Source organism: Rhinolophus sinicus, linkage group LG02 (genome assembly GCF_036562045.2).
Source record: "Rhinolophus sinicus isolate RSC01 linkage group LG02, ASM3656204v1, whole genome shotgun sequence".
Lineage (NCBI taxonomy): Eukaryota > Metazoa > Chordata > Mammalia > Chiroptera > Rhinolophidae > Rhinolophus > Rhinolophus sinicus.
Genome location: NC_133752.1, coordinates 73,193,420 through 73,250,046, shown reverse-complemented (window position 1 = coordinate 73,250,046; position 56,627 = coordinate 73,193,420). Strand labels below are relative to the sequence as shown.

The following is a 56,627-nucleotide window of genomic DNA, read 5'->3' as shown; positions in this document are numbered from 1 at the left end:
AGGGTGTCATGCGGGGTCTCAGGTCTCGTGGAGCCATAGATAGGGGAGTCATACCACTATAGTCTCGCTGGCGGCCAGGCAAGACACACGAAGTAATCCCCATGATCTGCAATCCGCCGTTCACTTCTCTGCCTGCCAATCAACCAACCAACCAAGCAACCAACCAAGCAACCAACCAACCAACCAACCAACCAACCAACCAACCAACCAGTGTAGCCACGGCAGTTATATCAGTGGCTAATTGGCTAACTGGTTACAGCTGATGGCCAACTAGTCACAGCTGATGACCATCTACTACCCAAGCCAGCACCTTTCCACGTGAGGCTGAGAACCTGGAAACTGCTTTCCTGGCTCTGTCCCCACAATGTCCCAGCACCATATCAGAGTCCTACAGAAGGGAGCTCTCACGCATAGAAGGAGCCTTTCCATGATGAGCCAGAAACTTATGGCAACTGGAGAGCACACAGCAGCCCCATTTGATGTCTGGAGCCTGGGCAGGTCTCCCTACCTCCACATAGTGACCATTTGAGTGTCAGGGGCAAGGAAGCAGACTCCCCGAATATGGGTGACATGCCCGGTGATGAAAGCAACTGTGGGTGGCTACCACCAAGGTAGGGGCTGAAAGGAGTGACCAGCAGGGAGATGTTCCAGAAGTAGGACATGCGAATCCCCCTCACGTCCCCATGAATGAGACAGGGCTCTGGTAAATTCACTGAGTCACAGAACACTGTTTTATTTCTAGGATAGTGACCCCTGTTCCTCAACTGTACCCAAATCCATTTGGTGTGGGGAAATGCAGGGGAGATCAGAATAAAAGGAATTCCAGAGGGAAGGAAGGAGGACCTCCTGGAAAACAGGAACAGTAGGCCACATGTCTCAGTGTGGTACTGGCACCAAAAAGTGTTCATGCTGGTGTGGGGCCGAATTCCTTGTTTTGTAACTGCATATGTCTGTGTCACATTCTTTCCCCATGTTCTTCTGGCAATGTGTGCAGTAGACAAGAAAACTCCGTATGGTAAAACCCAACAGGACAATCTCTTGGTGCGTCTGAGCAGAGTGAAGAAAATGCTCAACTCCCAACTTTTCTAAACATGCCATAAAACGGGCATCATCTCCGACTCTTCTCTGTCTTATACACCTCAGCGTTGGTTTACTAGGGCTGCCATAACAAAATGCCACAGACTGGGGGGCCTAAACAACAGAAATTCATTTTCTCACAGTTCTGGAGGCTGGAGGTTCCAGATCAAAGTGTCTACAGGGCTGGTTTTTTCTGAGGCCTCTCTCCTTAGCTCGTAGATGGCTGTCTTCTCCCTGTGTCTTCACACAGCCTTTCGTCTGTGTGTGTTTGTGTCCTAATTTCCTCTTCTTATAAGGACACCAGTCACACTGGATTGAGATCCACCCCAAAGACCTCGCAGGACTTTAATTACCTCGTTAAAGACCCTATCTCCAAATATAATCACATTCTGAGGTATCAGGGGTTACAACTTCAACATTTGGATATTGGGGGACATAATTCAGCTTATACTACCCACATCCAATCTGTCAACAAGTCCTGGCAGCTCCACCTTCACAACATACCTGAAATCCAGCCACCTCTCAACCTCTTCACCACTGTCATCCTGCTTCAAGGCCACCGCCAACTCCCATCAGCACCACCGGGCTTGCCTCATCACAGCAAACTTTGCCCCACGTTCCGTTCTTCATACAGGGGCCAGGTGGTCATTTTACAGAACAAGTCTGACCATGTCACTGCTCTGTTCAGCCTTCTCCAGTGGATTTTCATTTTGCTCAGAGTAAAAGCCCAAATCCTTACCCGCAACGACTAGGCCTGTACTTTCCATCTCTAAGATTCTCCCCCTTGTGTACGGCACTGCAGCCACACTGGCCTCTGTGCCATTCCACAAACACGCTACGCCACTCCTTGCCAGGGCCTTTGCTCTTCCTGTGCCCTCTGCTTGGGGTGTCCCTGGCCATATTCTGTCGGCTCCCTTCCTTCTTGGTTCAGCTTAAACGTCACCGTTTCAGAAGGCCCTTCCTTGACCAGCCTACCTAAAGCAACACTCCTCCTACTCTGTCCATCTCCTCTTCTTCGCTTCCTCATCACACTTATGGTCAGCTGACGTTTGTCTGTGTGTGTGTGTGTGTGTGTGTGTGTAGGGGGACGCACTTGTTCACTTATTGTCTAATCTCCCTACTAGAAATTAAGTTCCATGAGAATAGGGAGTTGGCTTCTTCTGTGCTGTACTCTTAGATACAGAGAAGATATTTATTGGTTGAATAAATGAGTGATATCTAGAATGGGAAAAAGAAGTCTAAGGAACTAAACAGTAAGGAAAAGTCCAGCTTTCAGACAAAGGAAGGTGAATGTATGTCCTATGATTCATAAGCTTTCCAGAATCTTGTTAGCACTCATTGGTGGGATGTTTTTTATAGCCTTACATTACTAGTCTACTGCTGTTATACTATTTAAACCTATGTCAAAGGAAAATTCCTTGAGAACGTGGATCATAATTTCTACTTCTCTATTTGTAACCTGTGCCCTATTCACAGTCCTAGCTCAAGAGGAAAGACCACCAAAATCAATTAGCAGTGTCTGCTATGGATGCAGGAGGAGGTTGTGGAGGTGTCTCCCCAATGTCTCTGCTAACGTAATGCAACAAAAATAACATAAAGACACAGGAGGAGTCCCGCGGCCCAGATTCAAGTCCTGGAACCACACTCACTCGTTACGTGAGCTTAAGCAATCACATAATTTCTTCAAGTCTCAATTTTCTCATTTGTAAAAAATGATAATTACAATATTTACTTAAAAGGCTATTGTGAGGATTCAAGAGAAACAGATAAAGTGCCAGGCACATACTTGGCATACAGCAGGCTCTCAATAAACGTTAATATGATTCCCCTGCTGAACCACACAGGATCCCGGAGTCCGCAAAACCTCCACTGGTAAAAAGAGACCCACTAGTTGCCAGCAGAAGAGCCAAGTTCATGAAGAGACACAAGCAGGTGATAAGGGATATGCAGTTTTCTGGGTCAGGAGAACAGCTGACACACGATACAGGATATCCGATGTCTACAGGTGAATGATCCGGGGACTGTGGCAGGCTCTGGTATCTGTGCTTTGTCAGAGGGCGCATGCTATTCTCCCTGAAATCCCCTAAGGGAATATATTTGAAAGCCATAAAATTGTACACAGTTGAGTAGGGTGAGTACCCCTGGCTTCTTCTTATTTCTGGGTTCTTTCTTCATCATGAGCTGAGGAGCCCCCATCTACGAGACCCTTGGGGCATCCTTATTAGGCCACTTGCTTCTTACAGCTTTTCTGAAATTTTCCTTTGTTCTTGAGTTTCTGATCCTTTCTCACTCCAGGATGTTCTCACCCCACTGGCTTTTTAGTTCCTCTTCTCATAGCAGCTTGTGTGGTTACAATTGCACAATATTTTCCTGCTATTTGTAGTCACCATCTGCCTGATGACAATGCAATAGTTAGGTGAAAGACAAGCCCTGCAGACTCAGGGAGGCTGCAGGAGGGGGACTCTCTTCTCCTCTTAACAGTGCACACTCCCTCCAGGTTGCTGAGCTGCATGAAGAGGAATGGGGAGATGCAGAGACAACATCACGCACACCAAACTCATAGCCGCCACGGGCACTATGAGATATACTAACTACCCACATCCTCCACGGATGTGCCCCCCTGAGAAGTGGTATGTCCCTCTGGCCCCAGAGCCTCACTTATCCCTTCCCGCCCTTGCCCTGGTCCTGGTAAGCAGGACAGAGAGGGGTGTGTTAAGATAGGAAAGAAATGAGAAGGGGCTTTCTCACCAGAGCAAGGCCCTTGTCCATCTCCCATCGCCACCTGCTCTCAGCGTCCGAGCGTCTTGAGTCTCATCTGCTCAGGCCCACCTAACAAAGAGAAGCTCCGTGGGAATGAGAAGTATGCTTGGGAGAAAGGCAGAACAAAGAGTGTCCTGATAAGTAAAACAGGAGAACCAGAAGACTTCATTCCCAATTTTTTTTCTGAAAGCCACTTTTAAATTTTCTAGTCTCTATTTCTTCTCACCTGTCATTTCCACTGACCTAATCTCTTTACACTAGATCTAAATGAGAAGAGACCAGGAAAGCCACAAGAATGTCAAGGTCACTGGCCACAAATAAGCCAGGTCAAGGAGTATGCCATCGGTGCTTTTCCGACCCACGTTGAAGTCTAAGAGGAAAAGGAAAATCAGTAGTGCTGATCCTGTATTTATGATTTTGATATTTTTGTTTGTCAGGCCTTTTTCACATTAATTTTGACTTTTTAAAATACTGCATTAAAATGTTATCTACATTCATTGAGAATTTTGGGACCTCCTTAAATATGAGCTTGTGTCGCCCTAGTCCTAGCCCTGGTTAGATTTAATCCAGCTGATGACGCTCCTTGCCTGGTTGGTGGTTTCTTTAGGAAAGAAAAGCTGGAGACTACAAAAAAATAATCTAAAAGAATCAAAGTCTATTTGATAAAATATGTTACTTCAATCCTACAAAAAGAATTGGAAGAAAGAATGAAATTCTCAACCATGAAAATAAACCAAATTTTAGACACAACGTAGATCTTTTCTAACAAAGCCAGGGTACTTCACCTTTTCAGCCACAAGGTGTCTCTGTAAACTCCCTGCAGGTCCCTGCACAGGCTACTGAGGATAACGTCATACGTGAAATCGGCGGGTTTTAACCAGCACTAAAGAGATGGTACCAAAAAACAGTTTGAAATGTTAACAGGTGTAAATACCAAATCTGCAGAGACCCATCCATTTATCCAGGATTTCTGGCTACTAGTTAAATGCTTATGATAATAACTCTGTTAACAGGTTTAAGCTATGAAATAGGTTATTAGAGTCAGTTTGTCCTAATCAATGTACTTTCTAGAATGTTCCTGCGTTATTCTTTCTTTATCTCTTAGCCAGATTAGAGAACAGAACACAACCCTGCAATACCCAAATAGGATATCCCAGGAGGATTTCGGAGGAACTCGCTTTACCTTGTTTGTAGGACTAGATCTCTCACTCCTTTAGGGCAGGAAATTTTGAAAACAGTGTTCAAACCATCTGCTTATGTTAAAAAAAATAAATGCGTTAAGTACTATGGTCAAGACCCAGAAAACAAAGTGGTGGAAAAGGTGTACAGTTCTTTAAGTTTACTTATGCGTGTAATCATCCTCTCCCTTCACACCATCTCATCCTGCCCTCGGAAAGAAATGTGAACAGTGAACACACTATTTCCTTTGACCTTATTTTTTTCTGAGTTCATTCTGCAAGTCAGCCCTTTTTCATTGGACACCCTAGAAGGACCATAGGTACCCGCCCCAAGGGTCCACAAAAATGACTTTTGTGGGCAACCTCTGTGATGATGCTTCTTGAGTTTCCCCAGGTTGTCCAAGACAACACCCAGTTTCCATGTTTAAATTACTACTAATAGTAATCACAACAGGAACAATGGTTAATATTTACTATGTGCTCCGTCGGTCTGATAAGAGAGACTGACAAATATTACTATGTCCTTGAAAGGTCTTTGCTCTGCACTTCCAGGACTGTTAAGCTCACCTGGTTTTCTCTTACCTTTCTGGGCAATTCTTCCTCAGATTCAGTCCCAGGCTCTCTCCTCTTGGTCAATGTAGCAGAAAATCGTAGCCGTTAAAATAAAGTCTCAAACTATAAGAAAAGAGGAAGCCATAGTGATAAATGGCTTCCAAGATGGGTTCCAAGATGATAAATTAATTGCATGTCCTGAAGAGAAGTGCCAATGACGGTTTGATTCCTTGTCTCCAGGTATAATAGATGAATTCTTTACATTAGTGTGTTTCCGCTTTAAAGTGTAATCAAATCACAAGGTGGGAGTGGGAGTAGGGAGAATATTAAAATGCAGGCACTGAGTCAACTTGTCTGAAGTGAGATTGAGATTCTTTATTCCACTTGATGCTTATACTGCTGGTTCATGGACCACACTTTGAGTAACAAGGCTCTAGAGTATTCTATAATTATAACGAGGTACTGATAAAGCATACCTAAGTTGCCAGGGACACCAACAGACAAGATCAATTATAATAATGGCTGAATTGTGGAATGGGGAATATCCATTATGAGAAATTTAAAGAAGACATGCTTCGGATTTTCGAAACTCAAAATCTATTTGAACTTAAAAGGGACATAAAATTCCTGTGACATCAGAAATGAGGCTTGATTGTTTTTAAAAGGGCTCAATCTAAAGAATAGCTGTACAGGTTTGAATCACTAGGTCCAGTATTCCCACCAAAAATCAATGATTTGATAACTCAGACTCTGCAACTCTCACTAATATGAATTGTGTGTGTGTGTGGGGGGGGGTCTGTATGATTATTGCAACCGTGAATTGATGTAGAAATAGGAATCCCAGGAACCTCCAAAATAAAAATAAGAATTAAAATATGGATAACAATGGTGATGAAGAACAAACAACCTTAAATCCAGGGTAGTGATCATATTAAAATAAGTGTTTCATAGTAATTTCTGTAATCATTGTGGTAATTAATGTGTGTTTTGTCAGCTTTTTAAGGTGTTTGATGTATGTATGCATTTAAGAAAATCCAATATGCTCATATTGTGATTTTAATTAAATGAATAGAAAAACTTAATTTAGGCTTGCAATCGATGCTTAAATGTCTGCAGAAAATTATTTTCTCAAAAGCATAAGTTTTGCTTTATTAGTTATATACATACTGTATAAAGACAGATACGCTGACTATTGAATATTTAAAAGAACGGTAATTGCTTAATAAAATAATGACCATCCCATTGACCTTTTAGTGTATCACACACTCAAAGTTCCCCACCAAAGACAAACTGCGGCAGGTCCTTTTTCCTGGAAAGTGCTTGCCCCACTGTTCACATATCTATGTGTGTCTTAGTGCACTTAGTGGTTCTCTTACCCTGAACTGAGAACTCCCAACCGCTGTAACCCTCATAGTCCTACAAAGTTACTCGTATTATCGCATGTATGGATGAGGACGGAGCCTGAGAGTTTTAAGTACTGTGCCAAGTAGCAGAGCTGGGATGGAACCAAGGTCTATCTTACTCATGAGCCCTTGATCATTATTATTACGCTGAATCCAATAAACAGGACTCCCTAATGCTGAATGACAGTGCTGCTCAAGTCGTCTGCTGTAGTCTGCAAACACAGGTCACACAATTACAAAAACTCCCAGTATTTTCCCCGAAAAGAGAATTGGGGATAAATCCTTAAACACTGCTTCCTTGAAGGACCAATCATGGGAGAGCACGATGAAAATATACAGCTATAATTTAGGCCTTCATATAAATGATGCCACCTGCCCTTTATAAAAACCTATGCTCTGATGACAAAGCAAATGCCATGAGAAATGATATTTCCTAACTTTTTTACATAGCAGCATAGCACCCTAGTTAATTTGCCTCTAAAAGGATTCTAGGTCCAGATTGTCTGGGCTCAGCTCTTGGAACTGCCACTTTTTAGCTGAATGGCCTTGGATAAGTCACTTAAACTCTGTGTGTTCAGTTTCCTCATCACAAAGAAGGCATAATAAAGGACCTACCATGAGGTGGTTCTAAGGACTGAATGAGGTAATATATATAAAGAGCTCAAAACTGTTACTGTGTCTCTAAAAGTGGTAGCAAACATTTACTACACATCTGATAATCTATTACAGACACCCAGCTGGTTAGTTAAAGAATCAGCACTTGAACCCGGGACAATTAGACTTTCTTCTCTTTTCCACCAGATCAGATCATTGCCTTATCCATTTTGTTAACATTATTACCCTGTAGGCACAATATGCCCCCCATCTGCCCCTTTCTATTGCAGCATTTTTCACTGTGTAATTGAAAATCCAACTGCAGGAGAGTTATTTATAGTTAGAAAAAATTAGTGTTATTTAGCTAGAGCTTTTCTGAAACCATCAGTCATTACTGTAGGAGCATCCATTTACAGGGCAACATTGTTCTGTTTTCCCAATGCCTTGTAATCATGAATTAGCTACTCAAAGCAATGTTTATTAAATGTCTACAGAAAGAGAAGCCTGATCCAGGCTTCTTCCATCAGAAACCAGCTGTCTTCCCTGAGCTCAAATGCCCATATACCAACCAGCTCTACTTGGATGGCCCACACGCACTTTGGACGTGGCCAAAATTTAACTCACCCTCCCCACTGACTTTCTCTCCCACCCTACCCCCCTTTGTTCCTGCTTTTGTTGAATGGAGCCACCATTCCCATCTCCCATGCCCAAACTGGGAGTTGTTCTAGACTCCCCTCACACATCACCACACCCCATCTCTCACCAAGCCTATTGGTCCCATCTCTTAATCCCATGCTGTCCCTCTCATCTCCCCTGACACACAAGGTAGTGTGATCTGGACTATTGCAAATCCCCTCAGGGATGGTCCCTCTACTTCAATCTCTTCCTCTGCTAGTCCCTCCTTCACTTTGTCATTACGCAGATTTTTTGAAATCTGACCATGTCCCACCCTCTTCCCTATTTGAAATCTTTTCATGCTCCTTCATCATCCATGGCATGGAGTCACACTTTAAGATGTAGCATCTCAGGCCCTTCATATTCTCAGCTCTGCCTTCCCCATCAGACTCATTTCCTGCCATCCCCATACAACTTTTTTGCTGCATTCCTTCCGGCCTCCATTCTCTTGAGCATGTGGTTCCCTCAGCCTGTAATACTCATTCTACCTTGCCCAACCAGTGAACAATTTCTCCTCTTTTTAGACTCATTGTGAGAGCCGCCTAATCAATGAGGCTTTTTCTGAACTCCCCTGGGCAGAATTCTATACTTCCTCCGTTGAGTTCTTACGGTTTCTCATATGTGCTTCTGTTATAATGCCTATCCTATTGTTTAATTGTTTACCTGTTTGTCCCCACAACCAGACTGAACACCTCCCAAGTGCTGTATTTGTCTTGGTAACCCCAGACCCTAGAACACAAGAGATGCCCAATAAATGCTCATGAAATACATGATCGTAGTGGCAAGAGCCTGTCAGGAGGTCTCCTGATTGCCAGTAGACCTCTCCCCATGCCACTTCCCCAGGCAGTCTTGGCTGGCCTGCCCTGACACATGGCACTGTCCGATGCCCACTGTGAGAGGATGGTGGGGCTGAGTGCTTTGGGTCTTAACCTGTCTGTGCACATATATTTGCCAAGCGTGGCTCCCTAGAAGGCAGCCTTAAGAGGAAGATGAAACAAACCCAGATGTAAATGCTCCTGGCACAGAAACCAGCTACTTGTTTCCAGGTCATTAGGGTCCCAGCTGGTCAGAGCAGATCCCTGTTTCAGAAAGAATGCATAATAGCGTGCGCTGTGTTTGGCCTGAGAACCAACAGATTCCAGTCAGAACAGAAGGAGCTAAGTGAATTAGAGTCCACCTTTGACCCAAATCCCATGTCATAAGAGCCAAGCTCCGTATGAGTTCAAGATTCTAAGCTCCTAGAGAAAGAAACCTGTATTTAATTTACCTTAGATTACAAACCCTTCATCGGGAGAAAATGTCACTTAATTGGGTGTTTTTGATGAGAATAATGTTTTCAGATAAAAATGAAAACTATTTGCTAGTTTCCTAATACAAACAGGCCCTGGGAGGTAAGTTCTGACCTGAACTCTGTTGCTAAATTCACTCTTACTCTAAATATTTACTGAATGCTGGGCAGAGAGTTTACAGAAGAATTAACACATTGTCCCTTCTTCAAGGTGCTTATGGATTATTTGAAGAAAAAAGACAAACTTCTAAGAAAAGTTGAATAATAATAATAATAATAGGAGAGTTAAACAATGAATATAAGAATATGCTGGGTGACCGGTTAGCTCACTTGGTTAGAGGGTGGTACTAATAACACCAAGGTTGCCGGTTGGATCCTTGCATGGGACATTGTGCCCTGTGCCCTCCTTAAAAAAAAAAAAAAGAATATGCCTTAAAGGGGTGACTCACTGCAAATGAGATGTTCAGAGAAGAAAGAAAACCTTGGCCCCCAGAGTGGACTGACTCAAAGGACACAGAGACAGTGTGGGGTTCTCAGTTGACAGGTTGGGCCAACAAGATGGAGGGCATGGGGGTGGGGCATCTTGGTAGAAAGGAAAGAGCAGGTCTTTTGGTATTAAAGTGAGTTTTTGTTCTGCCATTTATTAGCTAGAGGTCGTGGGCATTTTTAAACCTCTCTGCACCTCAGTTTCCTCAACAGAAAAACAAGAATAATGTTATTTACTTTATAAGTTCCATATATCACTCCAGACCACAAACATTTAATACAGACACATGTTAAACCCCCAAGAGCTACCACATAAGGAGAGGTCAGTAAAGATTCCTTTACCCTCCAGGTGTCTGTCACTTTAAAGGGTGGGTAGCCAGATTCAGTGGACTATTACTAAGTGGGATGCAGGATGTGGGTTCAGAAGTTAGTAGACAGAATAAGCTCTTCACCCTCCATTTTGAAAGATTCCTGCCCTCCTCTGTCACCTTCTATTGGAAGTGGCTCTGTTGCTCCTGAGGCCAGAGCTCCTGCTAATGCAGCCTCTCCCTTGAGCTGTGATGAAGCCCGATGGACCCCAAGATCAAAAGCAGTAACCCTTAGTCACCTGCTGTCATCACTCAAAATGCCTGCTGTTTACCTCACTTAATTTTTTAATTGCAAAAGACAACCACTAGGGGTCATAAGAGTCAGAGTTGGGCTCTGACCCTGTTTATCTCGCAGAACGTCTTTTGTTCTTGCTGGAAAACGTAGTAGTCAGAATCAACAAAACATACATTGTGGGCCGAGAACAATACTTTCTGCACCTTCTGCAAACTCTTCGTAAAGAACAGAGCTCCCTGGAGGCTACCAAGCATTCTTAACTCACCCCTCCTCCACAGCCCATCAGGCTGGGCCAAGGGTTTCTTAGCTCTGAATCCATTTTACAGTATTTCCTCCTGATTAAAAGCCCTTTGGCTCAACAGGATTATCTATAATGGTAGAAATGGCTCACGTGATGATAAGGCAATCTTTTCACATCTTGAGCTGCAAATTCATCTTGTAAAGCCTTGCCACTGTCTGAATTCACAGCCCTGGATTCTCAGCAAAACCATTCACCTGGGGTTATTGGTTTGGGCTCTTGTTTCCCACCCCCATCCCCACCCAGTTTCCCACACCATAAGCGGAGACTTGAATATCTATCGTATTTTACATACTTCCAGCAATCTTCGTTATAATCAATCACTCATATGAAAATGAATAAATAAATAAATTCAGCCCACTATGTGCCTCTCAGGTCAGTATAACTCAAGTCCCCGTGGCCAAAACTGAGTGACAAAGCTTGTTTTTCCTTATCAAGAATCCGCTTTCACAAGGGTTCATCTCTTACATTTTCTTTGAAACACTCACGCACACTTTGAGACACTCCACCAACAATGGAAATGAACATGATTTCTCAAGCAGGTTGCCTAGTAACCACTCCTGTGTTTCTGAAACTAATTTAAACGTGAAAATTCAGCTCCTGACTCATGCCAGTAATGTATGTCATGAGTTCCTCAGTATTTTACTCCGGTTTTTTTCACATTACAAAATAATGCATGGTCATTGAAGAAAGATTGAAAAGAATACAAAAACATAAAGGTCCAGAAAGAGAAAAATCTCTTATAATCTCACTATCTGTCAGAGGCAGCCATTGCTGTCATTTGCGGATATTTTCTTCCAAGTCTTTTTTTTCTATGCATTTTTAACATTATTGATATTAGTACTGAATTTACATAGATTATACTTTTTCCACTTAGCATATTGTCAGCATTTCCCCATCTGGCTAAAATTTTCAGAAATCCATTTTTGTTTTTTTAACGATTGCATTACATTACAGTCCATATTCCTTTATTTACTTAACCATTCTCTTAATGCTAGACATTTGGGTTATTTCCCCTCATACCATTTTAATAAATAATGCCATGATCATCCTAGTACAAAATATTTACTTTATCTCTATTTCCTAAGGATAAAGTCATAAAAGGAGTTTCAAACAGCCTGAACATTTTTGAGCAATGTTTTAAAAAATTGAACTAACACATGTATAATTTTTAAAAAATATAAACAGTACATTAAAAAGTAAATTTCCCTTTTTTTTCTATCTAGTACCGTTCGCTAGAGGTAACCACTGCTACCAGAAGTTTCCTATGAATATAGAAGCACATATATGTCGTTGGTTTGTTTGACACTAAAAATTGCTTTATCCCACTTGCCTTTTTCACTTACTTGATCTTGGACAGCTTTTCACATCAATCCAAATTGATCTATTATTTTGAGAAGTTGCACAATATTCCATTAGATGATGTACTATCACTTACTGCCCTGGACAGAACTTCTTAATGCACTCAATACATATTCAGTGAGCTGGGTTCCCAGCAGTGGGTCTGAATCTACACTGCTTCATCCACACCACACTTTTGCTAAGAGTAAACAGACAATGGCAAAGGTAACAGCCTTACCTGGCTGGAATTAGACAGTATTATGATCTACAGATGTCTCTAAACTTTACCTTGTTCTATTTAACTGAAAGTTGGTATCTTTTAACTGACCTCTCCCCATTTCCTCCACATATAAGTGATGCCATCCAGAGTTTGTCTTTCTCTCTCTGGCTTATTTTACTTCGCATAATGCCCTCCAGGTTCGTCCATACTGTTGTAAATGGCACAATTTCCTTCCTTTTTTTTAAAAGGCTCAATAATATTAGTGTGTGTGTGTGTGTGTGTGTGTGTGTAAAACATTTTGTTTATCTATTCTTCCATCAACAGACACTTACGTTGTTGCTATGCCTTGGCTATTGTGAATAATGATGCAATGAATACAGATATCTTTTCGAGTTAATAATTTTGTTTCCTTTGTATATACGGAGGTCTGACAATTAAGTTCGTGAACTCATCCTAGAAAAAATGCTACATACCTCATTGCTGAATATCACTATGGTCACCTTCGAAATATTCCCCTTGGGAAGCTATGCACCTACGCCAGCACCTAGTCCACCCTTCAAAGCAATTTTGGAACTCTTTTTCTGGAATGGCCATCAGAGCGTTGTCGTATTACCCTTGATGTCCTGAATGTCATCAAAATATCTTCCTTTCAATATTTCTTTTATCTTCGGATAAAGAAAACAGTCATTGGGGGCCAGATCAGGTGAGTAGGGAGGGTGTTCCAATACAGTTATTTTCTTACTGGCTAAAAACTCCCTCACAGACAGTGCCGTGTGAGCTGGTGCATTGTCATGATGCAAAAGCCATGAGTTGTTGGCAAAAAGTTCAGGTCATTTTCGTCTAACTTTTTCACACAGCATTTTCAGCACTTCCAAACTTGATTAACTGTTTTTCCAGTTAGTAGAAACTCATAATGAATAATCCCTCTAATATCAAAAAAGGTTAGCAACATTGTTTTGACTCTTGATTTGGACTGATGGAACTTTTTTGGTCATGGAAAATTGGCTGACTTCCATTGTGCACTTTGACTCTTTGTTTAAGGGTTGTATTGGTACACCCATGTTTCATCACCAGTGATAACACGGCCCAAAATATTGTCTTGCCTCTTCAAAAGGTCTTGGCAAACTTCGACTCTCCTTTGCTTTTGTTCATCAGTGAGCTCCCTCGGGACCATTTTTGCACACACCTTTCTCATGCCAAGGTTTTCAGTTAAGATTTTCCTAACTGTTTCTCTATCGATGTTTACTTGGTCTGCTATGCTTCTCACAGTCAGCCGATGATTTTGACACACAATTCGATGAATTTTTGCAATGTTTTCATCAGTTCTACTCGTTACTGGCCGTCCTGACCTCTCTTCATCAGTGACTCATTCTCTCCCCTCAGAAAAACGTTTAATCTATTTGTACACTGCCATTTTCTTCATGGTATTATCCCCATAAACTTGGATTAACATGTCCCTCATTTCACTTCCACTCTTGCCACGTTGAACAAGAAATGTAATGTTTGTTGGTTGCTCTAATTCAAGCTCAGACATTCTCGCGACAGCGCACAAAAACATGCAACTATAATGAACGCCACTCAGCAAGACACCACCACACGTTGACATGAACACAGCTGTGAGACACTGATATACCAAGGTTATGAAACCTTACTGAGCTGTTTGTACAGCGCTGCCAATGTAAGCATACGATGGCAAGTTTGCGAACTTAATTGTCAGACCAAATCAAGTTCCATCAGTCCAAATCAAGAGTCAAAACAATGTTGCCAACCTTTTTTGATATACCCAGAAGTGGGTTTGCTGGGTTATATGTTAGTTCCATTTTCAATTTTTTGAGGATCCTCCATACTGTTTTCTATAGGGGCTGCACCAATTTACATTTCCACCAATAATGCATAAGGGTTCCCTTTTCCCTACATCCTTTCCAGAATTTGTTGTCAATCTTTTGATAATAGGCATTCTAACAGATGTGAATTGATATTTCATTGTGGTTTTAATTTGCTTTTCCCTGATGATTAGTGATGGTGGCTGTGTATATGTCTTTTTTGGGAAAATATCTGTTCAGGTCCCTTGCCCATTTTTAAATTGAGTTATTTGATTTTTTTTGCTACTGAGTTGTATGAGTTCCTTGTATATTTTAGGTATTAATCCCTTATCCGATGTATGGTTTGTATATATTTCCTCCCATTCAGTAGGTTGCCTTTTCATTTTGTTGATGGTTTTCTTTGCTGTGCAGAAGCTTTTTAGTTTGATGTAGCCCTACTTATTTAGTTTTGCTTTTGTTGCCTTTATACCTTCAAACTTTTCTGATCTCCATGCCTTTGATTAAAATTTTGAATATGTATGCTCTGCCATTTATGTGCATTTAGTCATTATAAATTATATACTGTAATACTTTATAAATATATTATTTATATGACAGAACATACACAAAAATGAACATTTTAATGGGTTGAATTAAAGAAGACCTAGACATTAAATTTATTTATATATATAATTTTACTATATAAAAATTGTATATATTTAAAATATGTCATATAAAATATAATCATATATTTCATATAATAAATTTTTATGTATCAAAATAAAACTATAATATAAAATTAAATAATAAAATCATTTTACTCTTTGATAAGAGCAGTATGATTGAACATGCTTTATTATATTTCAAAGTATTGGTTTAACATCTTGTATTAGTTATTCTGGGGTCTGAATCTAAGTTCAGCTTATTACAATAGTTGATTTTAAGGGCTGACATCACAGGAAGAGACCCCTCATAAATATATAGAGGGTGCCAAAAAAAGTATACACATTTTAAGAAAGGAAAACTGTATTAAAATTGTAGTACTCAATATATACCGATAACAAAAGATGAATACAAGTCACGTTTGACTTCTGCAATTACAAGAGGTGCTTAAAGTGGTTACCATCAGCGTCCAGACACTTCTGATTACAGCGAACTACTGCTTGAGCAACATTGACCAAAGTGTCCACTTGTATACATTTTTTTTTGCTGGCCCCATTTATAGTCCGGTCCACCAAAAATGCAAAGGTTTTTTGGAAATTTACTTGTGCTTGCATTGTTAAGATTACTTTGATTAATGGTTACTTTGGAGATTAATTTTAAAGCTAGTTATCCATTTTATAAGGTTTTGCTTAATTAAAATCAGATAGTATATTCCATAAATGCTTTTCGTCCCCACAAATCCTTTTAACCAGGCACGTGTCCAAAACCAGACTTTCAGTCTTCCACTTCAAACCGGCTCATCGCAAGCGTTCCCTGTCTCAGTTACTGACAACTCAATCCCCTCCGTGGATCAGGCCAGAAACCCTGTGCCTCTTCCTTGCCTCCTTTCTTTCAGCTTCCCACAGAAACCACCAACAAATTCTATTAGCTCTGCCTTCAAGGCATGAAGAACCTCTAGAACCTGAGCACTTCCTGTCTCTTCTGTTATTGTCCTTGTCTGAGCCCCCATGGTCTCTCACTTACAGTTGTTACAATTACACCTTGACCATTGGCTCTGCTCCTGTGCTTTCCCTCCACAATCTTGGCATCACAGCAGCATGTATGAGCGTCTTAAAAGTTGTACTATCTTTTTAATTGGAAAAATGTCAACCTTACAGAAAAATTGCAAGAATAAGAAGAGTATAAAGAACACCATATTCCTTTACCCCATATTTACCTATAGTCAATATTTCACCCGTCTGTTTGTTATCTATCTGTCGATCTATCCATCGTGTACCTATCTAAAGGGCATATAGTGTGACCCTGTATTCCCAAGTGCTTCAGTGTATATTTTCTAAGAATAAGTATATTCTCTTGCATAACCATAGTATAGCTACTAACCTCAATAAATATAATGTTGATACAGTAATTTTATCTAACCTCCCATCTGTCTTCCTAGTTTGTCAATTGACCCAGTGATATCATGTATGACACTTTATTTCCTTTAGTAAAGGATCCAGTCTGTGATCAGAGTCAGGTGTATTATTTATTTGTCAGGATGCTTTTGTCTCCTTTAGTTTGGAACATTTTACACAGACTTTCTTTGTCTTTTATAATACTGACATTTTTAAAGAATAATAGTCCTTTTTTCCTATTTTTGAATGGAGTCTTCTCATTTTGGGTGTTTTGATGTTTCCTCATCATTGAATTCAGGTTATGAATTCCTGGCCTGAACATTACATAAGTGATGCTGTGTCTTTCTTAGGGTATCTCATCAGGGAACAAACAAGGTCCATTTGCCTTACTGGCAGCATGGATTTTAGTCATGCTGTCAAGTAGTGGTCTGACTTCACTGTGTAGTTGCTGTTTTTTCCCATGTGACTGATAAGCAATCTTTGAATAGGTACTTCAAGACCATGCACATATCCTGTTCCTCACTGAAATTTCCACTTAGATTTAGCAACCACTGATGATTCTTGCCCAAACCCATCTTTAATTAGATGATTAGAAATGGTGATCTTTGATCTCCAGCACACCTTGCACATTTACCAGTCCGCACTCTGCATTTCCTCCCTTCCCCTTTATCTACTTATTATCAGTAGGAATGGGTGGATTCCTATTTTTCAATAGTTTATGACCCATTGCTATCCTTAATTATTTAGGTGTTCAAATTGCCCCAAATGTGGGCAGTGGTAGCTCCATCACACTGGTTACTGTACCCTTGTTTAAAATCAGATCACGTAACTCCTCTACTGTAATGGCCAAACTTGCCACCTCTCCAAATGAAGGGGCCTTTTCTAGCCCTGGTTTTAGAGACAAGAAATAGCATGTTGCCCTGGATAGTCCTCAGATATAAGGAAAGATTCGCCCTGAAAATCTCTGAATGAAAAGGTCTCTGTTAAAGGTATTACAGTGCTTGTGTATACATGGCTCAATTACTGAACCCTCCTGAGGGCTAGGTACTATGCACTGCGTATGGAAACCCAAGTAACACGGAGCTCAGGAAGCATGCAGGTGAGACCTCACCAGACCTGCTCTGATGTCTAAATGAATAAAGAAAAGAGAGGCAGTGCTGCATAGTGGTTAAGAGCACAGACTCCTGAGCCGGCCTGGCAGGACTAAAATCCTGTTCTTCCACTTCATAGCTGTATGACTTTGACAAGTTGCCTAATATGGTTGTGCCTCAGTTTTTCCTATCTGTAAACTGGGCCTCAACGTGGTACCTCTATCTCATAGCATTGCTGCAATGATTAAATGAGTTAGTACATGTAAAATACATAAACAAGTGTCTGGCACACAGTTAGCTCTCAATAAGTGTTGGCTATTAAAATAAAATATAGTAAGTAGATGTGCCATAAAAAATAAGACATATCCATCTTGGGAGTTTTGAAGGAAGTAATAAGTGAGCTAGACTAGAAGGTAGAAAAGAAGGACTCCCAAGCAGACTGGGTGGGGAGTGGGGGGTCTGGTCATTCATTCAATGACTACTTCTTGTTTATACATTCTTGGTTTTGCCTTTGTGTCTCCTTTTCCATTGAAGTTATTGTTTTCCTTATTGTACGAGGTTTGACAATTAAGTTTGCAAACTGATCCTAGAAAAAGTGCTACATACTTCATTGCTGAATATCACTATGGTCACCTTTGAGGTACTCCCCTTGGGAAGCTATGCACTGATGCCAGCACCTAGTCCACCCTTCAAAGCAATTTTGGAACTCTTTTTGGAATGGCCATCAGAGCTGTCGTCATATTACCCTTGATGTCCTGAATGTCATCAAAATGTCTTCCTTTCAATATTTTCCTACCTTTGGGTAAAGAAAGAAGTCATTGGGGCCAGATCAGGTGAGTAGGGAGGGTGTTCCAATACAGTTATTTGTTTACTGGCTAAAAACTCCCTCACAGACAGTGCCGTGTGAGCTGGTGCATTGTCATGATGCAAGAGCCATGAATTGTTGGCGAAAAGTTCAGGTCGTCTAACTTTTTCACACAGCCTTTTGAGCACTTCCAAACAGTAAACATGGTTAACTGTTTGTCCAGTTGTACAAATTCATAATGAATAATTTCTCTGATATGAAAAACAGGTTAGCAACATCGTTGCAACAAGTTTGCAAACTTAATCGTCAGACCTCCTATGAAGGAATGAACCAACTTACCAACATACATACACCATACCCCCTGACGTACTGATAGAATTTCACAATGATCAGTATCACTTCAGCTCAGTCAAGATTGACTATCTGCCCATCTAACCCCACTTCCCCAGGCTCTTAGTGTCCTCACCAGGCCTGCTCCGACTTTTTTCCAGGCCTAGGCATTGGGAAACCAGAGAGCCAATCCAGGGCCTGGCTTGGGATGATGAAGGGATGGGGCAAGAGTCATGAACTCAAATGTAGGAAAATAGCTAAGAGTGAAAATGTAACTAAAAAGGTAATGGGCAGTACTTGGGACTGTGAGAGCTGGTGCTTTCGTGACCAACGCAAGCATTCCAATTCACTTTTTGAAAACACTGTGCGGGCAAGGGTGATATTAAAAGTATTATGACTAACAACTGGTATCACATGGACACCAACCCATCAGAACAAATAGCAGCAGAAACAACCAGCAGTGGTGCAGACCAGCTGACTGCCAGCCCTATACTGTGGGCAAACCAAACATATCCATAGTCAAGACTCTGGAGCTACTGAACTCATATGCAGATTGCTTCCTCTGCTCTAGTCAAAGTCAGAACAGGAAAAGCAGGTATCAAACCAGGATCATATACAGCACTGTGCAGAGGCGCTCAATTAAAGTGTGTTAAATGAAGAGGCAGCATGGTTAGAAATATGGCTTCTGGAACCGCGTAGCATTGGGCTAGTGTCCTAGAGTCCTGGCTATGCCATGAACTATGCCAGTAACTTGAACTCTCTGTGCTTCAGTCACCTTATCTTTAAAGTGGAGATATAATCGTTGTAAGAGTAAATTAGAGAATACATGTTAGAACAATGCCTGACATATAATGAGAGCTCAATAAATAATAGTTATCAGTATTAGCTGTGTAGCATTGAAAAAAGAAGTGTGTCGGGGACTCAGGCCAAGGGGGGGCAGTCATCGAAGCTGACACAGAAGGTCTGAGCTACTAGTCAGGCAGAAGGAGGTCACCACGTCGGCCAGCCCCAGGAAAGAAATCGCTCTCACTTAACTGAAGCCAGTTTTATACCAGAGTGTCAGATAAAAATCTGCCTTCCTCTAAAACTTTCTGTATCCCTTCTCCTTTAACTCCAGGCATAGTCTTCCTAACATCCTAGTCAGAGGGAAGATGTTATCCCAGTGCTACATCTGGGAGTGCCTGGGCTCATCTGATAGGCCAATCTCTGGGAGGCCTCTCTCAAGTCAGGAGCAAGGCTGATGGGCTAAGGGACAGCAGGCATGCAGGCGGGTGCCGCTTTTCCTGGTGGGATGTCCTTTTTTGTCCTCTTCCCGACACCACAGAACTCATCCAGTATATCCCATAGAGCCAGAACAGTAAAATCTCACAGCCATGGTGACCAACCACCAAATGAGTTCACTATCTAGCCCCAAGAAGCAGACAAGGTGGCATTTTTGTTTGTGGACTAGCTACTTATTAAGGCACCTGTGCTACTGTTTATTGGCTATTTGTAAAGAAGTTGAGCAGTGGCAGCTTATGTTTTTCCTCTTCTGGGAGGGAATAGGAGGGGTTTTTTCCCCCCTCAAACATAGTGTGTTTTAGCAACTGAAAGGAACTCTAGAAGGGCTTCTTGGCTAATCCAGGTGCCTTTGGGATCCCCATTTCCTCGAGATTAGAGCGTTCACAGCAGATGCCCTCTTTATCAACTGGCTGCATATGCTTCCTGTCGCAGTGGTTTGAGATGGGCGACTGCAGCTATAACTACCGGATATAAACAGAGACTTTTCAACCACTAGGTTCCTGGTCTGCTGCTTTAACCCTCCTGTTTCCGAAGCTCATAGAGAAATAAAGTGGGTCTCTGGGCCAACAACTTCGTTTCTAGCCAGTGCCTGCAGAAACGAGTCCTGCTGAAGGATGACAAGGTTAAAAGGACAACTGGGAGCCAACAATTGGTTATCCCGTCTTAATTATCCATAGCAAGCATTTAATGGAAAAGAAAAAAAATGCATTCATTTTCTATTTAACTGCTTAATTTTAGATGCCAAGACGGTGTTACATAATGTCATAATGTTAGAGCAGGAAGGGACCCAGCAGATCAAATTAAGTAACCTCATTTTAGAGAAGCTGAGGCCCTGGAATGTTAGACTTTTCTCTCAAGGCCATGTCATTGCCTAGCAGCAGAGCAAAAACTAGAACCTCAATATCCTGCCTGCATATCTAAAGCGTTATTCTCTTGCACCAGTGGCATTTTCTCGATGGCAGAAGAGAAATATGAGAGATTTTAGCCTCAGTCTCAAGCAAAATAATGTAACTCTAACACCAGAAGTGAAAGTATTTTGAAAGTTTCTTGCAGAATTTCCTGGAAAAAAAATATGAGGATTTCATTCCCTGGACTTAGACACCTACTTAAAGAGGAGGGTCTATTCTGTAGAAAAAGGTGGGAGCTGAGGAAAGATCCACACTACAAAAATATAGCCATTTCATTTCCTGCCAACTTGACTTCGTTAGGGTTTTAAACCAGTTCCTCTTTTCAAACAAATGTCCCCTTGGAAAGCTAAGCTCATTGATGTTTCACAACTGAGAATCAGAACATCCTCTACTGTAAGGAGTTTGGGGAAAGGAAGTTGTTGTGACTAAGTCGGAGGAGGAAGTGACACTTTAGGGAAGGTAGGCCAAGGTCAGGTGGCAGTGATGGGCTTGGGGGAGTGCCAGAGCCAGGGAAATAAAGAGGTGAGAAAGAGGCCAGAAAGGGAGGTGCACAAGTGGGTCCGAAATCGCAGTGGGGCTACGTTGACTTGTATTCAGGACATTGGGACAGCCCATGACCACGAGAGGGCAGCAACAGGAGACGAAATTCCAGGGACTCCTCACAGGGTGGCTAATTCCAGGTCTCCAGTGTAACCCGGAACTTCCTATCCAACCTGAGTCTCTCTGTTTTTTTGTGGGGTTTTTTTGTGTGTTTTTTTTTGTCCAAAATCACCCACCTCAACCTGGAGGAGTGGGGAAGGAGTTACTTCCCTGAGCAGAGGAGGCTGGCCCAGCAGCTGTCATACATCAATTAGATCAGGGTTCCCTGACAATAGTCGTTTCCTCCTTATAGTCCATGATTTGTCATCTCTGTATCACATGTTTAGCATTTTATTAAAATAGACTTTACATTGGATTTCATTTCTTTACTTCGTCTTGCCTTAAGTAATAAGACCTGTGAAATGACGGGTTGGGTGTTTGGTATGTTAGATATCTATATCTATCTATCTATCTATCTATCTATCTATCTATCTATCTAATCTATCTATATCTATATCTATATATATGGCATATGGCATAATTATTACATTAAAAAATGTCTATCACCAGAAAATCATCTTGCTATCACAAGTAGTATGCATGCATATCACACTTGGAGAAACATTGCATTATTTCAGTCAATCCCCCCCAAAGACCCAATGAAGAAAGTAATAATATTATCCCCATTTTATAGATGAAGAAACTGAGGCTCAGAGAGATTAAATAGCTTCCTCAAGAGTTTTCACCAGAGTTGGGACTTGAACTAAGGTCTGTTTGACTTAAAAGGCAGTGGCCCTGGCTTCCCCTGAGGAGAAGGAAGGCAGAGACCCCTAAAGCCAAAGAAGAAGAGTGAAGACTCCCAATGTGACATGAACATCCTCCCTTCAGCTCCCTCTCACTTCTTCCCTTTTCTTCTTTGTCTTCAATTTCTCCCTCTCACCAAAACAGAACACTCCAGAATGCAACCCTTATGAATAAAGGCTGCCAATTCCACATCAGGAATAAAATTTCATTTGGAAATTTTTATCACTTCTAAAATGATGATAAAGAAAGTCAGCTGTTTATAATTTTGGATGCAATGTGAGAGAGGAAGAACTGAAGTTTCTGGGGAGTCTCATAACATACGTCCCAACTTGTGGGAAGCTGAGTAAAGTGGACTTATCACTCAGCCCAGAGGACTTCTGGGGATAGAAACCTTAACATTTACCTGAAGTGACTTCTCATACCTCAGAATTATGGCAACAGATATGGTAAAAAGAGAAAACCCTAGACTCTGTCACTTACCAGCTATGTGACCTTGGGCAAGCCACTTACCCTCTCTAAGCTTCACTTACTCCATCCCTAAGGGAGGATAACGATCATTGTCTCAGAGGGTTATCATAGCATTAAATGAAGTTAGTGCTAAAACATGCTACTATTATTATTATTATTTTTAATTACTGTGAGTGTCAAAAGGACCTTCATATTCAGAACTGAATCAGCTTAAACATATTGCCTTTTCAACTAAAGTTGACTTAAAAAAACACACACACACAAATGACGTGAAAGAGCCTAAAGCAAAATGCAATTGTTAAATTTTGACATATTCCTGACCCCAAAGTCCCACTTCAGACATTGTTTCCTCTTTCCCTAATATTCTAGCCCAACACTCATAACCCTTTACTTCTACCCCAGGGTCCCACTGGAAGAACAGATGGGACGTGTCTTTGCCCAAACTGGTTTTACTTCTTCCCAACCAGGCCAGGGTCACAGCGATGGAGAACTGTCTTCCATGACACTGAGGGCTGCGTTTCTGTTTTTTATCAATGCAAGGCAGGCAAGAACACTTAACTCAGAGAACTTGGTAATGCCATGAATTTTTCAGCTTCTAACTACACTAGTACCTCATCACTTTTCTTTGTCTTTCTTTCTTACCTACAATCTAGCAGGCATCCATGTTCTCATTAACAAAGCCACCTATTAGAACCAATGGTAAAGAGCGATGAGCGAAGCAACATTAGTCTACTACCTACCTACCATCTGACCTCACTAGAGGGAAGCTACATATTGAGAATAGCAGAGAGAAAAGATAGAAGGGAACTGGGTCCCCAACATCACGAAGCCACATACCAGCTCTGAAAGCTTATTCATGATGAAATCATCAAGAAGCCTTCTGAAAACCAGACGCCCCTGTCCTTCCCGGGCCCACTACCATTCTCTATAGCTGTCTGCAAGCCTCATCTCCAACTCACCCTGCTTTGTAGAAACATAAGCTCTGCACAAATAAAAGCTCCACAGAACTACAGAGAGCTTTGGGAGCATCATTCTCTTTGCCTCATCAGTGTTTCTATTTTATACATTTTCCTGCTCCTGCCTGGAGAATGGCATTCAATCATCTGAGACTCATTCTGTAGAAAGAGCTTGATTGACTGAGGGGAGAGGACAAATTCTTTTATAACCTGGATGCAGACATCTGGAACCTCAGCCTGTTTCCCACACCCCACCCTTCACCCCTAAACCTTGCCCACCACCACTGAAGTTTCAACAGCTACATCTTAGACAACTTTTCCATTTCTGAGGGTTTTATCTGTCTAAAAAATGGGCTTACTGTTGAGGGAGTTGGAGCTGTCAGACACCTGTCCATAGTTGAGAAAGAGAAAAAATGTATTTAAAGATCTGTTAGTGGCCACTCCGTGCCAAACAGAACTCACATTTGTCTTCTGTCCAGAAAGCTGATCATTGACTTTGAATGGGGTTTTGCTGATGCTGTTAGAAAATATTTTACCACTAAACGAAAATAAAGATGAACTGCCTCTCTGAAGAGGCAGAAGTTAAGAGATAATAACAAAAGGAATGTTGATACAATTTTGTTTGATATTTGATGATATTCAATGTCCCAGAACAGTGCTTTGAGAATTAGTTTTTCCCTTTGATCTTGCAGAACAGTTTGAATGGATATAGAGACCATTCATATAAAAGAATAACTTGGATACATATGGCAAAACAAAAGAATTTTTCAGAAAAGGGAAAAGCATATGTGTTTAAATAAGCAGAAATATTAACTCCTCTGTCTGGCTAACTATTAAGTTGTAATTCCTTCTCTACGCCGTATCATACCAACCAATGACTCAGCAATATCCGTCAGTGTAAAGGACATATTAAGATTTATTTTTTGGAGTTATTTGATTTTGCTCCCTGGTCAGCTCTACCATTTATCTGCCTCTCTCACGATCTCCCTCAAGAACGAGAGAATTTTACTCATCTTGATATCTTCTGTAAACTGTGGGGCATCATAGGATGATCTGAGGCAGGTATATAGTCTTTTCATCACGTCTCTCCCCCACTTTATTTTCTGGCCTTCCTGCATCTATTATGGCCTACCCCCCTCACCCAGATACTTCCATCCCTGGCAGTTTTATCCATGATCTCACTGTCTCCTCCTTCTGATTAGGCCCACCTTAGAGCATCCATGAGGCTGCATGATATGGAATGAACAAAAGTCACCAGAAGGTCAAAATCCTGGCTTTTTACTTCTTAGCTGTGATCTTTGTCAAGTTACTTTCTTTAGCATTTCTGCTTTAAGAAAAAATAGTTATAATACTTCCATATACGATTTTTGAGATGATTAAATGAGAAAATGTACATAACATTTATGGCACATTAAGTGCTCACTAAATAGTAGTTCTTTTCTTCCCTGTCTGTTCACCCCAAAATAGTTTTGGTTTGAAGAACTCTCTGTCAAAGGCTATACTAAACAGTTTGACATTACTATTACCCAAAGTTCACTAAGTACTTTCATTCATCATTCTAAGGAACACAATAACATGTCACCTTTGGCACCTGCCTCTGGGGAGGTAGTAACGTCTTTTTTTGTCATAGATCATTTCCTTAACTGGCCTTTAAACCTCAAATGAAACAGCAGGGTCTGCTCAGGTCGAAACTGTAAGGATCCTCAGTGGTTTCACACTTCGCACCAGGAAGCCTCTGTTGGCCCCTTGGGAGCCAGGACAGTACCAACTGAGAACTTTTTACTTCTCTCCAACTCAGAGGGCACTACCGAGAAAAGGTGGGAGGGCTGCCTGCTGAAGTGTGGCCTTCTAAGACAAGGTGGAGATGTAAATGTGGCACAGTAGCCTGTGAACCTGAGACACGTAACTGTGGGGAATAGTGGCCTCTAGGGAGCCACATGTGCAACCCCATCCACAGCCAGAAAATGATGCCACCTGCAAACGGAGTCTGTGAGACATGAACAGGGTTTTCCAATGATGCTTTTCCTGTAAAGAGGATCATGCCTCATGTCAGTCCTCAGTGCAATTTGATTTGATGCTGCCTGCATAAGTTCCATTTGCAAGGAAAAAACAATTTGCAAAATCACAAATTTTTTTCTCTTTATACCTCAGTTCCGGTTAAGCCAGGGGCTACATACTCAATTGCAAATAGGGATGTAATATGTAAGATGTCGTTGAGGCTACTATTTAAAAAAGAGACACAAAAGTGGAAATTTATTTTTCTGATGCAGTAGTCTGAGCATAAGCTTTTCAGAGCTGGTATGTGGCTCCTTGTTGGAGACCCAGTTTCCTCCTATCATTTTGCTCAGCTATTCTCAATACATAGCTTTCATCTTGTAATATCAGATGGCTGCTCCAGCTTCCACCATCATGTCCATATTCCAGTTGGCAAGAAGAAGAAAAGGAGCAAGAGAGGGCATCCTGCCTTACCCTAAAAGCACTGGAAGTTTTGCCCTGCCTTACCCTAAAAGCACTGGAAGTTTCAAACAATTCTACTTTCATAACATTGGCCAGAATTTAGTCACATGACAACACCTAGATGCAAGGGAGACTGGGAAATGTAGTCATGAGTCCAGCTGGAACATTACTATAGAAGAAAGGGAGAATGTAATATTGGGAGACATTTAACACTTTCTGCACACAGGACCAGACAAGAATATAAATCAGTAAAGCCTGCTGGGTATAAGGAAATATGCATATTTGGTGTGGGTGGTACAGCCTCAAGCAAACAGGAGAGGCCCACTTTGAGGGGCAGCCACTTTTACCTTAGGTAATACTGTCATGCAGAAATTCATGCTTAGTGTTCCAGTTCTGCTGGTTTTCAACAGAAATCAACATTTTTTTAAAAAATGCATCTCCTAATTTTAAAAGGTTCGCTCAAAAAATATTTTTAAACACTATATGGGCCAAACATATCTATGGACTAGCATCTGGGGCCCTATGTTAGATTTGATATGCATGAAAGTGACAATTGTGCTTAACTCTCTGCCTGAAATGCAAAACTTTTGAAATCCAAAATTAGAGATAAAAGACAAACAGGACTAAAAAAGAATTGTGATCAAGATAATGTCTTTAAACTGAATGATATACTCGGCTTCTTAGTTGGGCATCAAGACAAGAAAATCACGAATTGGCCATGAATTTCTTTTGTCCTTGAAATATCATATTTCACTTTTTTGGTGTGAAATAATTGTAATCTTTCTCTGGGTTGCAATGATCTGGTAGTTAGTTCACCAGATAAATGAATTGGAGGAAATACTCGGGCTCCGTTTTTCATGTATAAGATGGAGATGGTATGTGCAGCAGCCACAAAATGTACCACTCAGATCTCCTGCCGGGGGGAGTATAAGTGACTGTTGGCCCATATGCTGCCATTTTGGATCTGCCACCATTTTTCACATGAAGTCCACACTTCCCATAGTTCCTCCTAAACAATGACTGAGCACAGAACAGAGACCTCTCTAATGGTCGGTAGACTTTGGCTCCAGGACTCCTCAAACCTAGAGCGTGGCCAAACCTTTCTTATAACTGTACTGCAGGCAGAGACTCCTCCAACCCAAGCCTCCTTCCTTTCACAGGTGTCAGAACTTCTCTCCTGCTTTCTCTTACCCCCTTCTCCTTTCGCTTTCCCCTTCATAAATCTCTCACATATCTATTCCCATCTTGGCATCTGCTTCAAAGCAGACATGAACTAACACATGATGCTAATGATAGCAACAGCAATTATAGGAGCAGTTATAATTTACGGTGTGCTATGTGCCAGGCACTGTGCTTACACAAGCACAGTTCTGAGAAACAGAAATATATTCCTTGTAATAATAATAATAACTAACTTTATTGGGCACTTACTACAGTATGTTCTAAGGCGATGCATTACAGCCTTACATGTGTTGTCTTCACAAGAATCCTAAGGTGGGTAGTGAACTATTATTCTCCTGATTTTACATATGTGGAATGAGGTTAAATAACTTGTTCAAGGTCATGCATCTAGTGGGTGACAGACCGTGACTCAAAGCCAAGTTCATCCCACTCCAAAGCCCACTTACTCATATGTCAGATATTTGTGTAATTCCTTCTCAATTTCTACTGTATCCAAATATCACCACATACTACCCACACAACTTATATTATTTATGAATAACACCTGTACATTATTTACTTAATATTTTTATTTAAATTAACTGATTTAAAAAACTTAAATATATTCATTTTAGAAAGAAACGTATCTCTAAAATAAATGGTAAATTCCTATCCTTTGCCACAAATTAAAGATAATCCTCAAAAAATAATCACAATAAAAACAAAACAATATTATCAAACTTTATCTAGACAATATTATAACATTTAAGTAGATACTATAAAAACTTCAAATCTGAGGTCTGCACTCATTTTGTTGTCATTTTTTTTAAAGGAGATTAGCAAGTAATAGATGTTTAAAAAAGTACTATCTTCAAATGAACATTTTTTCCTTGACAAAACCAGAAAGATTGAAAAAAATTAAAAATAATATACTTGTTTTTCTCAGTCGGTGACTCGATGTTCTTTAATGCTGTGTCCCCATATTCCTAAAATCGTCCTGGGTGATAATTAATGACTGATGTGAAAATGATGTGATGTGATGCTCATTTGGATGGAAAAACAATTTTATACAACTGTCCCTTGCCCCCAAGAGAAAAGAAGATTAATTTGACTACTTTTCACCCTCTGCAGGTCCTAAATGCACACAGTTGTACGCTCTGGTTTATCTGGAGGGTACGATCTTTCAAAAGTAAAACAAACTGGAGCCTGCAGCATGACTGAACCCTGCCTTTTGGGCAGGTGTATCCGGTAGAGAAACAAAACACGGCTCTGTGGTTAGGCCGCCTAGCGCACTGGAGATTAGCACATTCACAAATCAGCCTGTCTGGGAGGGGCCAAACCACACACATTGACAACATGGGGTCTGTGTGAAAACCTCCAAGCCTCTTTGGGTTTGGAAGACAGAGCTGATCCAGATCTGGAAAAGGGCAGGCCACACCACCTGCTGGGCCTGCATCAGGCCCTTTCCAGCCCAATATGCTTCATAACATAGAGTAACACCCCATGTTACTCACAGAGACAACAGATGTGATCCTGTTGTAACAGATTGCACAGTTTTGCTGCAGTGTCAATACAATTCAGGAAATCATACCCCCACTCTCTACGATTTAACCCAAAAGGAAGAGACCAGCATATGGCCATTCTGTGACTTGGACAGCACTCTGAACCTAGTAACGAGGCAGAGAGGGCTTGTCACCAGCCCTTCCTTCTGACTCTGAGTTCCTGAATCAATTTCCAATATGTATCATTTGTATTTGTTTTGTATTTGTATTGGTATTGGTATTGGTCTTGGTATGTGGTTGGCAAATTTAGTTGGACCTGGTAATAGAGAAAAGACCGGGATGCTGTAGTGCAGAAGTGTTTCCGGTCCTCCATTCATTGTCACAAAATCCCAGTCTTGTGTTCACTTTGCAGATGGAAACACTCAGAGTCACTAGGAGCTGAAGTGAGTGGCTGAATACTGAGTTCTGACAGTGGATCTATGGCAGATTCCTCATCCTGTACTTCCTCAGATTGCTGGGTCTTTAGCATATTATTCTTTTGAATAAATCACCGTCCCCAGCAGACATAAGCAGTAGAGGAGGAAGAGGGATAACTAACATTTGTTGAGTACTAAACACCTTAACTGCCTCATGAAATTTAATGCTAAAACTCTTATTGGATTAAGCAATTGATTGATTGATTATTCCTTCTCTGCCAGTGAGAAAATTGAAACACAAAGGAGGTTAACTGTCAAACATCACCCAAAGCAAAGATTCAAACCCAAGCAGTCTGACCCCAATGTTTGAACTTATAACCACTATGCTGCCTTTTGAGTCAGACATACCTGAGGTCAAATCCAGGCCCTAGTTGTACAACCTTGGGCAAGTCATCTAACCACTCTGATCACTGCGTTCTTATCTAGAAAGTGAGGATAAAAAGAGTGCCTACCACTGAAGGCTAGTACAGCTCAATAAATGCTGAGTATCATTAGCAACATAATGGTGGCCTAAAGCATTGATCCACTTCCTTACTTCTCTAATGCCTGTCCTCTTTCCAGTTACTCACTGCTGTTGACCAAAGCAGAGCCTTCCATATTATCTCAGCCACTCCATATGGCTGACATAGGGAGGGGAAGCCATAAGACAGAGAAAACCTCCTCCTGCCTCCTCATATAGCCCTTCCCCTTTGGAGCTGCATATGGGGAGTCGTGGCAGGACCCACAAAGCATTTTCAGAACCATCAAGGATTTTTAAAGGCAGTGACAAAATCCAGGAGATAGATGGCATCATAGAGCTGTTTGTCACGGAAGGGAATGCACCTAATAGGGGAGTCTCTGAGAAGAAGTGTGCTGAAAATCTTCGCGTGCCCCAGGACATTTCAGAGAATGAGTCCACTGAGAGGAGTGAACTGGAGAATGACCATAAAGTTTGCAGAATTTCTACATATCATCGGTTTTTTGATTTGTCTGCGAATGGTTTGACACTCCTCACATCAAGAGGTGGAGTCGAATCCCCTACCTTAGAATATGTGCTGCACGTAGTAACACTGTGTGACTTCCAAGGTGAGGCTATCAAAGGTGTTCTAGCCTGCCTCGCTCAGGATGCTTGCTCTTCCAACCGCCTGCCATGGGCTGAGGAAGCCCAAGGGACAATGGAAAGGCCAAGTTTAGGTGTTTCATTCCTCAGGTTCAAGTAAAGTCCTGGAGAACAGATAGTTTTTGAGAGGACTCCAGCCCCAGTCACCATCTCAAGACAGTCATCTCATGAGAGACTCCAAGTGAGAACAGCCTCCTGAGCCCAGACAACAATAAATGATTGTTGTGTTATGCTGCTAAGTTTGAAGTGGTTTATTATACTACAATAAATAACTGGACACTACAATATATTGCACAAAGCTCTGCCGTGAGCTTTATGTTATTGATTGTTGTTTCTTAGAAACTATTAGTTTAGCACTTATTTTCATGATGCATAATTAATTTTTGTCATGTGTTTATCAACTATTTTTATGATCAAGAGTAAGCATTTTAATCAATTTATTTGAAAATGACTCCACAATAAGAACTGGAAATATGAGTCACTTTATATGTTCTCCTGAGGGAAAAACAGCTAGGTAGCCTTTCCTTGGAATAAACCTAAGAAGGATTCTTTAACTCCCTAAGTCATCAAAAATGGGGAAGCTTTAGAATGAATTGACCTTGAAGTCCTCTTTGAAGCAGGACTGGAGCCAAGAGACAAGCAGAGCCATGATCCATAGGCAGCCTCAGCATGGCAGGCTGAGAAATAATAATGCAGAAGTTGTCTGCAAACCATCAGCCAACTGCCAAGTGTTTTCTAGGAGCTAGCTTTATCTTCAACATTTGTGGATATAAAACTTCCAATGCTCAGCAGCTACAAAAAAATAATGGGTATCTATATGAACATTAATGCACATATACACATACAAACACACATACATACACAGGGCCCCACAAAATTGCCTACTGTGTGTCATGAACAAATTACTTAACTTTTCTGTGTCTCGGTTTTTTTGTCTCTAAAATGGAGATAATAATAATACTTTCTGCATAGATTGTTGAAAAGTCAATGAGCTTAGAATACTTAGAGCACTAGAATAGAGCCTGTTCAATGAATATTAGTTATTATAATAAGCCATACATATACATACACACATAGAAAAGACTGAAATAAATTGTACCAAAGAGTTATTGTTGTTACCTCTGGGTGGAAGGATTATAGATGCTTTATGTTTTCTTCTTTTATTTTCAAAACATCTTATAATTGACCTTTCTTTCATTAGTTTTTAAAAACATCACTTCACTAGAAACTACAAGGGAAACCTAAAAAAATGGATGTGGTTACTGTAAAGAGGGTAGGATTATGATAACTTTTTTAATGTTTTAAATTTATTTTTAGTGCTGATTAGCACTAGAAAAATGAAGAAGGAGGCTCAATTTATGCTCAGCCATGTAATACAAATTCAAAATGTCATTATTTTGTTGAGTTTCATTAGATGGTTAGAAGGAGATCACCGAGGACTTCTGTAGTCATGGAAGGCTTCTTGAAGGGTGGGGCTCAAAGTAGATATGGCAGAATGGGGGTCTTTTCCAGAGAACTGGTTTCATTCTCTCTCTCTCTCCTCTCTCTCTCTCTCTTTCTCTCTCTCTGTCATACACACACACACACACACACACACACACACCACACATGTACACACATACTGTTTTGAGCTCCAACTACACAAGGTGCTAAGGGCATAAAGAAACAACTCTTATCTTCAAGAGTTTACTGCCTAATGGTGAAAGTATACACATAAACAGTAATCTTTCAACTTAACATAATAAGTACTATTATAGATACATGCACAGGTGTCAGTGGGAAAATAGACAAACCACATTAGCTCACCCTCTGGCTCAAATTGGCTTCTTGGAAGTGGAGCTTCTTGAGCTAAGGTTTGAAGAATGTATTAGTTAGCTTGTGCTGCTATAACAAAATACCCTAGACTGGGTGGCTTAAACAACAGACATTTATCTCTCACTGTTCTAAAAACTGGGAAGTCCCAAATCAAAGTGCTGGCCAGTGCAGTGCCTGGTGAGAGAGATATTCCTGGCTTGCACACGGCTGTCCTCTTCCTGTATCCTCACATGGTAGAGACAGAGAGGGGCTCTGATCTGTTCTTCTTTTTATAAGAGCACTAATTCCATCATAGGGACACAACCCTCATGACCTCATCTAAGCTTAAATGTCTCCCAAAGGCTCCATCTCCCAACACCACCACATTGGGAATTATGACTTCAATGTATAAATTTGGGGGAACACAAACATTCTGTCTATGGCAAAGGAAGAGTCAATCCCAGGCATTGGAAGTTGGGCATTCCCAGAGTCAGGAACAGCATAAACAAAGGAACAGAAGTGTGAAATGACTTCGTGAATACAGGAAACTATAAGCCGTTTGGTCTTACCAAAAGAGTACTCGACAAACGTTTTGTCAACCACAGAATCCTTTCCTCAAACAAAAAATCATATGTAGGAACCCAGTGATAAAACAGGCTGGCTACGTAGAGGCAGTAGGGGACACCTCTCCTCAGGTGGCCCCCGAAGCATGTCCTCACAAGGCGTAAGACGCCCAGGGTCGGGTAGGGGGTAAGACTGGAGATTCTACAGCACAGAGGATAAAGTGGGTGACTTTACTGGGGCAGCAGATTGGGACCAGGTCTTGGACGGCCTAATGTACTCAGCCTTCATAGGAATGCAATGAGGCACTACTGAAGGCTGTGGGTTGTCTGACCATTGTGTGCTCAGATTTGTGCTTTGGAAAGGAGGTTGTTTTGTTACTCTGGAGAATTCGGACTAATATAATGGCTTAAACCATTGTCCAGTGAGCAGGGGATAGAGACAGGACTAAAACGTTATTTTGTAACAATTTATTAATTCAACTTCACCACACTTCCTCCCACAATGGTGGGTTCAGAAGGTAGAGCAGCAGGTCTTGCTCTTAATTGGCATTCTTAAGGCATGGCTCTGATAACATCACCAGCCTGCTTAAAATCTTCCATAGTTCTCTGTGGCCTTCCAATAAAGCCCCAATTACAGGGTCTAATGTCCAGGGGTCTCTGTGCCCTAGGTTCAACATCCGTACCCAGGCCTACCTCTTAAGACAGATAAATTGATTGTTGTGCACCAGTGTTCACTCCTTCCCCTAATAAGATTATACATCCATATCCTTTGCCTTGTGACTTATAGTCCCGTCCCCGCCCCCCCGTGGGAAGAGTATAAATTCCCGCTCCGTTGATTTGGGGTTTGTCCACATAACTTGCTTTGCCCAATGAAATATAATCAGATGTGACATCTACCCATCCTAGGAGGAACTGCAAATGCTTGTGTGGGTTAGCTGAACTGAGAGGGCAGGTGGCTTCTAGGAAATGGGGAAAAAGAGTGTAGAACTCTCTCACGAAGATCATTTTACTTTTTAAGTAATAAGAGTAGCAGCTGTCCTTTCTGAAACTTTTTCTTGGAAGTCCAGATTTTAACGCTGCTGTAGTGTGAAATTGTTTCCTTTTAAGCAACGAGCAGCCTGTGTTTCTTGAGAGTTTAAGTCATTTATAATTTGGGATGTTTACATTACAGAGCAATGAATTTCTTTGAATCCTAACTCAATGTTTTTGGAAAAAGTGTCTTAAAACAATGTCTTGTTTTATTTTCACCATGTAGCAGAGTAGAAAAAATATCTTAACAGCTGGCACCAGACTCCCAATCTAAATATAAAATACCTTTGTTTAGGACAATAGCCTTATGGGTCATTTGTGATGGAAAGTGAGACCCTGAAACATGGGAGAACAGTTGTGAGAAAAATGAGAGATAATTAAACTATTCTGCTTTAGAAATAAATAAGAATGGGGGTGGAGAGGGAAGGCAGAGGGAGAGAGGTGAGATTAAAGGAGAACAGAAAGAGAAGAAGAGAGAGCAAAAGATTATAATCAAAGGACAGGAGGCTGGAACCAGGTTGGTTGAAGCAGACATCTCCAGTTGTCTACAGAAACCTGTTCTCCCTTTCTCGCATAGTAATAGGCTTCCGGCAGGCCACATGGCAGCCCTGTGAAAGAATGCATTTTCCAGGCTTCTTTGCAGCCAGTGTGATCAATACTATGTTCTTGCCAATGGAATGAGAATGGAAGTAATGTTTACAATGGATTGTTTAGAAGGAAATCCTAGGCCTCCATTCCCTCCTCTTCTTCCTTTTCAGTGGGCTTTTGTGGATATGCTTTGACCCAGCTTTGACCATGAAGATGAGGACAAAACCACTCCCAGGGGATGGCAAAGCAACAAGATAGAAGGAACACTTGTTGGAGTGGTGGCAGAAGGCAAAGCTGCCATTTAGACTGGACTGCTCATCTCTGGACTAAGAGAGATAAAGTCACAGTGGTTTTTCAGTGGGGTGGGCTGAGGGGAGTGTCTCGTTGTTTCAGCAGCTTAGCCTTAATCTTAACAAATACAAAGGCAAAATCACACTTTTAGAAAATGGAGATAGCTATTATTCAGTTTTTTAATTTTGTATATTACTGTGCTGTAAACTTGCCATCTTTTGACGTTTGGCAAAATGTATTACAAACATAAAGGCCTGTGTGAGTAAGAGGCTTGGTAGAAATCAAGGAGATATTGGGTCCATCGCTGGGCCTACAGAGCATAGACAAGGGAAAAAATACATGCAGGACGATCCTGTTAAAAATGACACTGAGTGGAGCCATATTAAAATAGAGCCGGAGTAGCCATTTCAGAACTGCCCTTCATGTCTTGTTTTCTTTATCTTCCAAAGTAGGCCAAACTACCAACATTCCAAGAAGTCAAAAAGAGTTTGTAAGGACTTATGAAATTGGACTTTGTTGATGACCAAATCACTAACCAATCAATGAAGTTCAAATCTAACCTTTGGCCTGATGACCTAATTTGAAGCCAATCTATGAAGTACAAATCTAACCTTACCTCATCGAGCACCAGTGAACTTTTCTTTAATACAACGTACCTCCTCTTCCTCCCTTTTTCCCTTAAAAATCCTGAGCCTCTCTCCTGGGGTGGGCGGAACACTGTTTGGGCTTCTGCCTGAATCTGTATTCCCAGAATTGCAATTCTTTAAATCCCAAATAAACACTTTATGTTCAATTATTGCCTCCTAGATTTTTAGGCTAACAGTCCATAAACCAAAATAATTCCACAGAAGCAGGAGCTCCAAGAGAAAGATTACCATGACAATGCAAGACCACCTGACTCTGAATTCACAGAAATCTCAGGGAAGGCTGGACTTTGCACAGAATATGAAATGGAGTAATGACCCAATTCAATCTAGGTCTTAGAGGTCAGGATAACTACAGTGAACACCTGGACCACAACAGTGATTAATCTACGAAGGCAGGAGTATGCTGTGATTAAGAGTACAGCTTCAAGACACAGAATATATGAGTTCTGATTTCTACTACTTATAACTATGTGACTTCAGGGAAGCCTCGGTTTACTTATCTGTAAGTTGGGTATAGTAACACTATCTACTTCACAGTATTATCATAGGGAATTAAAAGGAACAATGTGCATTAAAAACTCATATGTGACATGTGATGAGGGATCAATATGACTTAGCCTTTATTATTAATAATAATATTTATTAAGTTCATCATAATGTTAATATGAGACCCAAGCTATTTTTCAAGGCTTAAAGAAAAGAACACTACCTTTGGCAAAGTCATAGGCTCAAATGTTTCTGACTTGACCTGAGGCAAGTGGGTGGGAGAAAGATGTCACTCCAACAAGTGAGATGTGCTGGATCAAGTAGCAGTATCTCCGTTGTCCAGATGAGAAAACAGAAGTTGAAAAGGGTGCCTGAGGTAAGTTAGTGGCAGAACTAACACTAAAGCTGGAGTCTCAAACCATTATTTGAGTTTCAAGTCATTTTAATGAAGCCAGGCAGAAAACAAAATAAAAATACTTTTACCTGCAGTTTCAGGAGCCCTGGGGCCTACCCTTACACCTCCCTTTTTCTTCCTACTGTGTTCCATCCTTACCATCACTCAGGAACTCAGACTGGAAAGCCACAGTTGTTCTGTACTTCCTGTTTTCCCTCACCACTACTTCTAATCAGTCCTCCCATGGTGTCTATTTCATCTCCAAAATTGCTCTCAAATCTGTCTACTTTTTTCTACATCCACTGTCACTAGAATACTGCAAACCACCCACAGTCGCCTCTTAATTGGTGACTACACTTGCTTTCTTCTTTTTCCTCTCTTCTCAGCAGCCATAGAGATTTTTTTAAATGCGAATATAATTATTCCTGTCCCTGCATAATACTTCCCATTGGCTTCCCACTGCCCCAGGATGAAGTTTAACCAGCCTTTCTTGTTAGTGTCAGAGTATAACATTCCTTCAGCTTTTGAAGCTCAAACCACACCAGACAGTTTTTCTGTTTCTAGAAGAGCTCCTGGCCTTTGAATGTTGTTTCCTCTGCCTAGGACACAGTTTCCTTCTCCACCTCCCTTCATTTAACCGATTCATTCATTCAAAAACATTTTTTATCAAGCTCGTACTATATACCAAGCACTGTTCCAGGCCACACAGGTAAATAAACTTTTTTGTGCCATGAACCCTATTGGCAATCTGGTGAAATCTATGGGCCTCTTTCTCAGGCTAAAACTTTTCATGTTTTTTTTAAGGATGATGAATTTTATTTAAATATCACTTTATGTCATTGTTTACTTATTTCACTTGAAACTCACCACAGGCCTATGGTTAGATAAGGTAGATATTATCGTACCCACTCTTTTCCCCAAGATATTATAAACATGGTTGAAAAGGATATTACGGTGAACACTGGTATGGTAGGCAGAATGATCCCCACCCCTAAAGATGTTCATGCTCTAAGCCCTGGAACCTGTGCATATGCTACGTAACATGGCGCAACAAACAAACAAAAACAAACAAACAAACATAAAAAGACTTTACAAGCAGAATTAAGGACTTTATTGTAGAGACATTATCCCTGTAAGAAGATTACTCTGGAATATTCAGGTGAGTCCAATATAATCACATGGGCCCTTAAAGTGGAAGAGGAAGGGAGGCAGAAGAGTTAGTCAGAGAGATAAGATGGCGGAAGAGGTAGGAGAGATTTGAAACATAACAGGGTCTTGACCCAACATTTCTGACTTTGAAGATGGAGGAAGAGGGTTGTTATGTGTTGAACTGTGTTCCAGGCTAACACTTTTTAAAGGCATGAAATAAATACAGAGGATTATAAAAGAAACCAAGTGTATTGAAATAGTTACCAAAATATTTTTAAAGTGTGATATAGTAACGTATGTTTCTTTATTAAGAAATAACAAGATCTAGCAGTGGGTCTAAAAAATACTGTAACGTCATATTAATGATCAGCATAAATGATATTTCAAGATATCTGTAAAATGGTAGTGTGTGACCAAGTACACACTCCGTGCAGTTCATATGACTGTGGTTTGTTGCCTACAATCACAATGGAAGGAAATGCTAAATTTCAGTTAGGGGTTAGTGAAAATAAGACGTAATTTTTTTCTATCCAAATTCATAGAACCAAAATTCTATCTTCAGGCTCCAGAAGTCCCCTCAAATTAGGTTAAATCGGGGAACATACCCTGTTTCTCCGAAAATAAGACTTGGCCGGACCATCAGCTCTAATGCTGACCTGGTCTTACAGTAAAATAAGACCAGGTCTTACATTAATTTTTGCTCCAAAAGACACATTAGAGCTGATGGTCCAGCTAGGTCTTATTTTCAGGAAAACACTGTAATAGGAAACACAAGAGCGTATGTTCTAGTGGGGGGAGGTTGATAATAAACACAATAACTTCAGATTCTGATGAGTTGTTTAAAGACAATGAACAAGACAATTTCAGATGATAGTAAATTGTTTAAAGAAAACAAAGTAAGAGAGATTAGCTAGTAACAAGGGCCCCCTGGGGCCTTCACTGAAACCCAAAGAAAGACAAGGAGCTGGTCTCATGAAAAAAGACAGGGAAGCCTGTCACAAAGAGAGGGGATGGTAGAAGGCAGGCCCAGGCTTGGCAGCAAAGGGAAATGAAGTCAGAGAAGCAGGTACACATCAGTATTAAAGGCCAGCAAAGGAAGTCCTTGAGCTTCTGCTTCAGTTACTTCCACTTGAAAATTAGGGTGGCATTCACCGGTATGCCAGGCTTTATTCTAGGAGCCCTTGAGAGAACGTGAGTGAAAGGACCTGGTGAACCAAGATACCCTGGGAGCTTTTCATGGGCCACACGTCATCTCGTTTAACCCTGTGCGTTCACACTGTTGTTCTGTGAAGTGTATACTCTTAGGTCCCATTTCTCCGAGAGGGTGGTTAAGTCATTTACTTAAGATCACATAGGTGGTATATGACAAAGCTGGGATTCAGATGAAATTATCTGTCTCTAAAGCCCTTTCACTTGACCACTACCCTTTTCTACCTTTTGTTTATGAATAAAGTATAAATTCTTTCAAATTAAATTCACCCACCTTCCAATGGCCCCCCAGGACTTGACGGTCTGTGATCCTTTCCCCTTGCAGAGCAGCATCTCCCAGGAGCAGAAGTTAAAAATCCAAACATAGCCATTAAAAGCTGCATGGCCTGAGGAAAGCCACTTAGCCCTAATTTCCTGTTAAAACCAGCATAACCATGGCAACCCACTCCCAGGGCTTTTATTAGAGTCCAAAAGGGAAAATCAGCCTAAATCAATGTGAGGAGGAGAGGTGTTCCATTCCCTCAAGCGCTGCTAGTTCCATCCTCCCCCAGCACCCACAAGGGCTGCCATCAGCTCAGGAGAAAATCCCCATCTTTTGTAAGAGCAGAAGCTCCAGTGAGCACTTCTGTGCACTCTTGCGCCCATCCCTTTCCCGAGAGGTTTTCTCCTCAAGTAGATAAGGGTCTAAATGAAGGGTCAGATGTGTGCTGTACTCACTTCCCTAAAAAAGCCCCGAGCCCCGTTCCAGCCAGGTAGCCTCTCCTGCCCAGATTCAAGGAGGTGAGAAAAACAGGGAAAGTGGGCAGAGGGAGAGGATTTGGGTCAAACCTTCTTCATTTCCGCTCTCACTCCTGGTTTTCTCTGCCTTTTGCCGCTTCTCCAACTTGCTCTCAGAGCCTTACCATCAAGATGCTTCTGAGCATCTCCCTCCTGTTGGTGCCTTAGCCTGAAGTATTTGAAATACAAGTTTCCCCCAAAAGTACCGCATTCCTATGAAAACTTTTGTGGGGACAGAGTCCCAGAGAGCAGTTTCCAGGCTCTCGACCTTACGTGGAAAGGTGCTGGCTCGGTTATTAGATGGCCATCAGCTGTAACTAGTTGGCCATCATCTGTAACCCGTTAGCCATTGGCCACTGATATAACTGCCCGTGGCTGAGCTAGCAAGGGCGGATTGCAGTTAGCACGGTGTTGGTTGGTTGGCAGAGAAGCGGACTGCGGATTGCAGATCATGTGGCTCCTGCTTCCTGTGTCTCGACTAGCCACCAGCGAGAATATAATGTTATGACTCCCTTATCTATGGCTCCGTTGTTTCTTTTTGGCCTCACCATATCCTGCGTTCTTGCATGGGGAGAGGGACCAGAGTCCCTGCATTACACCTTTCCTAGGCCGAAATGGCATAAAGCAAAAAAGCAATTAACTTAGGCCACATCTTGCTAAGGGATGCACAAAATAAACGGAGATAAAACAGATGCTCGCATACCATTCAAAGCTATGGGGCTTGTCGCTGAGATGCGGAGTGTAGTTCATGGGGAAGGCGCTTGGGGGCGCTACTCTCGCTGTTCTCAGTGCCGCTGCTTCTATGTTGATTCTGCCAAACACATGCTGAATGCTATTTTCTCTTTTTTCAGTAAAAGCAAAAATCCTCTTCGGATTTCTTTCAGTTAGCAAAAGGAAGGTACTAATGTAGGTATTTTGTAAAAGAGAAGTGACATAATGCGAATTTTCAAAAAGTGGGAATTCTGCCCAGGTTCTTCCTGCTCCATCCAGGTGTATGGGGCAGTAGGAGCCCTGCGTCCACCTGCTGCCTCCAGGATGAGAAAAAACAGCAGCTCTGTGCCCTGGTTTGTTTGAGGGCTGCATCCAATTTATTAAGACCTTACTGGATTGGGAAACATTTCAACACCCTGCGGGCAAAGTGCATTCTGTGCACTGCAGGCAACCTATTTCAGACCAGTGGTGCATCTTCCCATCCCTTTTGTTTCACTGTCACCAGCAAGACTGAGGATGCCCCAGAAATGACAAAGGTCAACATTTTTACTGAGTCTCCATATGGCCCACCCATATACTAAGTACATTACCTGGTTTAAATTTAATTACACTACGAGGTAGGTATTATTACTATGTCATCCAATACAAAATTATTGTTTTACAGGGCAGGAAACTGATATTTGCAAAGTTTAATAACTTGCCCAAGGTCATTCAAGGTTTTAAATTCAGGTTATCAGATTCCATGGCTTTTACTCTCCCAGATACTGTCCTCTGGTCTAGATGGTTACAATAGTGATTAGATCAAAGTTTACTTTGGGTCAGAATTGACTTGTCAACTTGAGGTGACATGGGTAATGTTATGTCATGGGGACTCTTACACATATACCGTAAAATGGTCACAGATGCCTTTGTGAATGGAAAATATTAACTGTCCCTAAGCTTGCTACAGGCGCCTCATGGAAACGAGGGCTCTGACTGACTCATATGTACTGCAAAAACCTAATGGTGGCAGCAGCCTCCTTTTTTGATGTGGCTTCCCTCTCAAGCTTATCTTGTCAAACTGCTAGAGAGAAATAAAATTCCTTCCATTGGACTAAGTTCCTTCTCATCTTGGCTGCAGCACATAGGGAGGAGGAAAAGCAAAGAGAAATAAAGAGAGCAAGTGGGTGAGCTTTTAGCTGTGGGTCATAAGGAAGATGGGTTCCCCAACCTATACAACCTGACAATCTGCCACTCACGTTTGACAGACGGAAAATATGTGCAGCGTTGGATGGTTCCTCTCACTCTGTCTTTACAGTACAACAGACACGGAGCGCTACCAGGAAAAAAACAAACGCTATGAAACAAGAACCTTGTCAGGAGAAATGAGAGGGGTACTCACTGAGTTTTCTTTCTTAGCCTCTTATTACGAACCCCAGGACCTAAACCCTGGACCCTAGCATAATTACGGCACTCACTATACTCTCTGGGCTTCATATTTCCCTCGGAGATGGCAGCTCCTGAGAGCAAGAATGGAGCTTCACGTTCCATTATGTCCCCAGCATTCCACAACATCCACCAGGTAGTGCTCAGGACCTTTTGGTGAATAAACTCACAAAATTCAGAGACCCAGAAGGCAGCCTAAAGAGTCCTTTGAAATCAAACTCATCTTCTGGGAAACATAGGCCTGTAGCTTATGAAAGTACAGACGCTACAACATTGGAACAGAAGCTAGAGTGGGATCAGAACAGATGATAGCTAGAGAAATTCCTAAAAGAAAAAGTATGTGTCAAAATATAAGAGGTAATTTTGTAATGTGATAGAAAGTGCTGCTCTGTGTTTTCAATGCCAGCGTTTATTTGGGTTCAGACTATTTCTGTTTCCTTTGCTTGAATATGAGATTCTTATCCTCATCTAGGTACACTCAAACTTAAGGTTGAGTTCTGGGAAGCAGCCTATTGAAGGAAACAAACAGTCAGAGCTCTAACAGTGCCACATATATATGTATGTATATGTATATAAGCCTACATGTATGCATATAAGCCTATAGAATGTATATATATGTATATATATACACACATATATATGTCTCATATATACTCTAATCATAATCACAGCACCATTGAGACCTCTGAAGCTGTCCCCTAATACATAACATTTCTCTTCCCTATCCTGGTACTAAACAAGTTAAGAAATAAAATAGAAGAGAAAGCTGGAGGCCAAGATGTTACCGTTGTTACTAACAAACATATGTATGAAGCATGTATGTATTATGTAGAAACATATGTATATAGTATGAAGACATAGCTTAGTGTGGCCTTGCTTCCTGAACCAGAATCAGGTAGATTTCCCACCCATTCTCAGCAGTGCTCACCAAGGGCACGGAGTGGAGAGAGAAATCAGTGCAGAGCGACCAGCTCTGGGAGGACTTCCTGCATAAAGGGTCAGAGGACAACATGGGCTCTCCCTTGGCCATGTCTGGCCCAAGAGAATACAGACAAGAACTGAGCTAAGAATACCCTGTTGTTTTTCTTCAATTTACCAATGAAATCAGTCACTCCATTTCCAAAGTGTGGAATGTATAAAAAGGACAGAGAGAGAGAGAGAGAGACCCAGAGTTATATTAATCAAATGCCCTTCACAGGAAGGAAGCATCAGGAGTGAGAAAGAAGTGTTTCCCCAGGAACATCTGTAGCGTTAAATCACATGTCTTAAATGTTTACATACCGTCTCCCACTTATGACTGGAAAGCCCTTGAGGGGAGGAATTGTGCTTTCTTTATCTTTGTTTGTCAGAGCCTTGCACTTGGAAGGCATGCAAATGTTTGCTGAATGGATATGGATCCAGAGTCCAGAAAGCTCCAGGTTCAGATCTTCTCTGCCAATAACCTTGGAAACATGAACAAATTATTTACCGAGAGGTTGCAAGTGAATAGCCCACAAACCACATCCAACTCGGACATGATCAGTTTGACCCACAGAGTGTTGGCCCACCGCTGTCTTAAAAGTTTGTAAATTAGTTGACAATACTGTCAGGACAGTTTTTTCCAGCGGGCCCCTCTAGGAGCTCCATCCCCCTCTAATCGGAGATGTCTCCAGCGGGCCCGCTAAGAGCTCCATCCCCCTCCTATATTAAATCAGAGCTGTCTCCGGCGGGCCCTGCTAGGAGCTCCATCCCCCTCTAATCAGAGCTGTCTCCGGCGGGCACCATAGTTAGAGGCCTCCCCGTCAAAACAATGTTGAATGATCACAGCTGTTAGGGACGGACCTCCCGGCACCGTGGCCAGATTTAACCAATCCCTAGCGTCGCAATAGCAATAGTGCGAATCCCCCCAAACCCAGAGGCCTAACCTTATAAAACAAAGCGCCCAACCCGGTAAGTGCTCAGTCTTTGGGAATAATCCCGCTGAGCCCTCCAACGTAATAAAGCTGTGTTCTCCCTGATCTCTGGGTCCCACTTGAGTCTCTCCGTCCTCGTCATTTTCCCACAACAATACTTAAAACTCAAGAGATCTTACATAAAGATCTGGATTTCTATCTTTTCCCAAAAAGTTGGAAGATGATGTAGTAGATTGATTGCAAAGTGGTCTCAATTCTTCACCCTCCCTTTGTCCACACACTTTGCAATGTTACCCCTACAGTTCTTCGCATAAAGGATTGGAGTCTATAGCCCGACCTTTTTCTGTGGATCGACCTTGTGACTTGTCTTGGTCAATAGCCTATGACAGAAATGACAGTGTGCCAGCTCTGAGCCTGAACCTACGAGGCCTTGGGTGCCTCTCTTTCTTTCTTGGAAACCTACCAGGACTCCCTATGAATAAGCTTGGGCTAGACAGCTGGAAGTTGAGAGACCATATCAAACAAAGACAAATTGACAAGTTGTCTCAGTTGTCCCAGCCAAGGCCCAAGACATGTGAAAGAGCCTACCCAATGTCAACAAAGCTAACTCACAACTATCCCACCAGCTGACCACACATGCATGAATGAATCCAGCCAGGACTAGAACCACCCACCTGATCCACAGATTATAGACAATAATAAATGTTTATGGTTTTAAGCTGCTGAATTTTGGGATAGTTTGTTACGTAGCAATAGCTAACTAGTGGGCTTGCTGTCCTTCATGGTAATACTTCACTGCGATGAGCAGCCCCTTGAGATGAGGCATGAATTTTGCAGCTCCCTACTATTCCTGCCACTATTGTCTCTCTGACATAATAGCTGAGTGATAGTTGACATTAATTATCATTCTTGAGCTGTTGTTATTCTCATCATTGGGTTAAGAGTAAACTAAAATAGGTCTTATCACCGTGATCATCGATAAAGATTGAAAGAGCTATATGTTTCAAGCAAACTGAGACTGGGGGTGAAAATTTTCTTACACTGACTTCCTATATGTACCTCAGTTTGAGCTCTTGATTTAACCCCTCTCAGCTTAAGTTTTCTCTGTAAAATGGGGTTAAGTACACATGCCTCAGAGGATTCTTTAGGAATTGAGTTAGGTTTAATACAACGTCATAGTGGTTTAGTACATAAACTCTGGAATGAGATTGCCAGAGTTTAAATCCCATATTTCTCATTTACTAACTAAATCCATGTATACTGGCTAGATAGATGAAAACTGCCTGCTGATAGATGTTCAATAACGTTACGTTAGTCCTTTTCCCCTGTAAGAATTATTTCTGAGCTTTACACTGTTCTAGTAAATTATCAGTCAAAGCTAACTTTAAAGGAGACTATTATTCTAGAAAGAGACTAAGAACTGAGAGGGACCAAAACAATGTCAATTTGCTGAGTGTTCAATAACTTTTATAAGAATTATAAAATATTGGGCGGACAGGTGGCTCAGTTGGTTAAAGCACGAGCTCTGGGCAACGGGGCTGCCAGTTTGATTCCCACATGGGCTAGTGAGCTACGCCCTCTGCAACTACAATGAAGTCAATGAGCTGCCGCTCAGCTCCTGGGTGGCCAGATGGCTCAGTTGGTTGGAGCGCGTCCTCTCAACCACAAGGCTGCTGGTTGGACTCCTCGACTCCCTCAAGGCATGGTGGGCTCCGCCCCCTGCAACTAAAATTGAACACAGCAACTAAGATTGAACACTGCACCTTGACCTAAGCTGCAGCTGAGCTCCCGTATGGCTCAGTGGGTTGGAGCGCGTCCTCTCAACCACAAGGTTACCTGTTCAACTCCCACAAGGGATGGTGGGCTGCGCCCTCTGCAACTAACAATGGCAACTGGACTTGGAGCTGAGCTGCGCCTTCCACAACTAAGCTTGAAAGGACAACTTGACTTGGAAAAATCCTAAAAGTACACAGTATTCCCCAATAAAGTCCTGTTCCCCTTCCCCAATTTAAAAAAAAAGAATTATAAAGTATTTATACCTTCTAATCAAGGTATAAACACCTTCTGAAGATACCCCAGATAAATAATATAGAGGCAAAAAGCACATAGATATTTACAGCATCTGTTCATTGAATGGAATATTTAGCCATAAAATCAATATCACCATGGGAAACATGGAAATTTGTTCAAAAATAATGTTAAGTGAAAAAAATACATATAATACATTAATTGCAATTCTACATAAATATAACTACACATTGAAAATGATAGGGATAAAATATTAGGTAATATAAATAGTTGCCATTTCAAGTTTATAGGATTTTAATAAAATTATTAACCAGTATACTACAATTTTAAAACTTGGAAAATGTAGATCATTATACCACACTATCATAAAAAGAGTAAATATTTGTAGGGCATTACTCAAAGTGAATCTAAATATTTTATTGGTATTTATGAATAAATTTAATTGAGCATCAGTATGTTTTATTGGTAGACACAAGAACGAGCTATTATATAAGCAAAAAACTTCTTCTCTTAAAACCTGCAATCTGAGTGCTGACACTCAGAGTTTTCCCCTCACTCTCACTCCCACACCCACATTCATCACTCCTTGCTGTAAAAACTCAAACACAACAAAACACAATTTCAACACTTCTAGCTCCAGGTCAGGCTATATCAGGGGAAACAAACCAAGGTTTCATCCCCTCCAATTACTCTGCATTGAGGGTAGGATGCTGTGCTCTGCCAGCCGGGTAGAACAGCACAATCTCGGTTCTCCCCAGCTCCATGTTGTCTGACAGAACATTCCCACACAGTGTCAGAGCCACACTCTGCTTCTGGCATGTTCCTCTCTGGTTGCATGTGGAAAGGAACATCTCCCTCCTCTTGGATGCTACCACTCAGTAGAAGCCCCTTCATTCACCCTGACATTCTTCCAAAGGAGAGTTTAGATGTTTTTGTGGTTATATTAACAATGGAGGGAGGGAGTTTCTGACTAAAGACGGCTTAATTGATGAGCTAGGTGGGGCTCAGTTCTCCTGTATCTTGCCAGTTGAATACGGACCCTGGTTTCCCTGTCTGTAAAACGGGCTGATTCTTTTTGCCTTGTCCTGCTTCACAGGTGGTGGTGGTGATGGTGATGGTGATGGTGATGGTGATGGTGATGGTGGTGAAAGCAGCTAATGAATGCATACTATGTGCCAGACCCAAGGCTAAGCTCTTAACACTCATTTGTCTCACACAATCCCCACAAAAATTCATGGAACAATTATTTGTGTTATCCCCAATTTATAAGTTAGAAAACAGTGTTTTGGAGCAGCTATATCATTTGTCTTCAGTCACACCGCTAGCAAATGGCCATGAAAGAACTTAAACTCAGATCCTTCTGATGACGCTAAAACTGGGCTTTTAACCTTCAGACCATATGTCTTTGATATACATTTATAACACATCACAGGAAAGCATGTCAAATATTTAAAAAGTCTCGAAGACACATACTAGAAAAGTAATAAAAAGAGAGTTTCATCTTATTATTCTTTGTATGCAGTATTGGATTCCAAAATAAACTTCATTTCTGAAACACTCTTCCCTACAAGTTGAGAAAAAAAGATTTTTGTTTCTGTTTTTTAAAATTGCTCTCAATCCAAGAAACTTGCAGCCCTATGACACCAGCACAGAGCACCAGAAGGGACATTCACAGTCATAGAGACCAGTCACCTCCTTTCATAGTTGAAGACACTGTCCCAGGGAGAGCAGAGGGTCATGGCAAGGCCACACGAAGCTCCAGTCCAAGCCTTATTTTGCCAGGCCTCATTTAGTTTCCTCCTGGTCCCTCCTGTAGAGCTTTAATGTCTGTTCAGATAGTTCTCGGAAGCGTTGAAAAATTCACCTGTCTTTCCCTCTCTGTTTCACTCCCTCCCCCAGGTCGCACCAACCACATCCTTGGGCCTTCGGGTCATGGTCAAGCTGTCTGTACTTGCTGGGTTGCCCGCTTTCACAGAGCTCTGCACACAGGTGCAGGAAGGGCTGCAGCTGTGAACTTTAATTAAATGGTGAGAGACTCCCCCTAGACCCCAACTATTCTCAGCTCACCACACTCCAGATAGTGTCACCACTCTGCTGTCTAGAATGTGTTCACCCCCATATGACAGCAACTACAGCCGAGATATCTGCAGAACTGTATTTCAAACCTTTGCACAGATTCATGCAGTAGCAAAGGAATGAAATATAACTAAATGAAATAAAAAGATCTATAGAAATATAGCTGATGAAGGCCCCATTCTTTCACATTCAGTTAGACCTTAACTGAAAAGTCTCTATGGAACACATTCCAATGAAATTTTGCCAACGCCCTTTAGCTAAAACTGCTCTTGATAAGGTCACTACCAAATTTATTTATTTATTAATAAATCCAATGGACTATTCTTAATTCTCATCCACTTGTACGTCAGTAGCATTTGACACAGTTGAAGACAGGGTCAGTGCCCAGATAATGATGTCACTTGGCTGAGTGGTCCATCAATACCCCAGTGACAGAGGTTTGGTAATTAACCCAAAGTGGACCAGCATTCTTTGTAGTTGTTGAATGTATATTTGTGCTTAAGTTAACTGTGTATAGGTCGCTCTATGAAGTAAGTTCAGTTCTTCTCAGCTTAGCGCTTTGGTTGTCTTCAGGAAGTACCAAGTTTACCAAGTCTGTATAAATCTGTTAATAGAAGTCTGTTAAGCCTAAGAAGATGTAATATTATCACCTAATGCCCACATCTCTGCTACTTCGTGAGAGTCTCCTATGCATCAGGAATTGCATAGTTTAGTGGTGCAGGCCATAGACTTATTGGAGCCTTCTGAAGCCCCATTGCCTGCATTTAAATTCTGGCTCTGAGGCTCACCATTTAGAGAACAAAAGAAATATAAAACATGTAAGGCTACCATGAGCAGTTGCATAAGTTGTTTATTGTATAAAAGTGCTCCACCGATCAGTGAGCGGTCGCCATAATTCTGCCCAGGCTCTTCTTACCAAGCTCTCTGTCCAGTATAGGGTTATGTCCACCTGAAGGAGGGGGGATCTGTCTGCAAAGGTGTGTGCCCATGAAATGTGTCTCTTCAGAGGAAATGACTTTTTCTAATGTACTCAAAAGAGCCAAATGGCCGAGCAGCAGCCCTGAAATTAGGTTCTCGAGAGGCAACCTTGAAACTGGGACTTCAGTCTTCAACAATTTGGTTGTGGATCAGTTACTTTTAGAACCCCAAATGCTAAGAACACTGCCTGGCACATAGCACTCAACAAATATTTGTTGAATGAATTAATATAAAACCATTTGAGAACAAGTGCTGAATGTTGTAGAATATAGCAATGTTTCTCAAAGTGTGATCCAGGAACCCCAAGGCTTTTTCAGGGGACCATGAAGTCATAACTATTTTCACAATAATACTAAGGTCTTACTTGTCTATTTCACTCATTCTCTACAAGTAACCAGAGTTCAAAAAGTTCATTGATGGGGTTTCAGATTCCACATTACAACGAACCTATAAGAAACTATAACGTCAAGTTTTGGAGTACTATCAGAGAAAATATCCACAATTATCTGAAAAAGCTATTAAAATACTTCTCTGTGTTCTAACTACATATATGCGTAAAGCCAAATTTTTTTCATATATTGCATCCAAAACTACACACTGCAGATCACATCAGATTGAATGCAGAAGCAGGTATGAGATCCAGCTATCATTATTTTTAGACATTCAGGTGATTTGCAAAAATATAAAACAAAGACACTCTTCTCACCAACATTTTTTGTTTAGGAAAATACAGTCATTTTTCATTTAAGAATGTGTTACTTATGCTAACATTTAATGAGTTTATTGTTGTTACTTTAAGTAAATTGATATTTAAATATTTTGTCATATAAGTAATTTATCTGTTGTAATTTTGATTTGGTTATTATTAATAGCAACAACTCACATCAACAAAAGCTTTAGGTTTTTTTTTTAATGATTTTTAAGTGTATGAAGTGGTCCCAAGACCAAAAAGTTTGAGAACTGCAGATAAAAGGCAAACTTTATATCAGAATCACCTGGAGAAATTTGTAAAAAATACAGATTCTGGATCCCACTCCTCCAGATTCTGATTCAGTGAGCTGTAACAGAGCTCTTAGAATTTGCATTTTATAAGAACTCCCAATAATTCTGATCATCAGTCACTGGTAGACACAATAAATACAATAGAAGCTTGGGGGACTACAGGATCAAAATGCACTCCCATTGTCAGTGAAAGCTTCGTTTATCCAACATTTATTAATCACATGCTAAGTTCCAGGCAATACTATAAGAACATTGCCAGACACAGGCCCTTTTCTTAAAAAAGTCACAGACCACTGAGAGAAATGGGCAGGGCAGGAAAGAGTTACAGCACATAGTCATGGGGTCTGTGATGGGGAAAACGGGGTGCTGTGAACACAGAAGCAAGACACCCCGCTTCAGAAGAGCTGGCCTTAAACAATGGGAAGAATCTCTAGAAAGGGGTGACAGGAGATTATGAGTGACGACCTAGAGGTAATATATGGACCATGTTGTGGGTAATATATGGACCAGCGTGGCTGGCATGGAGCTCTGGCAAGAGAACAGAGCAAGATAAGGTCAGATGGGTCGGGTGAGTCAGATGGAGGAGTTTAACTCCAATGTGTGAGCTGCTTGCAGTTGGGTGGAGATAAGATGAAAGATGTGTTTTACGAACACAACTCTGGTGACATATGGAGAATGAGGGGCTGAAGATGCGTGCTAGATGGCAGTTAGAATAATGTGATTCTGGGAGCCATCCAAGCCAGGTGGGATAATAAACAGCGGTGTTCATGCCTAAAAGAGATAGATAATCCACTGAAAATCAGGCAGTGGGATAAAATCAATTTAATAAACCCTCCCTGAACTTTCTATGCCCTTTTTGTTTGAATTTCCCAAATCATTTTATAGCAGCAGCTCTTGAAATTTTAGGGTCATGGACTCATTTGAGAATCTGATGAAAGTTTTAGACATTCTCCCCAAGGGAAAAAAAGTGAATTAAAGCAAAAAAAATTGTGTGTGACTAGGCAGGATTTTCTCCACTTTCATGTTTCCTTACCCTCATGACTTCTTTTTCCCTTTTTTCTAAAAGAGGTGTCATTTGATAAGAAGGGGGGAAAAGGAAAAAAAGATTCTTTTAGCAGAATAAGGCATTAGAGTTTTCCTGTATGAAGTAGTGAATATTAGCAGCAAAAAGGTTGAGGTTAGAAATTTCATTCTGAAGTTCAGGAAGCCACTTCCTGGGGAGTCCAAAGGAAGAAATGCAGGAGAGGAAAGAGGGACAGAGTCCAAGTATGGTGGAACAAGAAGTGCACTAGATTATGCAAGGTTTGACTGATGCCTTAATGGAGAAAGTACAGAGTTGCACTCGATGAGCAAGAGTGATTGCCCAGTAATAAGGCTTTATGTCTGGAAATGGACTGTATCTATACACTCACCAGACATTGTAGTCATAAGCAAGGACAGGTTTTACTTCTTCACTTATCTCAGTACCCTGTGAGGACTCATCTTCCACAGCATTTGGGACTGGTCGTCCCCATTCAAGATCGCTGGTCACAGTTGTGCAGGCTGTTCGCTGAACAAGGCTCTAGGCAGAGGCAACAGTGGAGACTGAAACCGGCCTGTGCTGCACCTGCCAAGCTCTGGGGGCTGGCATGGGGTTGTGTACACCCAGAGCAGGCACCATTTTCTAACTCTCATGAGTTAGAATTAGCCCTGCAGGCGACCAGTGCTATAACACCTGCCTGACACTGTGCTTTTTCTTTTCTCCTGCCTCCTCCTCTTCCTTTACCATAGAGGGCCATGGCAGAGAATGGTTAGTTTGTAAGTCTCCACAATATAATGTGGGCTGGGAACATTGGCCAGACTCACATCTCCCCTCCTCGCTCTCCCTCCAACTCTTCTCCATCTCTCCCTCACGCCTTTCCCAGAGCCTCTTACACATGGACTTCACTTTCTCTGAAGAAGCAGATCGAGAGTGAAGAAGAAACATTATTCACTACATGACAAATGTGCTTCTTCTACCAAGAGTAGAAAGAAGAAAACAGAACCAGACAGAATACAGCAGCCTCCCTCCAAGCTAAGAGCTAAGAGAACAGTTGTGAAAAAGGACAACCCATAAACAGTACCTGAGTAACAGCCACAGAATTGAAACCACAGGAGAGCTCTGCCGTGTCCCACAGCTGTGGGTGAGCACAGGTTTGGCAGGGTTCCAGATCTCACACCTGCTGTGGCCCAGGCTCCGCTGTAAGTCTGTTGGCTAGAATCAGCCCCAGACTCATTCTAGCTTAATTCCCTCCTCTCTACCTTAAAAGGAGCTTTAAAAGTATGGGAAATGCCAGTGTTACCCCACAGGCAAGCCTGGATGGCTTACTCACTTCAGGCAGTCCCCTCCTCTCCCTGAGGGAGTGGGCTCCTGTGGCCACATTCAGTCCCTTTCCTGAGGCCTGTGGTGGGTCGGCTCTTTCTCTCCTCATTGCTACCAGACCAAGCTAAAGCCCAGAGCATAATTTGGAGCAAAGCAGGAACCTGCTACCACAGGGCCTTTTACTTCAAGGAGACCAGGAGTCCACAGTCATCATCATAATAATGGTAAACATTTATAGGGCACTTATTATGTACCATGCCCTTTCCATTCAATATCTCACCTAATTCTCACAACCACCTCCTGAGGTATTATTCTCTCCATTTCATAGATGAAAAAACTGAGACTCAGAAATATTACAAAGCTTGCTCAGTGTTGCCGGCTCACACCAACTCCACCAATCCATCAGAATTGTTTCTTCCTTCCTCTTTAGATACGATCATGTGTCAAAGTGTATTGAGGCCTTTCTTCCAGTGAAGGGGCCTCTAGGAATCCATTTCAAAGATTCGCACTTGATAGGATTGGCCAGATTATTATTTTTAGACTAGACATAGGAAATAAAAGCATGTCTGGGTAAAGGTCAACTGAAGAAGACAGAAGAGTGGTGTGAGGGTAACTGGTTTCCCAGAACAAGTCTTAACCACATTACAATCTATCAGAAAATTGCATAGGCATTTTATCAGGACCACTGATTTTCTTCCCAGAAGGAGGTTTTGAATTACATCACACACAGAAAGGGTCAGCCCCAGACCAGATCTGGGACAATTTTTCTTTTCAATGTTATTACAGTGAACATCACATTTTAGCGATGTATTACATGACTATTGCAAAGTAATTATGTAATGATAACACATAATCATGGTGTTACAGAAATGCTGAGACAGTCAGGATCAACCTACATGTCTGGCCTATAACAGGTGCTTAATAAATGTTTATTCAGAGAATGAATGAACAAATGTATTAAATTTCTCAGGCAGAGAAGAAATGAGTAAACCAGATTGATGCTGCTCAAAGGGCAATCTAAGGACCATGCAAGGTAGGTCTGCAAACTGTTAGTGGACCACAGCAAGATAAGCACAGAAATTGAGAGTACATATGCAGAAAGTTTTTTAGCAATTGAATAATGTTTATTGAATCTAATAATAAAAAATGGGGCTGGCGTCATACATGTTTATTTTCTAATTTCATGTTTTCCTATTAATCCTTTGTCTTTTTTCCTTCTTCCAGGAATTTGTTGTGCTTTTAAACAGTATTGGTCTGCAATGATTGGAAATTTAAAAAAAAGAAAAGATATTTTACCTCAGCAGTTTAATCAGACGATCGCAGACCCATTGGAAAGTCCAGACAACTTTATCACATGAGAAATTACATTTATAAGAAATATCAAAGCGGAAGAAAGAGACCTTGAGTCTGCACTACACAAACCTTCAGCCAGTCAGCTCTAACAAGAGCCTCACCTAAGATCACCACTTATTTCTTGGAGGGCGGGCAAGAGGGGTGTCCGTTCTAGGCTCCTCATCTACCGGTTCTCAGAGCTATGCCATAGCTTGGAGGCCCGGCACCGCGCAGACTCTCCTCCCTACCCTACCCCCAAACTTCAGAACGAACCAGGGAGAATCAGAGACGTTAGCATCAAAGCAGAGCAAAATCCGAGGCTCTGTGTTGTGGCAGGATGGGGGTTTTCTTCCCCCTTACCCCCTCCTTTTCTTCCTCCCCAAGGCCCCCTCCCAGCCCTTCCTGGGAGGATGTCTGGTAAAATGGAGGAAAGTGACTGTTCTGTCTGACAGATATCAATGGTAATAAAAGAAAGGGTGGTTCTTTGTGTAGCTATTTCACTCTGAAGTGTTTAAGCCTCCTCTAGGGACCGTCTTTATGGGGCCCTACCGTGCAGGAAGGGCAGAAAAGGTAGGAAAAAATGCGGGGACAGTGGAGAAAAGATAGAGAAAACCAGAGAGAGAATAGCTGCATGGATGGGTATCAAACTATGTAATGAACTTACCGGTGACCTAATGGGAAAGTAAAATCTCTGGACTTCACATTTGTCATACTAAGATTTTTCTTTCTAGGACTGGATGTTCCTATAGGCCCTCCCAGTTATGGAACCAAAGAGCCAGTGTGTGAAACCAAATAAGGGGAACCATTATTGGCAGTGTGGTGGTCAGGAACATAGGCTTGAGCCAGATTGCCTGGATTGAATCTTGACTCTGACGCATGCTAGGTGTCTGACCTTGGGTAAGTTTCCTCATTTGTCAAATGGTGATAATAATAGTACCTGTATTTTGAGTGTCTACAAGTAAATAAATTAACTTATGTAAAGCACAAAGTGCTAGATATATCTGTGGTTTTTACTATGGCTTTAAACAGGCCATACACAAACACACATACTCACAAGCATGCACACACTCATGCATTTCCAGTACAACGTTCAAAAGATGCCCATAGATGCAATTAACAAACTCGTGCTTACAGGTTCCTTGGGAAAATCTGAGGTAGTTATCCTGGTGCCTTTATACACAGTGGCGTAGGAGTATGTATAGTCATTAACATGCTAACATGGAAAGCTGTTCACAATATAGTAAGTGAAAAAAGCAGGTTGAAAATCAGATTGTATCATGTGATTCTATTTTCTAAAAAATACACACATACGTGTATAAGAAAAATCCTGGAAGGGTAAATACAGAAAATGATGTAACTGATTGTCAGAATGATTTTTATTATTGTCTTTTTGCATTGCTGGTTTTAAAAAATCTTTTCAACAGTAAGCATGCAATATTTGTAAAAATTAGGGGGGAGGTAAATATAGAAATATATATCTATATAAAGAATCTCTTTCCTTTCTGATTCCTTTCACCTGCCCCAATCAGGCTGGCTTGCAGATTTTGCTTCTGAGCGTATGGGTGGAGGGTGGGAGAGTTCAGGTTACCCCTGAACTCATGAAGCCCCAGCCCTGAGCTCTTCAGGGCTCATCGCTCCGAACAGCTGTTGAGCTTGTCAGTAACAGGTGAGGCAGTGCTTCTGGCTGGCAGTTGTGTCCTGTGTCTTCCTGCTCCTGTACTGTAGCTGGTTTCATGTGCTTGCCTTTGTCTCTGACATTTTCTTTTCTTTTGTTTTTTTAACAATCACCTGTCAGTGCCCTGACATTTTAAGCAAAGGGTAAAGCTTTAAACTTCCATCATTCAAACTGAAACAAATAGACACAAAGCCCATAGCGCAAAGGTGGAGGCCTGAGGGAAGAGGGGAGAGCACCTGGGAGCCAAGACCTGGCTCTCAAACCCCAGCTTTGCTGAAGTCAGCTTTGTGTCCTTGGGCAACTAGGAGAGTCAGTTTCCTGATCTGTAAAGTGATGTTAGACTAAATCCTCCCTAAGCTCCCTTCCAGCTCCAAAAATGCAAGTCTAGTAATAATATAATTGTAATAAAATTAATATAATATAATATAACATAATACCAGATAGTATAATAATAGAGATAATATAATAAAAATAATAAAGAATAGAAGCAAATGTTCCAGTCATGTTAATTTAGATATTAGACCCTCAGTGGAGGTATATACACTAACAAAGGAGAGAAAAAAATTAGTGTGAGTTTGCATGCAGTATCCAGAGAATTAATGCAAATATGGTTTGGGGCCTGGATTAGCAGATAATTTCCTTCTTTCAGACTTTTCCATAGATGTAATCTATGTCTGTTTTACTTACCTAATGAGTGCTTAGCAGACAACCACACAGTGGTGGGTCCAATATTTTTAAAAATGTGTTCTGATAGTAAGGATAACCATGGCTTGGAAATGGGGACCTCACTTCTGGTCTGTAACTGTGTGTGTGGCCTGAACACGTCACATAGCTTTGTGGGCCTTACCTCTCTCACTTCTACTTCACAGAGTCATCTTGCGCCTCATATGAAAGCCTGGTAGAGTGGAAAATGGGGAGTCTGGAGCCATGAATCAAAACATAATCCTGGTTCTGCCAAGCATTAGTTAGGTGTGCATAGCTGAGTCATTTAGCCTTCTTGAGCTTTAGCTTCTTTGCCTGTAAAATGAGCCAGATAATAATAGCCCACAGTATTGCTGTGAGGTAATGTGGGACAATGTACATGAAGAACTTGGTAACCTAGAGTGCTAAGCAGATATGGGCAGTTATTACCATAAGACACAGGAAAGCATTTTGGACAATCTTAAAGTGCCGCATGAATGAATGTGCAAGAGGATGATAATGAGAATTGATCTACACAAGAAAGAGAATTCAGCATCTACTATGGCCCCATCTCAGTACTGGAGTAATCAAAGATGGTTGAGAGGGGTACCTGGCTGCAGAGAGAATGGTGAAAAGAAAAAGAGAAAAAGGAAGGGCAGGAGATGTATTTGAGAAGTACATGCATATATTGATTTATTTGGGGGCTTTCTGAAGACTTTAAGAAAAAAATACCTTTAGTCAAAATCCTCAGTAAATCTTCCATTCCCTGAGACGACTGCTCTATCATCCAACAACTACCCTTGTGTTCATTCCCGTGACTCACTTGCAAGTTACACCCCTTAATGTGAAATTAGTGTGCATTAGTGTGAAAGTTCTACGGACAGATTGGGGCACCTTACTATGTTCTAGTTAAACAACATTTCCAACTGCATCAGTAGATGGGCTCTAGCTGCCATAACAGAGCTGTTTCTTGTGCCTGCGCGGCCACATAGGTGCACAGATTCTTGGAATCACTCCACAGGGCCCAGTAAGCACGGTCTTGGCTCTCCTTTGAGTCCTATCTAGAGGCTGAGTTCTGCTCGTTTCCTTCCTTGTTTTCAGAATCCTTTGGAAACCACTTGCCTATGTAAGCCACCAGCACCACTTTGCTTCTGTTAATCATGTCATTCTCTGTTCCAATCTATTTGCTAATCCATTCCTTGGAACAGCCCTAACCCAACATGGTTGGAATCCCCTGTGAAGTCAGTCACTTCTGGAGGGAGTTGGGTATTGAACAGTGATTATTGTAAAAAGCATGCGTGTCCCTCT

General features: G+C 41.4%; 1 long non-coding RNA gene across 3 annotated transcripts; it reads right to left on the bottom strand.

Annotated features, from left to right (window-relative positions):
- Positions 1-248: 248 nt before the first annotated feature.
- On the bottom strand, positions 249-51,481 carry LOC141569975 (uncharacterized). 3 transcript variants are annotated; one of them, XR_012493728.1, is made up of 6 exons: positions 51,393-51,481; positions 50,703-50,851; positions 5,598-5,690; positions 4,623-4,720; positions 3,826-4,207; positions 249-3,583 (listed from the first exon to the last, which is right to left on the bottom strand). It is a non-coding gene; the product is annotated as an uncharacterized LOC141569975 (long non-coding RNA). The 3 variants fall into 3 exon arrangements; XR_012493729.1 differs by having other exon boundaries at positions 3,826-3,942; XR_012493730.1 differs by having other exon boundaries at positions 3,826-3,906.
- Positions 51,482-56,627: the final 5,146 nt, after the last annotated feature.